Source organism: Columba livia, chromosome 1 (genome assembly GCF_036013475.1).
Source record: "Columba livia isolate bColLiv1 breed racing homer chromosome 1, bColLiv1.pat.W.v2, whole genome shotgun sequence".
Classification (NCBI taxonomy): domain Eukaryota; kingdom Metazoa; phylum Chordata; class Aves; order Columbiformes; family Columbidae; genus Columba; species Columba livia.
This window is the reverse complement of record NC_088602.1, coordinates 39,506,974-39,579,062: the sequence shown is the minus strand read 5'-3', so window position 1 is coordinate 39,579,062 and position 72,089 is coordinate 39,506,974. Positions and strand designations below refer to the sequence as shown.

Genomic DNA, 72,089 nt, shown 5'->3' with positions numbered 1-72,089 from the left:
TTACAGGTATAATACATTAATAATCCAGCTACTGAGAAATAGTGTTAGAAGTAGATATTTCTATATTACTTAAAATTTCAACCACATATTACAGAAAAAAAAAGTATTTCAGAAACATGAATACTTAAAATGAGAATCAATAATAATACCCTTCAAGAGTTTCACAACAGAAGCAAAAAAAAAAAAAAAAAACCAAAACCAAAACCAAAACCAACCAAAACAAAAACAAAAACAAAAACAAACAAAACAAAACAAAACAAAACAAAACAAAACAAAACAAAAACAAAAACAAAACCAAAAACAAAACACTACAAGGATGTATTATTTGAAAAAGCGTAGCTGAAGAAAGCTTATTTCTATTTATAATGGGAAAAAAAAGAATTTCCAACCTCCAGGGAGGCTGTGAAGCAGTACAGTTAGGTGAAAAAACACTGAATATTTCTAGGTGAAACTTCATGAAGTAATGAGAAAAATACATGTTGGAGGTGAAACTTTAAGTGTTATTCATGGATTCAGGCATTCAATAACCTCCCGGTGACCCTGGCTGAAGTTTCCAGGATGTAACCATGCCACTGAATTTTCTTACTGAAAGGCTATAAACATTTATATGTTTCCTGTGGTAGTTCACCACTCAGTAGATCCATTGTTTGGTGTGCCAAATTTCCTCTGCACACTGCATACTCCAGACACTTGTTAAAAAATTAGAATTCTGCTCTGGGACTGAAAACAAGACTAGATCTACAACACATTTCCTAACAATGAAACATCAATGTTATTTGTTGTATTAGCAAAGTCTAGAAGGCAACTCAAAAGACTTTGTGTGATTTCAGATTCTTTGGAGAAAGTTTAATGAAAGAATTAATTATATTAACACTGAAAACAAATCAATTGGTAGCATATTACTAGAAATTAACTAGCTGAAAGGATAAACAGAAATGGTTCTTGTTATTTCTAGTGTGAAAAATAAGTATGGAAGTTTCAACAGCTTTAAGCAAAACAAGCCAATGACAAGAAAAATATGCAACATGTTATTCAATTCTTAGACACAAATAACTTTCTTCCTAGTCCATTTCTATAATATTATTTTTTTTATTAGTTCCTAATATCCAAGAGTCCTTCATTTAGGTGAGTTAGCTTACCTTAAAACTACATTAATGAGAGTAAGGTCTTACAGAGACCTACAGTTTCAATAAAAGTTTGTAGGTTCAAAAGGAAATGGACAATTAAGAGAACTGATTAGATGACAAAGATATTTTGCATCATGGACCTTGAAGTAGATTTGAACTATTTCTTTGCTTTTAATATGTACAAGATGATAGTGCATTAGAATATACCTTAGCTCTCCCAAAACACAATGGTCCTGCCCAGTCCCTGAAAGTAACCGTGGAGATTCTTCATCTAGATCCAAGTATAACACAACAGAACAGGTCTTTTTGTGTGTGTGTGTTTTGTTGTTTTGGTTTATTTTGTTTTATTTTTAATATTGTTTAAGAATAAATAATGTATAACCAAAATAATTGTTCTTGATTGCGGTTTTGTAGTTTGGTGTCAAGGTTATACATTATAAACAGAACAAGCTATTGTGACAAGTATACAAGGTCACAAAGCCTGCTGGAATAGCGATGGAAAATTTGGACTGAGCAGAAGGAGTAAGACTTGCTGAGGTCAAATTTACAGGATGACACTGGACTGGGGGGAACCAGTTGATACAAACCAGGGGTGGCAACCAAAGCAGTGATAAATTCGTATTTCCTAACCCAAAGGTGTTCTTTGAGCACAGTGTGTCATGTATCATTCATCAGTTTTTTTAAGTGAACACAATAAGTGTTTTATTTGTTTTCTACAAGTTGGGGATTTTTTATATATATTTTTTTTTAGTGTAACATAAGAATTTATTAAAAAAAAAAAAAAAAGAAATTAAGCCCAAAACTTTTGTGATAAAAATAATAATAAAACCTTTTAGGGTTTTTTTGGCTAATTCCTTTGCCATTATTTGGTCCATCATGGTAGGCATCTAGGTTGTTTGTCTTTTCTTTAAAAAGAAAAAAAATCTATTCTTGTTCACTAGGGCAAAAACCACTGAAGTAAAAATAAAAGAGCTGTTGACATCCTTTGGAACTCATATTATTTTCTCTATCTCCAGTTTAGAAATCAGAAAATATCAGACCTTTCTAAAATACAGAATTTTAGAAAGACTGGAATCACAAATGATTGGGAAATACAAATGAAACTTTTTTTTCTTTATTCTTCACTCTTACACTTTGCTTTTCTTCATTATAATTGGGTAAAATAAAGGACTGAAAAAGCGAGATATATAAAGGTACAACTTTCTAATATTATGCTAATAGGCACACCCGATAGGTTTACTAATTACAAAATTTAATTATAGTATCCATCTTTCATTTTATTCCTTGAGGTTTAAGTGACGACATTACATGTGATCATCCATCATGTCATTCTGACTCCTTCTCCTTCCTGTTTTTTGTATATGAGATGAAATTCCGGTTAAAATAAATTAAAAACAAAATCTTTGACTAGATACATTTTATGCATGACTAGAAAAACTGTTAGAGAACTACCTGCTGAGCAAATTCCAGCTAGGACAGGAACAAATACCAGGGAAGAGTACAAGATAAATAAGAAAACTCTAATGATGCTCATTATTGATACTTACCAAGTGGTAACAATGACTGAAAACGTTTAAGTGTTTGTAGAATTTCCATAAAATACATTGATGACAGGAATTCTTAAATGTTAAGATAACATCACCTTATTTTTAAAGAACAACTAGAAATCTTCTGTTTTGATTTTTGTCCTGAAACATAAGATATAAGGTGTCAAAGTAATAGCTGAAGAACACACAGTAATTATTATATAGAAGTTAAAATTGAACAAGAGAATATTAGAAGATTTGATATAAAATCATCACTGTCTGAACTCTGAAACTTTTTCTCTACTTTGAATCATTCCCATGCCTGTAGACGCTTGCACTGATACTGGTGCAAGTAAATAGTTTGGACTATATCCTTCAATCTAGTGGGCTAGTGAAGACAGACAGATTGCAGAAAATTCATCCCTGGAAATATCATAAACAAGACCCCAAACATCTTGATCTAATCTTAAAACTGCTGCTGCTTTGAATGGACAGTTGGAACAGATGACTTCTTGAGGTCCCATCCAACATGGCTGATTATTTGAGTCTGTGATAACTGACACAATTTATATATATATATGTATCATTTAGAAACATGCAAAGAATATGTTTAAAAAATTAAGATTCTCCCCACATTTAAAATGCTGTCATACATATGCTCTCATTGTGCTCTAACTTATTTTATGATTCTATTCAAAATGTCATTTATGACAGTGGAGTTTCAGCATTTATTCACAGCTTTACATACAGGAATCTGTTTAGACTGCAGAGATAACACCAAGTAAGAGTTCAGTACTGCACAAAGCAGTGACACTAGCTCGGGTCCTAGAAGGTAGCTTATGATGTGCTCTTTTGAGAAAAATTGATCTGCACAGCTTTGATGTGTCTATTCTGTCTCTGGCTGTGGAGTTTGTTCAGGTCATAACTAGTTAGTGCCTGGCACTGTTTCACAAAACATAGACATAACCTTCCATAGGTTGTGTGTCTTGACATTTTTTTTTCCTCAGGAAACAAGAAAACCTTACCCAGCTTTGAATTCTTAATGAATAAAACAATATAGAAGACAGTATAATTGCTGTTATTGTTATAATAAAATTGATGATAAGAACATTCTCCATTGAGTTAACTAGAACTACACTTTAATGAGAAAAGAAATTAATAATGGAAAAGGGGGGACGTGAATGAGAAGGAAAATCTCTACAAAGAAGTCTCTAATTTTCTTTAAATTGTGTTTAAATTGTATTTTGTATTTAAATTAAACATGCTAAGAAAAAAAAAATCTTTTCTGAAAATTGATAATGATTACGAAACTTGTAATTCACTACCTGTTACACAAACCAAAATCAAATCCTTAAGCACCTCAGCAACACGACAGCATTTTTGAATGCTGTTTTGATACTTTCTAGGCAGTGTCAATTAAGAAATTTCATTATTTCCTTCTGTTTACTAGATTTTCCTCTTGGACTGTATGTGTAAAAATGCAGTATAATCAACAAAACAAACAAACAACAAAACCAAACAAATAACAAGACATAAGGTATGTATTATCCTCTTAACTTTTCCAAAGGTATTGAACAGGGATATAAAGCATCTTATAAAATTAAAATATATATCTCAGTAGGAATCCCCAGAAGCATTTCTGGTTTCAAATACTTAGCTTTAAATTAAAACTTTATTTATATAATTTGGAAGTGAATCTAAAAGTTTTTCATGAAAAAGGGTAAAAACATGGTGAGAGATATGACAAGCAGTTGAATTTTTTCACTGTGTTACCAGAAATCTCCCATTTCCATTTACCGTGAATGTTTTTTTCTGCTTGTCCCAAATGTGTGACCTTGCAGTCTTTAAAAATTAAGTTATAAACTTTAAAAAGAGGATAAAGGGTCTCAGTCTTTATATTGTTTATCCTAATTAATGTTTAATGTGATAGCATCTTGGAACATAGAAACATCTTTAAGTAAGAAAAAAAAAAAAAAAAAGAAAAAAAAAATACTCAAGATTTTTTTTTCCCTCCAGTTTGGTATTCCAAGCTAGTTGGAGTTTACCCTGTGACTTAAAAGCATAATATAATACAGTATATTTTCCTAAACCCTATAGTAGTAGTGTATTACCCTATACCCAGTAGTACATTCTTTCTAACTGTACTCTTCAGTATCTCTTTTCTGACAAGGAGGATGCAGAAATTATTTGTTTCACAAGTGCTAGACAATATGTATGCTTAAGGTTTATTACAATAGGAATGCTAGTTAATATGGTTCACTTAAATTCATGTCATGTTCATTGTAGAACCATATAAGATTTTATTATAAGATCTTTGTTTGAACATTGCTTTATCATGAGCAATTATCTTCCTGTTTGATTACCTAAGTCTTATGGTGACATTTAAAACAAAACTCAATACTTTGAAAGAAGACAATACCTTTAAAAAAACTCATAGTGCATTTCTTATGCTTCCCTCAACAGATGCACAATAGTTTTTCATTATACTAGGACTGCGTCTAAATTGTCACAACGTATAAATTTTGGCAAGCAACATAAGATAAAACTTAAACATTGGAAATCATAACACAAAAATTCAGCATAATCTACACTGTCGTGCAGAGACCTTTCCATAATACTTTCTACCAACCCAACACCCGAAAAAAGTTATCAAAAGATACCTTATCAATAAGGTTTATGTATAGGATAGATTATAGTAGGTGAGTCAAACCTATGTGTACACCTGCAACCTAATTTGTTTAATTTGTTTGGGTCTGCTCTCTCCCAATGTGTCAACAGGCTGGGAATAGCTTGTGTCCCTTCCATTTAATTGTTGGGGTTTTTTGTGTTTTGTTTTGTGGTGGTATTTTTGTTTGCTTGTTTTTGGTTTTGTTTTTCTCAGTGTAACTATACCAAGATTGTCAGCTGAGAGTGGCAGCTCCCAAGCTGTACCTGAACATTATTTGTTATAAATGCTCACTGGCATCAGCCAAAACCTTGCCAGCGGCAGTTCTAACAAACTTACATCTTAGGGAAATGTATTGTAGAAAACTCTCAGTGTCCCATTCTTGGGGGATCATGATGCAAGAGCAATTTATAAGCTCATCAAATCTCCCTTCTGACCCTCCAACACTGGCAAAACCAACCATTTGGGGTGAGGGGGGAGTAAGTATCTGAGAAATGTCATAACCTACTACAGAACTCAGATGACTCAGAAAAAGACGTTATTTGGTGCTCCCTTAAAATCAAATAAACAAATAAACAAAACCATACCTGTTATTCTACTATTGAAAAATCCCAAATATACCTGAAAAATACTAAATCTCTGAGGGACATCATTAGTTACTGAACTCTTATAGAAACTATGATTTTTTTTTTTTTTTTTACTGATACTTTGGTTAGCATTAAATAATAATTAACTCTTTCAGAATTTTATGAAACACCTGGTAGGGGTTCTGGTAACTAGTCAGAACACCAGTCTGTATACTTTTCAAAATGACTGGTAAGTGTATGGTGCCTGATAAGAATTAGAATAGCATGAACAAAAGATGATACTACAGACTTTTTTCAAAGTACAATGGAATCAATGGCAGGTATATATGCATTTGTAATTAATTATTTATTTCACTTATATAAACTATGGATCACCTTATGTTGTCTTGAATGTTTCTTCTGTTTGATTTAATGTTTGCATAATGCATTTCTGGTTTTGTCAAAATAGAAATAAAAAAATAACAACATAAGTAAACAATGACAAAAACCCCCACGTTCTTTATCAATCTACATTTGTTGAACAGAAGGGATTTCTGAGAATTCCATTTCCATTTGTCACATTTTTTATTAATTCATAAAACAATATCCTTTGGATTTGTTGCATGCTTTCAGAATTACAGTCTAACTTATTTAGTGCCATCTCTGGTTACGGTTGACTTACAGAACTGAGGGATAGGGAAAACAAAAAATATTAGTGCTGTCACGACAAAACACAAGAATAATGCAAAATATAAAGAAAATGTCATTTAAATGCAATGTTTTGGAAAGAAAAAAGATGATTGATGGTATTTCTAAACTCTACAAGGCAGGAAAACAGTTGGGATGTTAGCAGCAGTTCTGCAATTAATTAGCATATCAGTATTTCCCTGTGTGTAACATGTGGTATAGATTGATGCATTCATTTTACAAGTTACAAGAAATAACTCAAAGTTTTCTTTACACTTGGTCCTGGACTGTCTGTGCATTTAATGTAATGCAACTAATACACTAACTATAAATTTGTGAAATACAAATATTTCAACATGTATTTGATAAAGCTATTAGCCATATGACATTATTAATGTTTTCATTTTTTAGTTTTTAAAATGGAAGGAGGATGCTTAACTTAGTATTAATTGCCTGTCATTTCTGGGTTCCTGTGATGGTCCAGCCACAGCAGAAGTTCATGAATGCATCCATAGTTCTTAATTTCTTTTTCCCTCTTCTCTTGGGTCTTTTATTTCAATCCTTCCCTAGAATCTCATGTTTGTATGTTTTAGGTGTGGCAAGTCTTTTAATGGCATGTTGCAATTTCGTACATTCTTTATAATCTTCACCTGCATATGCATGGGTGTCACCCATTACATGCATTTCACCAATAATGAGGCAAAAGGTCATTCTTTGGTCATTGTACTAAGGGATATGCACAGAGCAAGGCCTCTCTGCCTCCACAGAGCTCCCCCCATCTGCTGCCACATCCTGCCCTAACAGGAAAATGGGGGTCATTCTGCCTTACCACTGTTTCAGACACACAGCCTCTTGCAAGAAGCCACCACATAACAAGTAACTATTTACAAGTCTCTCACAATCCCTTGGAAGTGTGTAAATATATTAATGAGGTTATCAGTTACCATCTATATATGTTAAAATTACTCAAAATTATAGATTATTTACAGAACATAAATGTTATTTTGAACAGCTTTCCTTCTGTGCAGCATTGCTGATTAATACTGGCATTTGCATCTAGATCTGAGCTCTCCATTATGACTTGTATTCTTGTTAAGAATCAGAGACTGCTTCTGGTTTTTGATTATGCCTTAGTGTTTTGTTTTCATTTTTAAAAAGAGTGATTATTTTTAAAAATAACACATCTGCAGTCTTAAGATAGCACTGCATGTTAATTTCTCATATTTAACAAAAGCATAATGTCTAGCTGCATGAGATAGAGGCCATTAGAATGTCCTTATATTGGGTCAGACCAAAGGTAGATCTTGTTCAGTAACTTTCAGCAAGGTTAGTTCTATACAAAGGTACAGAGAACAACAAGACAATAGTGATCGCGCAAGATACATCTCCTAATATCCTTTTAAATTCAGTTATTTTCAAAGACTTAGGAGACCTGAATGAAAGTGGTCTGCTAGTATTCAGGATATTCTTAAGCAAAGCTTTACTTTTGTGAACTACCACCTTCTTTTTTGGACCTGACTCCTACTAACATGATTTGATGCACTGGAAGACCAGGTGAATGGTCTGTCCCTGCCCATTTTCCCCAGGGAAACTAAAGGAAACTTTTTCCATGCTCACTCAATTCAACTTTCTTCTGGAATGAAGACCCATTGCTTATGTAGTCACTCCTTCAACAGAAACAATTCCACACAGTCTGGAGAAAGAAAGGTGATCCCTGACCACCACTGCCTCTTGATACCTAGGGGGGGTCTGCAATGGAGTCCTGGGCTATGTACAAGGTGGAGGGAACTCCAGGGGGGCAGTTAAAGACTGTAAAACCTGTGAACACCTCAAGGCCCTAACACATCTAAAAGGTTTATTGCGAAATGGCCTTAGTATGAGAAATCTTGACAAATATAAAACTTCCTTGGAATCCACGTGGAGAGAGGAGTCTGAAAGAGACAATGCCATGAAATACTGAACATATGACAGCCTGAATCCCGTGACTTAGGACCCTTCTCATATACTGAATTTCACTGAGGTGCTGGCTAGCAATTAGCCATGACTTCAAAGAGCACGGTCATCGAATATTTAATTTCTGACATCATATATTCAGGACTTTTTACTGCCATGCATTTTTAGAGTTCAACATAGATATTGTTTAATGATGAAAATTACAATGCCACTGACTGCAACGTAGCTGGCAGTTAAAATAAACAGTCTTTTGAGAGAGTTAAAAAGTGATTTTAATTAAATACTCCTACACTTTTCTCAGATCTACTGCAAATACCTTCTAGATTTGTTAGAAACAATGATAACTTGTTTTTCTTTCTATTTAACAAGCGTTCTTTTGTGCTATTCATCTTTCTCTAATGTGTTCAAGTTAAGGTCAACTGTGCTGACCTATGTATCATTTATCAGAGACTTTTCAAGAAGGATAAAAGAGTCATTTAATTTATAATATTCTATTTTATAGTATAAATCCTGTATTCTATTAAACAAGTATAACAAAACAAAACCTAGAGATAGGAGAGGGTTTTTTTTAATGCAGGGGTTTGGGGTGTTGGGCCCTTTTTCTGTTTTATTTGGGGGTTTTGTTTGTTTGTTTTTCTTTCCATCAATTATTAAACTGACTATATCTTGACTCACAAGGGGTTTTTTTTTTAATTTTGCTCTTGTGATTCTCTCCTGTCTCACTGGGTTGGAAGAATGACAGGCTGGTAGATGCTCAGTTGCCAGCTGGGATTAAATCACTAAACCTTAAAACTCCCAGTTTGAAAAGAAGACCTAGCACAGCCAAACCAGAAGAAAACAAATCTATGAAATTCTATTGAGATAAAAGAAATAAGGCTATAGGTAACATTAACCAGCTGTTGTGAAAGAAGTAACATTTTGTGCAGAAATGAAGGTGGAAGTCTACTAGGGGAAGGAGTTTTTACACTCTTTTCATATTAAAACCATAGGAATATAACTGGGATGTTGAGTTACAGGATATTTATTTTATTAAAGTATGCCTACCTAGTTTTGTGCCTGAAAAGACATGAATACAAAACTGATACTTATTTTGAACTGCAAGGCCTGGGTTTTGTTCATCTCTATTGTAAACTGCAAAAACCATTAGAAACTAATATGAAAGTGTGCTTATGACAAAGTTATTTAGGACTGAGAGAGGAGACCAGTATAGATCACACTGGATTCTCAATCCTGGGTCTGTAAAGGAGGAAAGCAAGCTAAGGGACTTTTTACCAAGAACTAGAATTGAGCAATCATTGCAATTCATATAGAAATAGGAGGTTTCAAACAAAGAAAATGGAATGTGCATATTTTCTAATGTAGAAAAGAAAAAGCAATTGGGATTCCGCGCCCCCCCCCCCCCCCCCCATTAAAATCCAGGTTCATAAATTTCAATTAATTAATATATTAATTTCTACTTATAATGCAGTGATTGTGCTTTGCCTCATTGTAAGAAATTATACTTATTGTTCTTGAAAATGGGAATAGACACCGTTATTCTTCACTACTGCAGACTTCCAGATAGATATTTTTTTCTCCCAGATCAACTATTATCAGGGTTACTTAGTCTGTTAGGACTCCACTTCTCTGCGGAGCAGACCATCACAAGGAGTTTTCTTGTAATGTGCTTAAAAACATAACTTGAGCTCTAAGAGGCTCAATTTCTATAGAAGTTGTTGTCAGAGTAGAAGAGAGATGGTAGATGAACTTTCACTGTTTTAGAATTTCTGTAAACACTAACCTCAGCATGATTTTCTAAACGTGAGTGATGACATTCAGTTTATTCTTACCACATCATCCTATCTGTAAGTGTTCAGCTTATTAGGAACGTAGACTTCAACACATTAAATTATGTGTCTAATTTTGAAAATGAATAGCAATGAGTTTTAGGCTAATGACATATGGTAATTCTAGGTTCATACAATTTAAGAAAGTTATTCCAAAATAATGTAATAAGTAATTAAGACAATTAGAATAACGGTGTGCATATTGTTCAGCAGTTCCTGGATTTGATTAGATTTCATCAAAAGAAATTTTAATATCAAAAATAAAGGATGAATAATGATACATATGTTTATTTAAAGTTTAAACAGCAGATGGTATTTTCAGACATATATTAAAAATGTAACTACCTGGTTTCTCACAGGATGTCATGGTTTGATCTGCAGGAGTCAAATGAAAACTCTCATTAAAGAGAGAGTTTAAAATGGAATTAGAGATAATATCAACTTTTGATTTTAGCATAAAGAAACAAAAAACTCTTTCAGAGTTTGTGTTTTTGTTTGGTTTTTTTTTGTTTGTTTGTTTGTTTTTTTCCTAGTGGCTATAAAAAAAACCCTTTATGTTGCCAAATGTTAAATATTATTTTGAAATAAACTTCTGTAGACATCTAGCATATTTTCTTTCCAGGAACACTTTATTTTGTTTGTTTATTTCTCTTAAAAAATTAATACTCCACAGAGTGAAAAAATGCAGTTGTTTTTTTTTTTCCAGTATGAAATTTGAGAATGACAAGTGCAAAGTCCTACAGCTGGGGCAAAATAAGCCAAATAAGCCAAAGAAACTAATACAGGCTAGATTCTGTGTGTTTGGGGAGAAGCTTTGCTGGAAGAAACCTGGAGGTCCTGGTGGTCAACAAAATAAATATAAGCTAACAGTCTGTCACTGCAGCAACAAAGATAAATTTAATCCAGAGCTGCATCTGCAGGGGAATTTCTACTAGAGACAGAGACATCATCATCCCTCTCTACCCAGTGCTTGTCAGGCCACACCTGGAGTAGTGTCCTGTTCTGGTCCACACAATTCAAGAATGATACAGACAAACTGGAGAGGGTCCAAAGGAGGGCCATGAAGGTGATTAAAGGGCTAGAGAACCTGCCCTGTGAGGAAAGACTGAAGGAGTTAGGTCTTGTCTCCCCAGAGAAGGTTCAGTGGAGATCTCATCACAGTATTCTAGTACGTAAATGGTGGCTATGAAGGGAACAGAGGCTCTCTTCACAAGGAGCCATATGGCTTAGTTGTTCGTTCTAGTGTATAGATGGTAGAACCTCATGTCCAAACTGATGTCTTACTCCACAGATTTATTTTTCTTTTTTATACATAGATACTTCAATTTAATAAAATTTCAGACATGCAATATCAGAGGTCATTTTTCTGTTCTTCCACTTCTCTTACAAAATTTCCCTTGTGCTTATCTGTGTTAATGGAATCTCATTTTAAATTCAGAATGATTTTTAATCTTTGCAACAAAACACACATGTTGGTAGGTTATATGTGGAGTGACCAAGTGTTGAACCTATATGACACTAAATAAGCTGGAAATCGATCTGCTGAAATAAAGTATTGATTTCTTAATGTTGTGTTTTGAACATAATTGTTTTCCATGTTTACTGTTTGTGAAATGTATGTCTTTTTTCTTAATTCACCTCTTCACAGATTTCGCAGTGTGATAAAAGTCCAGTGTCAGATGAGCTTCTAAAGAAGACTAAGTCTTAGTTAAACTAAGAATGATTAGAAGGTAATTTCTTGGGAAAATTAAGCAAATCCAAGCTAAGAATGACACTTCATAAATTCCTGTTTATGACTATTAATCATGATTTTTAACCTTTATAAGAAAATATTTTCCAGCATACTTACCTTCAACACTCTTATTACATTACTTTTGGTAGTTTCCCTTCACTCAAGAATGAATCTGTATTCATACTATTCATTTTGTTAAGCTTTTGTAAACCTCAACTTCATGCCCCCTGCTCCCTTTGACTCTATGGAAATGAATTACTTTCCTTCAGTATGCAGATCAGTCATCAACTGAAAGTCTGACATCATCTTTTTAATCTTTTGTTTCTGGACTTTATACTTCCTTTTCTGTCCTTCAAAAAAGTTGAAATATTCCTAATAAATTGCAGTTAGTATCTGTGATGAGGAATCAGACTATCAAGTGAAAACCGCATTCTGTTCTCAGTGGCAGCTGAATTCTACTCTGTTTTCTTTAGAAAATTATATACATAAATACATTAAAAATTGTTAAATATACATTTGTTAAGTTTCTGTTGGTTCATCGTAGCTGTTGCTTTTGACTATGAGTATTTCATATGACTTACCATAGGGAACAGTGCAAAAAATTGAGGCTATTTAAGCAACAGGTAGATGTCTTACATGTATACGGATAATGAAAGTAGATGGTTTTGTTCGTAAAAGCTATGTCTTTTTATTAATCCCTCTTTGTGAGATGTCATTGCTCATTGGTCCCAAGGGATCTCTGGAGATCATTTGGTCAAATCCTCCTGCTTAAACAGGGGCCTGTAGAACCAGTTGCCCAGGACTGTGTCCAGATAGTTTTTGACTGTTTCCAAGGATGGAGATCCACAAACTCCCTGGGCAACCTGTGCCAGTGCTTAGTTACCCTCACAGCAAAAAAGTGTTTCCTGATGTTCAGATGGAATCCCCTGTGTTTCAGTTTGTACTCATTGCCTCTTGCCACTGGATACCACTGAAAAGAGCCTGTGTCCATACTCTTTGTACTCTCATTTTCGAGTATTTACATAAATTAATAGGATCCACCTGAGTCTTTTCTTCGCAAGCATGAACAATCCCAGCTTTCTCAGCCTTTTCTTATAGGAGAGATACTCTTGACCCTTAATCATCTTTGCAGCCCATTGTTGAACTATCTGCAGTATGCAGATGTCCATGTCTCTTCTACTGAGGAGTCCAGAACTGGACACAGTACTCCAGGTGTGACCTCACCAGTGGTGAGTAGAGGGGAAGATACTATACTCAACATACATCAAAACTACTCTGCACTTAGAACATGGAACTGTTATTTCCAGGGCTTAGAATCATAGAATAATTTGTGTTGGAAGGGAACTTCAAAGGTCACCTAGTCCAACCTCCCTTGCAATTAGCAGGGGTATCTTCAACTAGATCAGGTTGCTCAGAGCCCTCATCAACCTGACCCTGAATGTTTCCAGGGATGTGACAACCACCACTTCCCTGGGCAAACTGTTAGAGTGTTTCACCACTCTCATTGTAAAAAATTTCTTCCTTATATCTAGTTTAAATATTTTTTTTTTAAATCTTTTTGTTTAAAACCATTACCCCTTTTCCTATTTCTACAAGTCCTACTAAAACATCTGTCCTCATCTTTCCTATAAGCCCCCTTTTAATAGTGGAAGACAGCGATAAGGTCATTCCAGGACCTTCTCTTCTCCAGGATAAACAAACCCAGCTCTCTCAGCCTTTCCTCAAAGGAGAGATGTTCCATCACTCTAATAATTTCTGTGGCCCTCCTCTAGACTTGGTTTAGTCCTCTTTGGCAGCATTTGACTTATGGAGCAGACACATTTCTGTTTGGGATCAGATGCATCTCAACTGCTAAAGCAAAGAAAATCTCCATTTATCTGTGGTGGATTGACCCCATACAGAAGGAAAGTTTCACGCAGTCACACACTCACTCTACCCCAGTAGGATACAAGAGAGACAATTCGAAGGGCAAAACCAAGAAAAACTCATAGATTAAGGATTTTAAATGTGAAGCAAAGCTGTGCACACAAGCAAATCAAGGAATTCTTTTACTATTTCCCATCAGCTAGCAAGTGTTCAGGTTTTTCGAGAAAAACAGGACCTCAATATGCATCACAGTTACCTGGGAAATCAAATGCCATAACTCAGCATGTCCCTCTTTCCTCCTCCTTTTCCCCAGCTGAGCACCCTTTGGTCAGTTCAGGTCAGCTGTCTAAGTTTTGTCCCTTCCCAACTCCTTGCTCATCCCCAACCTCCTCCCTGATGAGGCAGCATGAAAAACAGAGAAAACCTTGACACTGTGCAAACATTGTTCAGAAATGGCTAAAAAATCAGTGCGCTATCAATGCTGTTTTAGTCACAAATACAAAAGATAGCACCATAAGGGTTGCTATCAAGAAAGTGAAATCCATCCCATCCAAACTCAGTGCTTCAGGTTGGAACACCAAACGGCTAAAAGTAAATCTCTACTGAAGGGAAAATGTCACTTATTTTATTTTCTTGAAGTGAGGTAATGAAAGCTTTAAACTTTTCCAATCTCTAAACATATGCCTTTAGGGGATGTAATTACAGGGACTTGAACATTGTAAATACGTGGAGAGAAAACACACACTGCTAGATATGGCATAGTTTAAGTAAAAGGTTTGAATAGAAATCTATATTTCACTCACTTTTCAATGTAGGTTCTTTTCCCTAATCAGCCAGCTTCCAGCGACTTCTTGGTTGATAAATCCTTCCAAAGTCTCCCTGGATCCCTGGGGGACTTGGCTGTGAGCCTGTTGCAAGCTGGCCTTGTGTCCATTCATCTGCTACTCTCTGTTCCTGCTATAGGCGTCTCTTTTCTATGTCTCCAAGTGCTTCCTTACCCTGTCATTAAAAAGCTTCTTTAAGCATAGCAGTGAAGATGTAGTATTTTTTTTTTCCTCTTTAGAGGGATACTCCTGAACTGATGTGTATTACCTGCAACAAGGTGACCCCCTGCTGCCTACCTTCACTCTTGTTGGGGTAAACCCATTAGAAGAACTGGAATAAACAGGTTTAATAGCTTTACCATCCATCACACTGTGTATCAACTCTTGTTCTCAGAAGAGGTTATTAAACTACGCTGATCTGTGGTGCAATTATTTTCTGACGAAACAGCTAATTTGCTTTCCATTCTTGGAACAATTCATTTACAGCCAGTTCAGTCTGCAATGTAGACATGTGCAGGAACACAAACACTTCTGTGAATTCATGTTGGAAGCTTTATAGGATCCAAAATGATAGCTATCTGTCCTGCTTTTAAATTCAATCTCCACAGAATAATAAAGAATGAAAATAAAAATGTTTTAGCAAAATTTCACTGTGAACAGAGATCTTGCTTTAAAGAGGATAGAGCTTTTACCACCCTCCCCCCAGTACACAATGCACATCTTAAGGTTTATTCAGTGGCCTTGTGGTACCAGAGTACTAACAATCTCTGTTTTCTTCATGTGTTTTGTCTGGTATTCTAAGAAAATGAGACTTAAACTATAATTGTAAGTTTCTGTCTCTGCTAATAATCTCTGAATTTATTTTCCAGCTGAAAGCCTTATTTCACACATCTTAAACATATAGTACATTTTCTACAGTATTACTGAATATTTTCTTCCAGATAGGAGTGTAAGAGAGAGTGCCCTGTCTGCCTTTTCGTAAGGGAAGGTTGTACAGTGGAACTCTTTAAACATCAGAAAATCTAAGCATAGAATGCAACTGTATTAAATTATTGAGAAACATTATTCATGCATCACTATTTTAGTCTGTCACAGAACTACTAACAATTTGTAGAATTAAAAGAAGTCTGAATTGACACATTATGCATAATTTTCATCTGTGATCTACTGGTTCATATTTTCCTACATCACAGTAACACTACAATTATTTTGTAAGAGGCTCAACTTCGTACTAATGGGGTTGCATCAAATTTGTACCACCTTGCAGGGACAGATTTAAATAGAACAGTTTATTAATACATTAAGGTGGTCTTTCTAAGTTATCATATTAGGTGAATGTCCCATTTAAGATATAAAAACACCTTACAGAGGAAAAAGCAATATGACAAAATGAAATACAGCTTTAAGTAAAACAAGGATTTTCTTTAAGGATTTTCTTTCCAAAATTCTTCATCTTTGTGGTTTTTAGCACTATATTGTTGTTGTTGTTTGTTTTTTGTTTTGTTTTGTTTTGTTTTGTTTTGTTTTGTTTTGTTTTTTTTCAAAACATGTTTTCATATAACCCTCTGTTAAACTTACAGATATAGTTGTGGTGAGCAGACATTTGAGAGAAACTAAGTATTCATTAACTTTAGTAAGGTATTCTTCAGCTAGCTGCTTATGTTTCTCTGTTATTTCTGTATATAATTTAAGTAAACATTGATTAAAGATTTTCAAGAAAATGCCTGCCAAGCAATAACACAAGTATTTGATCTGTATGCATGCCTACTAGAAAAAATGCACTCAGCTTACTAGGTGGATATCCATAGTCTTGGAAACATATGCATATATGATGTTAAAAACCACTGAGCTAAAGAAAATACTTATCGTGACTATATCATAATTAGCTCTTTCTCTTACGAAAGTCAATAACAAAAAGTTTCCAACTTTATTGAACAAATGGAAGATTCACATAGATCCTAAATGTTGTTAATATCTTACTAAGAAGACTGTCAACATTTTTAATAAATTGAGATGACACTCATTAAGAAATGTCATTGTCTAAATTTCACATTTATGAAGGTGTCTTTTCTAGTGGGAATATTGTTACAGAGTTCACTACAGATATTCCCTAATCATGGAGACAACTCAGACAGATTCACAGACATGCAGTAAGCTTACGGTCTCAGGCCACACTGTAGTGGTAGAAAACTAGGTTGAAGACAGATACTCTTGTATTGTCGCACTTGTACTTTCTGTTTGACATTTTGCAGTATTTTAAACCAATTTTTAATGAAAAATCTGAGATATAAGGAACTTCTGAATATTATTAGGATACTCTTAAATTAGCATGATCCTTCTGTTTGCAGTCTAAGTCCAGACAAAAAAAAAAAAAAAAAAAAACAAAACCTAAAAACCAAAACAAAATAAAAACAAACAAACAAAAACACACAAAAAAACCCAAACCAACCAAGCAAGCAACCAACCAACAACAACAACAACAAATCAAACCCTAGAGATAAGTTTTTAGAAACCTAGGGAAAAAAAATCAAAACATTACCCATTAGAAACTGCTACTTCTGATCAAGTATAAAATTCTGGCTCTCTTCTCTCATTCTATAGTTTCATCAAATGTACTTATTTCTTCTTATATACCATGAATCATTAAAAACTTATAGCTGTCATTATCTACAAGTTCTTTTTTTTTTCAAAATATTTATCAAAAATGTGTCAAGGTTATGTAAGCCAGCATATTCATTTAAAAGTAATAAGCAGCTGAAGAACTATTGGAAATGTTTTTTTTTCTGTCTCTGACTTCATGCCAAAATTATGCATCACCAGCTGCAGGTTTTTTTGGCTCAGAACACTCAGAACATCAAAATTCCTTCAGTTAAAACAAAATGAAAAAAAACTTAAGCTCACATTATAATAAAATTAGGGAAAATGGGAGGCTTAGCCTGGCATGGTGTTTATGGTCAAAATCTACCTCAAAATCTCCAAGCCAATTCCATATCTAAGCATGAAACCTTGTACATTGCACCCTATCTGACTGCAGCAAACTATCAGTCAGCAATTCACCTGATTAAATTCACAAAACAGTGCTGAAATATGTATGTTTTATTTCTAGTTTGCATGAGGATGTTTATCTCAAACCTTTGGATTTTCAGATCTGGCTGAGTGCTTGCCGAGCATACGTCAACTCTAATACTTTACAGATACTGTGGATGTCGTTATTGCCATGTTATTGCTTAGTCTAGATCACCTTTTGGTATCACCTCTTTTTAAATGCGTCTTTAACTTGACAAAGACCTTGCACATGAATATCTACCTTATGAACTTTTATTGTAAAGGTTAATTAACCACATATTTTTTATTACTTATGTAATATCACAGTCTCCTTGATAAGATGGAGGGATACCAACTTACACTACACATCTAGAAAGATGTCTTGTTGACAAGTTAACAAGTTGACAAGTAACCTCACTGTATGGTTTGTATACTAAAGCTGCAAATGCAGTATTTTTGGTTTTGTTTTTGTTTTGCTTTTGGTTTTGGTTTTTGCCTGTTTTTGGTTTTGCTTTTGGTTTTGCTTTTGGTTTTGGTTTTGGTTTTGGTTTTGTTTTAATTAATTCTTATTTGGTTCTTTGTAATGTTCCAAAACATAGTCCAGCAAATTATCAGCTTAGTAGCAATGGCATGTCTTCAGCTGATTTACAGCCACGGAGGGGAATCTCCACAGAAAACATGAATAGGGATGATTTAATGAGTCAGTTTTATATAGAATACCTTTACTGTCTCCTTCCTTTAAAAACAAAGAGCTGGAGCATGGGAACACTGGAATAGAGTGAAACACAGTCTGTTTTGCTCCTTCATTCATTTTCCTCCACAATTTACAACCTAATTCAGCCAGCCAGTTAACAGTTTAGGTTTCTGCTCTGGATAAGCATATGTTAGGCAAAGACTTCTGAAGCTTCTGGATTGGCCTGCATGACCTCCAGAATTCCCTTCCAACCTCAGTTATTCTGTGATTGTGTGCAGCATTATTAGTTTGTGTATTAAAATGTTGATAGATTTTGTCATACTGGCAAGGAGCATATTTTTCTGTTTATATCTGATGGAAAAACTGTATTTCTTTAGAGAACAACTACAAAGCCATAAGTTCAGAGATATTACTTGCAGCCTAGAGGTCATAGAAAGAATATGTCATATCTGATTGTCAGCTAATGGAGTCTGTTTCTGTGATGCTTATCTGATACCAAACATAACAGAACCAGGATACTAGAACAACTGGGCCATTTCTGTCATCCAGTCTAGCAGTTGCTACACTAACAAGAGAAACATTTACTGCAATTTTTGCTCAGGTTTAGTATAAAGTTTCTATTCTATACAGAACTTCTAATTTGATATGTTAATCATATTTCTGTTTTTCTTTTCTTAAAACCATACCTGCATTTTGAAATTTCTGTTTCTTTTTTGTTCTTTTTTTTTAATACAATTTTTATGTCATCTTTCAGTTACTGAGGTTTTTGTCTGTAAATTCAGCCTATGCTCTGTAAAGTAGAAACTTATCACTAGTAAAACTTACACAGCCTCAAGTGTAACTCTTAGGGAATCTGCAGGATTTTCCCATGAAAGAGCCCTACTGAAGGAGTTAAAGTACTGATTTCCTCTATTCTTCTGTTAAAAGTAAATTCTTTTGTTGAAAGGATTGAGTAACTGATGCCAACTGGGTTATTGTATCAACCAAATAAAGACAGTAAGCTCTTATTTAATCTTAAGGTCCTTCAAGGAAACCAATACGTTTTAAGAAAAAATGCTGGAAACATGAAAAGCCTTAACAAACTAGGTACAATTAGGCTCAAATATCAGTAATACTAAAACTTTGAAATAAGAAATAAGAGTGGGTGATATTTACAAGGATGGGTGCCACAAGGTAGAACTGTGAAATTAGTTAATGTTATATTTAGTAAATATATTTAATGAACTTAGTAAATATATATTTGGTAAATGTTATTGGCAGTTATATCCTGCTTCCCTTAAGTAGTTCTGTCAAGTGGTTATAAAGTTGTAGTTGTGGATCTGTAGAACAATCTTACAATAGCAACCATGGACAATTTATTAGAAACTTACACATCTTGTAAATCCTTCTTTGCATACTGCAGAGCTCAATTAAAAAGAGATTATAAGCAGAAAGAATTATTCTGTGGAACCTATTAAATGAAGATATCTATATGGACAAAAAAAAAACTTTTCAAGAACCACTGCTGTGGAAGAACCACCTTGCTCCAGAAGAATAAAGATTAGCTAAAGATCTAGTGCAAGGTACTGGGATAAATAACATGGCTAATGACACTGACAGTTACAAATGGCTGACAGTTTTCATTACAGTGTTATTTCCAGCAGTTTTTGGGGTTTTTTCTTTTTTTCTTTGGGTCTGCAAATATTCTACTCTAGATATTGCACATGTCTGAGTTTTCTTGGAGACTTCAATATGAAAGCATTCATTTGTTTCCCCAGTGGCACTGAGGGAACACTTATTATTCTTCCTTTTTTTAAAAAATAGCTTTATTATATATTTTTAAAGAGCTTCTCTGCTGCAAAAGCATACAAATGACATTTTACTGATGCTTTGCCAATATATCAAGAAAAAACACTTGGTATTTAATTTTTTTAAAAACTAAAGTCATCTATTCAGGTAAGCTTCAGCTTCTAATTAGGAGCTGATCACTTGAGATTAATTACAGTTTGGCATCACACTATCTGAAAATTTATTCTTCACTGTTCATATTCAGCCAAGGCCTTATGGGCTGAATAATATTTTTTTCCTGTAGTTTTTACTCCACGAGGAGGATGTACATGATTTCCAGAACAGCTAAGCAACTGGGTATTTCTTAATTCTTGTATTCTTGCTTTGCAGAGCAAATTCTCTTAACGTAGCATGGCTGCATATTTTGTTTTTCTGTGACATTCTTCAGTTTGTTTTTCTTAATGATAGTTGTCTAAAGGAGTCATTGGGAATACTGGGAACTGAACTGAAAGTGCAGCTACTTTGTATTAGACTGTTGTGAAATGCATCTGTACCATGTAGATGACTAGGAAAGAACATCTAAAGTAAAGAGATGAGATGATGTACAGTCAGGTTCTGTGAGTGGAGTACCATTTACACTGTTTCACACAGAGCTCGCTGAGGCTATGTTTCTTACTGCCATGACTGTTTTCTAGTTTGGTGATTGTTGAGATAAACAGATATCTACGCTGCTGTAGTATTAAATCACTTTTATAATTGGCCCCTCGCATGTAATCAGTGTATCTTATTCAGGCCTGATAAACTGTGATTCATGTGAAGTTTTCTTTACAGAAAAAAAGGGAATGAAATGGAAAACACTGGCAAATGGTAATACTGCTACTGATGTGACACTGCTACAATATGATAGTCCAGCTGTTCATTACCCTCCAAAGCTAAAAATAACCTGCTTATTAATGTGTCATTGCTCCTTGTTTCACACAACACTATTTTTCCTTGTAATAAATTGATCTTAAAAAATTTGTAATTATACTGCACAAAAAAAAAAAAATTACTTGCAAACCTCATACATAAGTTGTCAGTTTGGAGTGTTAGAATAGTTAGATGTAATAATTAATAATGTAATTTTAATATTAAGAGTCTATTTGCAGTAAGTATACCATTATTACTTCACAATCTTAAAATGTATTTTATGTTATCTTTTACTAATTTGCATTTAAAATTAAATAACATGCTATGCATAGTTAATATAGAGGAAAATAATTAACCTCTATATGTCCCATGTCTTCTTCAACATTCTAATCTAAACACATTCAGGATATATAATTACATGCAATTATAAAATAATTAAATAGGGTTTTTTATTATATACTGGTTACAACAGAAGCCTATATGGTTTGTCAAAAAACTATAGAATGTATCTACTCCTAAGTGACAGTTCTCATACTTACTACTCTTTGAAATAACAGTTATTAAAAGAGATTAACTTAATATCAAAACACCTGTTCGGTCTATTCACAAAAATAAATAATCTAGAAAGAGGGGGAAAGATTATTGGGGATTCTAAACTTAAATGAGCTTTTAAAAATTTGCTATTTTAAACAATAGAAAGATAACTAGAGTAAGTATATATAATATTACAATTTCAGAATGTTGTAAAGAATAAAATAAGAGTATGTAGGTATCCCATTAAATAAATGTTTTTATTTTAAAAACCCAAGCGAACAAATATTTCACAGCTGTACTATACTTTGATGTAGTAGAAAATCATGGGTTTTCTGAGGGGTCTTTAGAATATTGATATAATTTACACCAATGTAGCACATTCTAAGGATTAAATTCTCATTTAGTCTTACTGAAATCAATGGGATTTCATTGAAAATTACTCTGACCATCCAGAATGTACAGATTTTTTAAAAAAAAAAATTTGGTTATTTCCTTTCATCAAGCTTTAAACAAAACAGCTAGCAATGCTTACAGGGTAAAGAGGATAGATTTAATTGGGTTTTACTATTTGAAGTAGACAGTGCTATAATCTCTGTGTATTTCTAAACCTCAAATTCTGGTTATTACAATGTCCTCCTTCTTAGGGGTCTGAGCCCTTCCTGATGGTCGCTGCTGGTGGAATCTGCTCTTCAAAAGAACCCATTTAGCTTCACACTCATTTCAGACCATGCTGAAATCCAGTCGTTTCTCTTCTCATCTTTGGATCTCTTATAGGAATAGGCCAGAGATTGCACAGGTTGCAAGAAAGAGCATTTTGTTCTGACATAGGCACTAAAGATTGCTCATATCTAAGCTATACATATTTATAAAGGGGAATCTCCATTCCAGTTTTCAGTGTAAAAACTGTAACAGCAACATCCCTTTTTTATCTTTTTTTTTTCTTTTTCTTTTTCTTTTTCTTTTTCTTTTTCTTTTTCTTTTTCTTTTTCTTTTTCTTTTTCTTTTTCTTTTTCTTTTTCTTTTTCTTTTTCTTTTTCTTTTTCTTTTTTTTTTTTTTTTTTTTTTTTCCTGCAGTAAAGGTAGAATAATTGGCTGAATGAAGGATCTGTACGAGCTGGAGAAGGAGGTCTGAAGAAGAATCAAGCTTCAAGCTGAATAGGACACTGCTGTCAATGAGAGAGGACCCTACCTTCCACTCCAAAGCCAGATGTTTTATTACACATTTTCACCTCTTGCTTGGTGGTAGCAGCAATAGCAGTGAGAGAAGGAGCAAACCTAATATATAAGTTTTGTCTATTACATACAGACTGACTTAAAGACCTTGGTAGGAGAAAATGTCATTCCAGTTGCGTAATTTGGTTTTCTTATGAAACAAAAAGATGTTACAGAGAGACTTCTGTAAAGACAACTAAAAAGAGAGTGACATTTTCTATGTGGTTTGGTTTTGTTTGTTTACTTGTTGTTGTTTTGTGGTTTTTGTTTTTTGTTGTTGTTGTTTGTTTGTTTGTTTGTTTTAATCCCAGCAACTTCAGAAAATATTATACAAAGGATGAACAAAGAAATTTTTATTTTCCTCAAGATTGGAAAAAGTTACTTTTAAATCCAGTGGCTTGTTGAAGTCACTATCTTTCATCGGTCAAAATCCAATCAAGAACAATCAATCCTTTCAATTGTGTGATAAAGTCTTGAGAAGATGAAGCTTTGCCACTGAAATGTGACATTGTTTTCCATTAAATAAGGCGGCAGTTATTGTCACAGTAAACCAATGTCAAACAGCAGTGAGTAAGGACAATCCTTCATCTATCATTATCTAATATTAGTTCGTTTTACTAAAGTACTTGAAGCACTGGACAACAGTATATATAAACTATAAAAACTGGAATATTACAATGGATTTACTTTGGCAATGAAAAAATTATTTACTTGGCTTATGTACTTGTTTGCATTTTATTATTTTGTGAATAATGAAATAGTTACCAAAATACCTGCCTTTTATTGTTTTAAAGTCTGCTCTGAAAAAGAGGTTGAAATTGTGTATTGTATATATGTCCTGGTTTTGTTAAAAACAGGTTTCTCTTTTAGTGAATTTGCCTGTCAGCTAAAGCCTTCATATTAGCTGCATTTTCCTAGAGAACTAGACACATGTTTCGGTAAACCTAGCAATGGAATGCAAACTTATTGATAAGCATGGATGGACATCTCATGAGAGGGGCAACGAGAAACAAGTGACCAAGAAACTGACCAACTGTGTATAACATTCCATTCACGTGAATACTTCATATAAAAGTGGGAGATCATGAGGATCTCGTCCCTTTGCTTTTCCCTTTTCCTCATGGCTGATATTAGGAGAGGACCTTGCTAGTTGTCCCTGCGAACTGAGACAGACTGAATCCAACTTCGGTTGGCTGCAGAGTCTAATCCAGGACTTTGGTTGCCAGGTCTGCAGTTGCTGAGACTTTCAAGATTGGTTTTGTATATTTTATATAATTTTCTCTATTCTTATTAGTAAAACATCTTCAATTTTCCCAACTCTCTTCTCTCTGTCCTTCTTTCCCTCCCAATCGCCTGTCCTTAGTGGGAAAGGGAGAGAGGGAGGGGCAAAAGGGGGAAGTGGCGGGGAGAGGAGGTTAACAATACATCTGCCAGGGTTTTATTGTCACCCCGCAATCTAAACCCTTGACAATATACTGCTCTCCACACTGGAGTACGTGAAGGAATTATAAAAAAATAAAAATAACCGTACCTGAAAAACTCCGAAAAAAAGAGTAGAAATAAGAGAACAGAATTTCAGTGAGGTCCTTGAAATTCTGTAACTATAGATACAATTTACTGTCATAGGCCTTTATTTTTCCATCTTCCCCTTTTAATCCCTATCGCCCCACAGCTCTAAATGAAATCACAATACTCAGTATTCATCGTAATTGTCTCCATTTGCATGCTTTTTTTATTTCTTTATATAGTGGCTTTGAAACTTGAATAAAAGGCATTAGTTTACTTACCTCTCTTACTCTCTCGTGAGCTTCTTCCTCTAAAGCATGTCTATTGATGTCTGAAATATTCACCACAGTTATGGGACTTGAAGCCAAAGTTTGCTTAGTCACCAAGTACAAATACAACAATGGAAACCTGAGGCAGAGACTAAAACCTGAATAAAAAAAGTAATTTTCTTCTCTTATGGTGACTTTTGATCAGAAATCAAATTTGAGAGATTTCATATAAAAGGTTTTAGAAAATTATTATTTTAAAATACAAATCCAGAGCATAAAAATACCTTAGGTAACGTAATAAACTCATTGTAGGGAGAAAGACTGCTATGTAGCATTTGTGATGTTTGTTATAGTGGAGAAAATTAACAACCTTACAATTTCTGAAAAGTTAATGCTTCTATCTGTTACTAACATATTTTGTAGTGTCTGGGACAACGCTGACTGAAAATGGACCTACTACTTTGTAATGACAGTTGTTAACAACACTACGAAATCTGACAGAAAACCTTCTAGCAACTAAAAATTTGATACAAGTGAAGTTTATTATTAAGAATTTGCATGAGGGATTTTTGACATTTTCTTAGTGAATGTGAAACACCTAATAAGAAGAAAATGAAGAAAATAAAATATATACCTGTCTTCTAGTGACAGAAATCAGAGAGAAACTTTAAGAAAGATAATAATCAGTTAAGAAGGAAATTAAATGTACAATGCTAACTACTTATTTATTTTTCTTGCTACATCTATCTTTTAGTTATCATTTTATGACCATACCAAATGACATTTTGAGTACATACCTCTGATATGATTCTGTGTGATAAATGACTAAAAGTGACAAAGATTTATGAATTACCCCACTTGTTTTCTACTACATGGCAGGGGATGAAAATACATAATGACTGTGATTGAATGGAAATTTAAGCCTCTTAAGAAAGCAGGAAGATTTAAGTTAGATTTTATTTTCATATTTATTTGGTAAATAATTATTGGTAGCCTACTAAAATAAATTAATACAATACAATACAATACAATACAATACAATACAATACAACACAACACAACACAACACAACACAACACCATAACATAACATAACATAACATAACATAACATAACATAACATAACATAACATAACATAAAATGGAAAAAGTAAACTGGACGTCTATGTGTTACTGAGAGGCTCTAGTTAATCCATTGCCACCAAAGCAGATAATTAAAGGATTTTAGATGTGTTGCTGGTGAATTCAATTTGACACATTAGAGTTTATAATCCCTGTGACCTCAATTATTGAGTATGAATGATGGCAAACACTACTAATCCAAATGCCTTGTGTCTTAATTTATTTTTAAAATCCAATACTTAGTTAACAGTGAATGAAGGTTATCTGAATCATGAAACACCTCAACCTTCATCTTTCAAAAAGGAAAATACAACCCTAATTGTCCTGTCTGTGAAGGTCACTCCTTTAACAATGTGCATGGCCTACACTCTGAAATATACAGAAAAGAAGGTGCAAAAGGTTTTGTCCTTAATATTTATGTAAAAAAGGGAAAATTTATTAATATTTTCATTTTAGAGAGATAATTATTCCTTCTATTTTGGAATCTTCAGTAAGCCTATGTTAAATGTTTCTGTGTTACAGTAAAAGAATCTTTGGTGACTTTGAAGAAATATATAATGAAGCAGGAGTTGCTGATCAAAAATGAGAACCACACTCTGAAGTAGTAAAATATCTATATTGCAGATAAAATACATTTCCAATATATTTCAAGTTACTTTCTTGAACTCAGTATTTTCAGACTTGAGTGTTATTGAATATATGGGAAAAGTCCAGATTGGATGAATGCTTGAATTAATTTATGCTTTCAGTGAGAAGAATTAATTTTGCTAGGAAATTTTCTTTTCTTCCAAGCCGTTAAGAGAAACATACTGCACTGACTTCACTAAATACCATACAGTATATGGCATATAATACATGAATTACTAATTGCATTATCCCTTCTAGAAAATGATTTGTTATAACTAGTGATGCTAAAGGCAGGGAGGGAATGTGCTACAGCACTGTTTGTGACATTGTGTATTCCCTGCTATTTGTTTTGCTAAGAGGTGCTGCTGAACCGCTCTTCACTTTGCTGTCATTTGCCACTTCATTACTGAGATTCAGGCCCTTGTGAGCATGTTTTCATCTCTTTTCATACTGCATTGCAATAGCTGTCCTATAACTCTGTCTTTTATGCAGGTCTTCTTTCACACGCCATTCTCGCAGCTTGCTTGCCTCACCCCACAATTATGTCAGTACATCCTTAGAAAAGGCAATTCATCATGTGAATCCTTAGCTATTGTTTGCCATTCTGACATCAAACTGTTAACACTGTGAGTGAAGAAATCTGTCTCCTCCTGCTATGGCTCATGGGACCCTTCCCAGTAATGAAGACAGAAAGAGATTTACATTAGGCTATGGCCTACAAGGATTACTATTCTACATCAATCACCTGCAAAACAGATCTTAAAGGAAAGGGTGGATGTCATAATTCCTGCTTTGGGGGCAGTAAGGTCACCAAGCCCCATGTGAGACTTTGCTTGGAAATGGATTGTCCACATGTTAAAATAACATATCTCAAAGGCAAGTAGAGATTTTATGGGTTTGAATAGGTGTGGAAGGGAGCTCTTTTGTCTTCTTGAATCCACAACAGAAAGCCCTAGAACAAAGAAGATAAATAATGTAGACTGTGATAAAAACACCTCTTATACTTTTTGGCTGTCTCTGCCTTTGGGACAGAGGCCTGGATGTCTTAATAGACTGACTGTACAGCCTCTATCCCAAATATAACACTGCAGCAGGCTAAAAGCTCTGTTGTTGTCTTGTGCAAAGATCAACAAGACATTTGCCCTAAAAATAAAAGATTAGCATAGAATGCACGTATATATGGCATTACATCAATAGGACAACACATTATCACTGATCCTTTGTGCAGATGTCTGTGATTTTTTTTATTTTACATGGTGTTGCTTGGCTCTTTCCCAAAATCAACTTTGTCAGTTCATCAATCTTGTTATACAGGCAAAAAACTCGAGGACATGTCATGACAAACAAAGGCCTGGTCTCCTTAAGATTTCATGTCACTTTCCCGTCTCTAAGCAACTGCCTGTTAACAACCATTCATAACAAGATGCTGTCGTTTCTCATGTGACATAAGATTATAATATGTATAATCCAGTGAAAAGTTGTGCCTCTAAAACAAGGGCTTAACACAATATATGAGGGCAATTCTTTATGCATTGTAGGTTATCTTTAAGTATTGCAATTGAAGAAAGTAGTGTCTTTTGCATCTGATAGGCATCCACATTTCTGCTTTCATATATGGTTCTATTGATGCTGAAGATTGCACTGGCACACAGAGACAGAATCCATCTTCTAACAATTTCAGTGAAGACACCTGTTTTCTTGACTTTTTTTATTATCCTTCATCTACTTCAGTCAACACAGGTAGACAATTATATACAACATGGTAGTAATTAATATTCACACAATTATAATTGTCAGTAGAAGTCCATCTTTGCCACACTGCTTGGGTACTGCTATGCAGCACTAGAAAGTAGGGTTGTCTATTGCACTGAGCTACAAAATCGCCAGTAAGGACAAAGAAAGAACAGCTGAAATAGAATGCTAATTAATTAAAAAACCCTTTAAATCAATGAGGAATTTTTGAAGTGATTTCAGTGGTACCTGAATGAGGCCTAAATGCCATGTTGGCTTCAATTTAATAAACATATAATATTAATAACTTTAATATCATCACTTCAACAAAATATGTCTGGTGCATTGTGATTATTTTCTCCATTAAGTCAACTTCTAAGCTGAATTATGACTTCCATGCTATTAGAAACATATTGAAAAATTAAGAATTTTTGGCTAGATATTATTAGTCCTTGTGAAAGAAACATCAACATTGTTGTTGTTATTATAATTATCCTTCCATTAATTCATTATGTGTGCCATTTTCACTTCATAGTTTGTATATCCCACTTTTTGAACACTTCTGTAATCAGATTCCTTAGGCAGCCAAAAATTATCTTTTCATATCTCTGCCAAGACTATAGCAGAGTATTAATCAAATGACAGAAAGAATCAACACCACAAGCACTTTGGACTGCAATGAGTATGTAAGAAAAAGATGATACTAAATCTTTTATGTGGGTAAGGTTTTTCTTAACAGGGTTGCAGAGTTGATTCTCAGGTGATATAGATCATGCCTAGAGCATAATGTTACCCATTGACCTTGACTGTCTACTGAAGATGTTACTGAGCTGTAGGTTTACACTCTTTATAGTTATTATGTGATGTGTAAATAATGTGTGTGTGCAAGACAAATTTCAATATTTATATTTGATAATATTTTTACAATATTTGTATAGAGTTTTATACATGTTCTTAGGTGACATAAATCTGAACACTTCACAAAAAATAACATCAAATGTGATATTGTCATTTACATCCTTTCATTAGCATATATATGATTACATAAAATGAAAATCAGAACAGAATTTGACTACAAAATTTGTATATGACACTAAAGCATCTTCTAAATAGAAGTATTGCATCTTTGTATAAAGGCATACCACAGAAAGAAATAGGTCTTATAAAGTGTTAGGAGAAAAGTGTTGAAATCATCTGGAAATAATGCTTAAAGATAATTTTCAGCTATAAATGAAAAAACTGTTTGTAAGAAGTAAATGATGCTTCTGGACATTTATTTTGTTTTGTTTGAGCACCTGCACACTGCAAATAAGAAAGGTATATGTATTTTTTTTAATATAACTTTGGTTTTGAAAACAATATTGAAGTTTGTAAATATACATGGTTTATAAATATTTGCATTTTATAATTGCTTCTACAAAGTACTGGAAAGGTTGAAATATACTAATTCATTTCTCCTGCAAAGGGTACCAGAATTTTAACTAGTTTATTTTCTTACTCTTCAGCATCTGATATGTGACCTTTGATCACACTTCCAATCCCCCCTCAAATAAGCTCACATGTGAAATTATGAAAAATTAATAACAACTATATTCAGATAAGAGGAATTTCTGAAAGTACTATGTCCAGTGCAAAGTTCTGCATGTATGCCATGATTAATTCTTTACCAGGTGTATGAGAATATAGTGGAAGATTTGGTGAGGAGGTTAGTTAAATGTAAATAGGCTCAAGTGACTTGCAGCTGTCTATAGAAAAAGCACATACATCACACTAATTGTTTTACTGACCTTGTGTGCTTGATGAGTAGAACCTCTGTGTTAGATAACATAGGCCAGTGAGAAACTCTAGTCACCTTATCACTATGTCTGAGATTCCTGCTTTGTTGTGAGAAAGAGTGGGAGGCTACGCCTGCCTGAAGCCTTGAAATGCAGGCAAGCTCGGCAGGCCCAGTGATCTTCAGGCAGGGTTGAACTTACCAGCGCCTGTGTCCCCGCTGGTGTCACCTCTGCCTGGGAGCTTTGGTACTACTTCAGAGATCCCCCAGTAGAGAGGTAACTAAAATAAAACTTGCTCTTTGCAATGCATTCATGGCCTCTGGCTCTTCTTGCAATGTGCCTGCATATGTATACACAGCAGGGTTTGATTTCATCATATGTCAATGTTGGCTTTAGAAGAGCAGTTGTGAAGCTATTTTGGTGCTATTCAGCACAAACTGCATTAATACTGGAAAACCTAATTTAGGTCTTTTGTTTGGTACTGCACATGATCTGCTTGTGTGCAAAAGGTGCATATTTACATTTTTAAATGGATGTATAGCAAATGACTAAAAAATGATTCCATTATACACGAAGTTGTGTGATTCATTTGCCATGAACATCTCTCAAAATCACCATAAGCTCAAAATAGATTGCCTAAAGTTGAGTAAGAATAATTTGTGCAAAATTGGGTTTACAGCAGATTCTATATTGATTTATGAAGGCATTAATTTGCCATTTAGTTCTTAAATTTGACTATTAATAATTCTTGACGTTCAAAGATGTATTTCTTTTGCTATTAAAACAAGTCTTCCGACTTTCTTACAAGTATTTCTTTGTACACGTGTGCATTTCTTTGGAGGACAATGTATTTTTAACAGTTTTTAAACAAAAATTACTTGAAATTAGTTTAGAAAAGAGGTTATTTCACTTTTTTTTTTTTAATTTCAAATAACTTCCTTGTGTCAGTCATCAGTCCACTGACACATTCCATGGGTAAAGTTCATTAAGTCATCAAGTTATTATTAAAATACCCATTTACAAAGTCATTAAAACAGTGTTTCCATATATTTTGGTTACCATATAACTGAGGAAATTATTTGAGTAAGAATGAAAATGTAATAATCTCCATAAAGATGTTACATTGGTTTTCATCTTTTAGTTCATGTCATATGCAAAATCACATATTTTCTTGGAAATAGCTTTTAAAGAGTTTTTTCATTTACAGGGTACTTAGTTAAGGGCAAAGTAAATTTCATTTCATTTTTGAACTTGATCACATAAAATAAGCAGAAGTCATCACTTAATTGAGCAATACAGTGATAAAGATAACTGTGTAAATGAAATGCTTTGGGCTATTATTGGCAGCCAAAGAACAAATAGAATCACAGTAGTTTAACAGCAGATATATTGTCTACAGATGTCTTTGGGAATAGAAACATTACATCCTCTTTAATACTTCTATATAGCATGATTTTCAAAGAGCCCTAAAGCTGTTTCATTCTATCCAAATGTATTTCATAATATTCTACTGAGACAGGGAAAGAGGGAGCAGATTCTATGTATATGCTACAGACTAAGATAAGATGAAAAAAGACTGAAAATAACAATATCAACAACAAAAACAACAAATAAATATCACACAGGAGAATGAACTGCTCTAACTTTGAAAAAGGAGTAAGAACACTACAGTAAGCAATGCTGCTTGACACCAGAGGCCCAAAATAACTTTCAGAGCACCCATCAGAAAGAAGACTGGAAAAGTGACTGACAAGGTAGTTGAGAGTTAAATGAAAGAAAAAAAGGACAAAAACATGTGAATATATACAAGAATACCAGTGTACAATGGTGGTGACAAAAAGCATATTAAATCTGAAGAGGGTTTCTTTTCTACTTTGCAGATTAAACATCTACATTGGGATCTCAGTATTATCTCATTATGTACTATGTATAAAATAAATTTTCAAAATATAGGGTTTAAATATTTTATTTATTGGAGGTTGTGCTTGAGAACAATCTCAGAGACAAAATAGGAAGACTTATTTTAGAAATGCTTTACATGCACATACACAGAGTGTAGGAGCTCACAAATCCAATGCCAGAAAATTGGCAAAAGAACAGAGAAATATACTGCTTAATGGTAAAGTAACTGGTGAAAATGAAACCATATTTCTAATTGGGAAAGCTGTGAAGCCTCCAGCATTCTGTAACATTTAAGTTCCAGATTTGTAAGTTACAGAAGGGTTGGATGACATCTGTCACAAAAGCTGAATTTCTGATTTAGTTTAATAGAAAAATAAGTTGCAAGAGTATCATCTCCTGCTCTTTAAGTATTATGTCATGAGTAGCGTTGACATGAGTCTTTTTCAATATAGGACTAACCAGGCTTCTTGTGAGCACCTCTTCTGAGCAGCTGTAAAAGACATGATTATGAAAATACTTTAAATCATAAGCAAAAAGCTTTTAATGATAACTGATAACTTAAATAGCAACAGTGATTTTGGGGAGAAACAACACAAGTTGTTTCTTACATTTTATCAGTTAGAGGAAAGCGTGTAGCCAGAAATAGACCCATACTACAAATAACTTCTGGATTAGTGGTTGGTGTTGTCATGAAGATTCTGCCTTTTATGACAATAGGACATTCTTTGATGACTATAGCCTGCTAGGGAGGGATGGGATCCATCTGTCTACACGAGGCAATGGAATCTTTGGCAACAGGTTGTCCAGCTTGGTGAGGCAGACTTTAAACTGAAGGAGTGAGGAGGTGGTGTCCAAAGTGGCAATACTCATGCCATTTCATCAAACTGGAGAACAGGCCAGGCCAGCCAGAGCAGTGACACATGTTCCTTAACTATCTCACTGCCTTGGCTTCAGTGATCACAGTATTGTGCAGTTTGGAATCCTGCTGAACACACTGAAGGTTAGCATAAGAGAAAACTTCAGCTCACTCAGAGTTCAGCTGGGAGGGATTCTCTGGGAAGCTTCCATGGAGGATAAAGAAGCTAGTGAGTGCTGGGAGATTTTAAATAATGTTCTTCTGGAAGCATAAAAACAATTCATCCCCTTTTCTGGTTTTCATTTCTTGTAATTTAGGAATGTAAATATGATTTCTACTTAATAAATAACATGAAGTATTCTGGGGAAAAATAGATTGTAGCAAATGTTAATCTGTTAATGTTAGCATATATATTTATGCGTTAGCAATTAATGTAGTACTCTATGAGAAGTAATTAAGTGCTTTATGAAAATATATGACAATATGTTATAATTTATAATTAGAATAATTTTCATTTTAATATGAATCATAAAAAGATATTCCTATAAAATTGCAAACTCCAGTAGTACTAAGAAATAAGTGTGCATACACAACTAGAATTTGTGATTTTATAAAGTATGTTTTTTCTTACTCATCATAATAACCTTGTGGGGAAAAAAATTCATAAACAACTTCAAAAAAACCAGCTCCAACAGCTTTCATATACTTGAACTTACGATAATTTTACTGAGTGCAGTAATTAGCCAAACACAATACAGCAACAGGATAACAAAAGACAATATGGTGGTATTCAAGTGCAAGGAAAGAGAGTAATCACATCAATGTAATTGTGCAATTGCATATTATTGGGACATAGAACTAGAAATTCACATATTGGAATTTGTAAGAAAACTCAGCAGAAACATCATACTGAATTAGGATCCTTTAAAGTTATTAACAGTCACAGAAAAGCTACAGCCTCTTAAAAAGAAGTTAAGAAGTCTGCCTTGCCCAACAATGAACCACTTTTTCTCAGTTGCAATCTCTCAAATGTGACAGTGGCTTTAGGACTCATTTCACTTTAAGTGTTCTTAGAATAAGTATTGAAATTTGATTTGTCTAGTTTTTCATTATAATCAACAAGTACACAGGTCTTGATTCAGTAAGCTATACATAGACTTCAATTGCCATTTTTGTTACTTATTTAATTCCTCTTTGATTCCAGCTGCTGATCCAGTGGGATCTCCTATAAATCCTGTCACAAACCCATACTGATCTATCAAATGGCACATGTTACTCTGATCTACTCTAAGCATTTTGTCTAGCCTCTCAAGTACAGAAAAAAGCACATAGATATTCTGTAGATTATACTTGTCATCCTGTGGCATATTTGCAAAACTTGTGTGCACAGACGTGTCACTTGCAGATAACAACATATGGGCATCTGAAACCAAATCTAGTCAGTGCAGTAAATAGAGACCAAAGAATTATTAATCTCTTTCTGAAGGGGACACTTACATTAGTTAAATGAATCCTAAAACAAGCGTTACTGACTATATTTGCAATTCAATTTTGTTGTTCAATTCAGTTATCCACACAAGTGTCATTTGACATGTCTTATACCAAAGTGGCACAAAGAGGGTGGATGGATAAAACACTGGACCTGTGAAGAATGTCTGTCTGCTGTAACTCAAGCAGGAGACACCAGGACATCTAAAATATCACTAGACAAATTAATCTACATTGAGAAACTGAATTGTCTTACATATTCATTAACTGTTACATGTTCATTAACCCCGTAATTCAGAGAGAAGAACCTACACTTTAGATGTCTGAATTTAGGTAAGATGAATCTTTTGCATAATGTTCAGGAACCTTCTCAAAAGACACATGGCTGTGAACATCAATTGGATTTTTATTTGCAAATATATATGCTGCTACATAAAATAATGAAACAAATGCATGCAGTACACAGGTACTTTAATTCTGCATGGGGACCAAAAATGAGACAAATCTTTACTCCCTTTTTATATAGTATTTACTCCTACTTTCCAAAAAGTCTTAACATAATCTGAAATAATCTCAACTAGAAACCTGATGATGTAAAACCAACCAAAAAAAGAGAAATCTGAACTTGGCAAATGAGGGTAAGTGTATTTCAAGAACTGTTAAATGAAGCTCTGGAACATAGTTTTTTCTTGGATTGACTCAATTTGTCTACTGAATAGTGAGACAGACCAGATCCACTTGTATGTGAGAACTGAAGAAACGAGAGATGCTCAAATCTTTTATTGTTTTTCCCCCAGAAGTAAGAAGGTGTTAGAGGGACAAGGTATGAATGTGCAATTAACTTCCCTCTCTCTATGTCCTTTATGTCCTAAAAATTCAGTTAGACTTGTGATGTTAATATGGTTTTCTGAGAGGAATATAAAAATAAATAATGATGTATGTTTAGTTATATTACACTTTGCAAATAGGAATCATCATATATGTTGGTGAAAATAAAACAAAATAAGGTAAAGCAAAACAATTTGTTTTTCATTGGTTGAACAATGAATCATTATTTTTTTAATAAAAAATATGACATTTTTATTATGCTTTGCAATCTCCTGGGGTGAACTACACTAACCATAGTTACAACAGCCAGGATACAACTTTCAGAGAATAGTAGATCTCAATACACATGTAATTTGCTTCGAGGATTTTGTTTCAAAGCTGTCTTACAATACTGTTGTTCTCTTTCATTAATATGATGTTTGGAATTGAAATAGATGATAAAATGTCCTTCTCAGGAGAACATGAAGAATGAAGAGCATTTGATCAATGAGCTACCTTTAAGCTTAAATAGTTGTACATTTCTTCACATCTGATTAAGTTTTCTGGAAATCTCAGTATGGTTCTTCAGAAAAAAATTTATAAATCCATAGAGAAAACTCATAAGCTTGCATTTCTATAAAACATTTTTCTTTAGAAAATATCAGTGTTTGCTTAACTTCTCCAAGCATAGAGATGTAAACTCTCATATCTTTGGGCTAAGGTACAGATCATCTGATCTAATTGAGCTAATGGTCTGTTTCAAATATCACATTTTTATATTTTGATTTACTTTAGTTCTCTAAAGTAATGGTTGATAATGATATGTGTGAATTATGTCATTTTTTTCTGACAGTAATGTTGAGTCTGACAGGGATAAAAGGATCTGCAAGCTACAGAAGATTTACATCTTTCTTCTAACTTAAAGGGTACAAAATTTTAAAATTCTGAGTGATATCTTCTCTCCATAGGCATTTGTGGGAGCTTTGTGGTAATTTCAAAGGACTCAGATTTTCACCCTAAATCTATACACAAAGACACATCAGTGGTTTACTGTTGAGTAAGACAGACAAGTTTACTATCAAGCAAGTCTGTGATTCAGATCTTTACCTTTTCTTAAACTGATGCAAAACTATGCTGATAAAAAATGATAACTTGATGCAAAACTATGACAATATAAACTGTAGAGGATCTGGACTGTTATTTGTACAAAAGTAACCAGGAATCATCTTATATTTATCACTCTTATAAAAATACAGTATATTATTATGGACATTTTAGTTATTTGCCATAATATTTGTTAAAACTTAATTGGAAAGATTGCAGTCCATGCCAGAAGTTACAAAAAGTTTTGATGGTCACAAAGTAATCTACTACATATATTACCTATTTTTTTTATTCTCATTGTGTTATTATAACAATACAACAGTAATAGTGAACTTTTGTAAACAGTGTTTTTAAGTTTTCATGTTCCCTGTCACCATCATGTGAACTTCAAAAGGTATGTACACATTTTTTATTTGTTTTCTTTCCTTCCTTCAGGTGTTTTGGAAGAGGTACAGACTAATGAAATATTATTCAAACAGCACTGCAGAGACCACAAAGATTGATCATTCTGTATCTTCCTCCCAGATTATTGGGATAATTCATGAAACAGGACAGCTGTAATGCATACTGAAGACACTCCGCTCTGTTTTCTTCTCAAGAGATACGTACAGTACTTCTACTTAGATGCCATTTTGCACAAGAGTAATAAGCATATAGACGAAATGCAGTTGGCTCAAATTTAACAGAGATACAAATGAAATGGCACTGACAGGATTTGAAAAATACACTGAAGACGTGGTAGAAGTACTAAATTATTCTGTTGACAGCATGTATCTTAAAATCCTCAACACAATGTCTGTTAGAGTCATTGCTGCTCTTGGACTGTGTTTTCTAACAGACAAAAGAAATTTGGCCTTTCTTTTCTATCCCAACACAAAGCTTGACAGTTCCAAACAGACAACAACATAATCACTGAGGTCTCATCACCTTTAAGCTTGAACCTCCACCAAGGGATGAAGATAAAATCAAATCTAAAAATATATAGTTTCTATAACAGAATAAACTGACAAAGGAAGGACACTACAACAATCTTTCTACAGTTTGCTATTCAACGTCTTACAACTGACCCATGACAGCCTGCGGACTAGGACCTTATTGACGTACTTGTTTCTCCCTTTCTAACCCATAGAGGAAAATTAATCAAGACCAGAGGAAGACGTTTATGAAGCCTAACCAGTAGAGCCAAGCGATCCATATAACTGTTTATATGGATTTGCATTCTTTATAGTTACATAGAGAAAATAAATACTGGTACTGTTTGAATAAATTTAGAATTATCTATATCACTGACACATTTCCCCTACCATGAAATTTTATGATATAAAAAAAGGTAAAACATAAATACTGCATGAAAAAGAGTTTATAATGGATTTTCATGAAAGTTAAAATATTTTCTTCCACCTGCAGAATCATAAGTAACTGACGTTTTACTGTCTCTAAGTATGTAGATGTCAAAGATTTTAACTGATTCAACCAGAAAATAAGATTAAAGAAATTCATAAATTATTACAGTGGGGTTCTCTGTTTATGAGACATCGGAATCTCAAGCTTTTGCACTGTTATGAAGATTTTGAACAGAACGCTGTAAAAGACATAATCACAGAATCATGTAGATTGGAATAGACCTTGGGACATCCTTTTGTTCATCTTCCTTCTTGTGGTTGGAGAGTTAGATCAAATTACTTAGGACTTTCTCTGCTCAAGATTTGGATATTTTCTAGGATGGAAATTCCATAACCTTCCTGGAAAAGCTGTTTCAGTGTTTGATCATCTCTTGATGATTTTTTCTTTCTTTTTTTTTTTTTTTTTAATATATATATGGTAGGAATTTCCAGTGTTCTCACTTTTGTCAATTGCTTCTGGTCCTTCAAATGTGAATAATCTGGCTTCATCTTCTCTACAACCTCCCAATGGTGTTTGAAGAAAGCAATAAGATCTTCTCCCAAGCCTTTTCCTCTTAAGGATACTCTCAGCCTCTCTTCTCCAGTCCCTTAGTCATCTTGGTCAAACTCAGTGCAACTAGTTGAGTTTATCAAAATATTCAAAACCCGCCTGGACACGTTCCTGTGTAACCTGATGTAGGTGTTCCTGCTCTGGCAGCTGCATTGGACTAGATGATCTTTCGAGGTCCCTTCCAACCCCTAACATTCTGTGATTCTGTGATATTTCTTATACTGAGAATCTCTACGCTATACCGTAGATACTATACCATAGATCTAGTCTTACAAGTCCCAAATAGAAAGGAAGAATTTTTTTCTTTTACCTGCTGGCTATACTCTCACTGATACAGTCTAATAGGCAGTTGGCCTTTCTTTGCTGCAGGATCATCCTGATGACTCAAGTTCAACATCTTGTCTATCAAGGCCCCAGATCTTTTTCTTGGAAAGCTGCTTCCTATTTAGTTGTTCTCCAGCTTATAGTGTTGCATGGGGTTATTTCTTTCCCAGGTGTAGAATGTTGTATTTTCCTTTATTGAACTTCTTGAAATCCCTGTTCGCTCGTTCCTTCAGTATGTAGATGTTCTTCTGAATAGTAGACCTATCTTTGAGTGTATCTATGTTTCCTGTGTTGTCATCTGCAGACACGTTGAAAATGTACTCTATCCCCACTAACAGGTTATTATTAAAGACATAAAACAGTCTTAGTATTGATCTCTAGGGGATGCGACCAGTAATGGGCTGACAGTTGGACTTTTTAACCACTGATCACTTCAAATTGAGCTCAACAGCCCAGCCAATTTTTCATCCTGCTGGGGGTGGGGAGAGAGAGACCTTAGGTAACATAAACTGTAAAGCTTAGAAAACAGTCTTGCAGCTGATGTCATTAATACATAGATAGATGAGAAGGCAGTTCTCAACTACTTAAATATCAGAAAGTTTAATGAATTTATTCAAAAAACATGACACACTAGTCCAAGATTGTTTTCTGTAAAAGCAGGTTCAAATCCATTCCTGTTATTTCAAAGAAACTTCTACTGTTTATCACCTCCTTTAGTAATAGTTATCTCAGTTATCTAACTTTTCACAGGCCGTTAGTTTTCAGATGTCTAACTATATCCTAATGCATTTTTATCTCTGTTCTGGGAGCTAAGCTTCTAGAGATCAAACCTGATTCACAAATTCCTGTCTTTTAGGACATGTAACCCGAAGTCAGCATCCATATTACAGTTAGAGCATAGGTTCAAGCTGGTCATCCAGTATAAACTTGATTTGTATCCATTTGATGAGGAAGACCTCTTGTTGCTCAGTGCCTAACAACCATTAGCTTTTCTTTTAGAAAAGGCCTTCCATTTCTAGTTTTATAAGAACAAAAATTTCTGTATGTTTAAGCCTCTCAGTATTCTCAGGGCAATAGGTTGCCTTTGGAATTGCTAATGAATAAACTGATGGAGTGTGTAACCTATTGGTGTGGACCCTGATTTATGCTTTGTACTGATAGTCCAAATTATATCTACTCATTAGGTAATATGAGTATGTGGGCCATGGGATTTTACCTTGGGGGGACCCAGTATTGCTTAGCTCAAAAATGAGATATGTAGGTAAACAGGATCTCCATGCTCTATAAACCTGCTGCAGGAGACAAAACAGATTCATAGAGTAATGTAAATTATATCTTAACTAATGCACTAAATTATTTAATTACTTAGTTATTTTTAATCTTTCCATTAAAGACAAAAAGTTAGGAAACCTACTTAATTTAATCTCCTTTCCTTGGCAGATCCTCTGTGCTGTATAGATTATGGGAACAACTTGGTCATTGGCCATATAAAAAAGAGGAAAAAGCTTGTGAGAGTAGACATGACATTGGAGACAAACAGAGGTCTGTTATCTCCTAAAAATTGAAGAACTCTAGAGCAGGATTTAATTAATATTAGTTCTTTTTAATCTGAAATAGTAACACACTGATGAAAATAGCTGGAAAACAATACATTTCTGCACCTAGTAACCCAAAAATAACATTACCATCACAGGGAACAAGATTTAAGTCCTTATGGTAAAAGTGCTATAGCCCTTCCTGACTTCTTAAGGCTTGTTATCAGTTGTTATGAAATTTGCTGTGTGAAGCACAACTTAGGGGAGTGTACAGAAGCCCAAACATTTTACAAAAGGAGATCTTGAATTGGGAGTGGAAGGATGATGGGAAAAAGGCACCCATTTTATTTCTGGCATTCCTTCTTGAAGAGTTCTTGGGTGCAATTACCTAATTTTCATACCTAAGATGATTAAGGACAATAACCACCTGTGTTAATGCACAACATCAGTCATACTCATATGTGACTGCTTATATAGGTACGTATGAATGTTACTTTCAACTGATTTGGAATATGACTGTTAAAGACTACTTTCTATACGTAGTGATAATGATCAATATCTTTAAAAACTATTCATTAGCAAAGTATATTGTTGTTGAATGTCCCTGCTGTAAAATTCAGTTTTAAGTTTAACTGGTCTGATTTATGAGTCTCCTAAACAATCCCATTGAAACAATTTCTGATACACACACGTGTACCCAACAGGATTATCTTCTTCAGCAGTTTTTCTTCTTTTTTTCCGTACTGTGTCATGTTTATCAGGAAAACCCTGGTAGTCCAAAGTTAAATTTCTTTGCAACATAATTTTGAGCCTTATATTTTAACAAAATAATTTAATATAAAAAATTTAATTTCAATTGCTTTCAGTTTAAGTGAATATTTTCCTTGGCCTATTTATTATTGTCTATATTGGTGATGAATGTAATCCAGATAAAAATAATAAAAGAGTATCTCTTTGTTGCAGAATCTGCAAAACCTAATAGAATTGCTTGCATTTTTTTTTCCCCAGATAAAGATAATAAACTACTACTTTGATAAAGAAAAAACTGTGGCCAGCAGAATTCCTCTTTGGGATTATCATGTGTAAACCAGATAAACAGTTGGAAATATTCCCTATTCGCTACAATACTTTTATATGTCAACTGTATTAGCCAAGGCAACTTGGAAAGCAAGAAAATCACCATAGCTGGAGATTCCTACATTAGTCCCAAACTATTCAACATATCTCTGTTTACCCCTCCTAGTCAGACTGTTTCTTCAACATGCAAGTTTGGTGGCTTTGCATAAAATGTTGAAATAAATTTCAGGTCTATTTTTTTTCTTTCTGCTTGTTGGTACACTTACAAATTAGACAAATTAGCTTGTAATGCTATTTATCACTTTGGCACATACTTTTAACAATATCTGTAATGATCTCTAGGAGATATATATTTATTTACCTTGAAATATAGTTTTCATCAGAAGTATATTTACTGTGCACAAACAAAATCATGTGTTCCCCAATGCAATGAGTACCATCAAACTTCATATGAATCAAAACAGTTCAGAAGTAAGATAACTGAAACCCAACATGCAGAGTTGACCCTCATCATAGGGAAGTTTGTAGCTTACCCAGGGCCCGGATCAGGGATATCACCAGGGCACTCCCTGTCTTGGTGCACCTGACAGACTACTACCCACTGCCGATCTTCCAGACAGGTGGGGAGGAGGCTGCATCTTGCAGTATGAGGGGAATAAAGAAAGATTCCAAGGCTCTGGGATGGATGGTGAAAGAGTCTGGAGCTCAAGTGATTTTCTCGTCACTCCTTCCATTTTTGGGTGACAACGTGGGATGGAACAGAAGAATTCAATCTGTGAACAATTGGCTTTGAGACTGGTGCTACAGGCAGGGCTTCGGATTCTTTGATAACGACTAGAGTTATAGGACACCAGTCCACACAATGATGTGTGGGAATGGTTTATCCTGCAGGGGCAAAACGATGCTGGGTCAGGAATTAGCAGGGCTCATTTGGAGAGCTTTAAACTAGACTTGAAGGGGGATGGGGTTCTAGGTGGGCTTGCATCAGTGGGGCAGCATTCTAGAATTGATGGGGACTGGGAGGTCTCCCATCCCCCTAGGGTGGAATTAGGATGCTCAGCTCACTCCCTGAAATGCCTGTACACCAATGCACGCAGCATGGGGAACAAGCAGGAGGAGCTAGAAATCTGTGTTCGGGCAGGAGATTATGATCTGGTGGCAATTACAGAGACATGGTGGGACAACTCATATGACTGGAACATGGTCATGGATGGCTATGTCCTCTTCAGGAAAGACAGGACAGCCAGGCGAGGTGGTGGAGCTGCTCTTTACATGAAAGAGCAACTACAATGTATTGAGTATTGTCCGGGCACAGATGAGGAGCAAGTTGAGAGTGTATGGGTGAGAATTAAGGGGCAGGCTGGCAGGGGAGACACTGTTGTGGGTGTCTATTACAGATGACCAGATCAAGGTCAGGAAGCTGATGAGGCCTTCTACAGGCAGCTGAGAGCAGCCTCACAATCACAGGCCCTGGTTGTCATGGGGGATTTTAACTTCCCTAATGTCTGCTGGAAGGACTGCTCAGCCAGCCAGCCACAGTCCAGGAAGTTCCTCCAGTGCACTGAAGATAACTTTCTTCTGCAAATGGTGGAGGAGCCAACCAGGAGGGGTGCACTGCTGGACCTCATCCTCACTAACAAGGAGGGTCTGGTTGAAGCAATAAAGGCTGAGGGCTGCCTGGGTTGCAGCGACCATGAAATGGTGGAGTTCAGGATCTTGTGCGGCAGGAACAGAGTAGCAAGCAGAATTGCAACCCTGGACTTCAGCAGCGTAAACTTTGGCCTTTTCAAGCAATTGCTAGAGAAAATCCCATAGGCAAGGCTGCTTGAAGGTAAAGGGGCCCAAGAGAGTTGGTTAATATTCAGGGATTTCTTCTACCAAGCTCAAGATCAGAGCATCCCCACATGTAGGAAGTCAAGGAAGGGAGCCAGGAGACCTGCGTGGCTAAACAGGGAACTGTGCAAGAATTTGCCTTGGTTGATGAGAACTGGGTTAAGGAAAAATTAGGCAATCTGGACATCCACAAATCCATGGGCCCAGATGGGATGCACCCATGGCTGCTGAGGGAGCTGGCTGACGTCATTGCTGAACCACTCTCCACCATCTTTGCCAAGTCTTGGGAGATGGGAGAAGTGCCTGAGGACGGGAGGAAAGCTAACATCACCCCAGTCTTCAAAAAGGTCAAGAAGGAAGACCTGGGTAATTATAGACCAGTCAGCCTCACCTCCATCCCTGGGAAAGTAATAGAACGACTTATCCTTGGTGCCATCTCAAGGCATATCAAGGATAAGAGGGTTACTAGGGGCAGTCAACATGGCTTCACCAAGGAGAAGTTGTGCTTGACCAACCTCATAGCTTTTTATGAAGATAAAACGAGGTGGATAGATGATGGCAGTGCGGTGGATGTGGTCTACTGTGACTTCAGTAAAGCATTTGACACAGCATTCTCATAGCTAAACAGGGGAAGTGTGGTCTGGACGATCAGGTAGAGGTGGACTGCGAACTGGCTGAAGGAAAGAAGCTGGAGAGTCGTGGTCAATGGGGCAGAGTCCGGTTAGAGGTCTGTATCTAGTGGAGTGCCTCAAGGGTCAGTGCTGGGGCCAGTACTGTTCAATATATTCATCAATGACTTGGATGAGGGACTAGAGTGTACTATCAGCAAGTTTGCTAATGACACCAAGCTGGGAGGAGTGGCTGACACGCCAGAAGTCTGTGCTGCCATCCAGCGTGACCTGGACAGGCTAGAGAGCAGGGCAGGGAAAAATTTAATGAAATATAACAAGGGCAAATGTAGGATATTGCTTCTGGGTAGGAACAACCCCAGATTCCAGTATAAGTTGGGGAATGATCCTTTAGAGAGCAGTGTAGGGGAGAGGGACCTGAGGATCTTGGTGGACAGCAGGATGACCATGAGCCAGCACTGTGCCCTTGTGGCCAAGAGGGCCAATGGCATCCTGGAGTGTATTAGAGGGGGGGCGGTTAGTAGGTCAAGAGAGGTTCTCCTTCCTCTCTACTCTGCCCTGGTGAGACCACATCTGGAATATTGTGTCCAGTTCTGGGCTCCTCAGTTCAAGAAGGACAGGGAACTGCTGGAGAGAGTCCAGCATAGGACAGCCAAGATGATTAAGGGAGTGGAGCATCTCCCTTATGAGGAAAGGCTGAGGGAGCTGGGTCTCTTTAGCTTGGAGAAGAGGAGATTGAGGGGTGACTTTATTAATGTTTATAAATATATAAAGGGTGAGTGTCATGAGGATGGAGCCAGGCTCTTCTCGGTGGCAAACAATGGTAGGACAAGGGGTAACGGGTTTAAGCTGAAACATAAAAGGTTCCACTTAAACTTGAGAAGAAACTTCTTCTCAGTGAGGGTGACAGAGCACTGCAACAGGCTGCCCAGGGAGGTTGTGGAGTCTCCTACTCTGGAGACATTCAAAACCCGCCTGGACACATTCCTGTGTAGCCTCATCTAGGTGTTCCTGTTCCAGCAGGGGGATTGGACTAGACGATCTTTTGAGGTCCCTTCCACTTCCTAGCATTCTATGCTTCTATGGTTCTATGAAATGTAAGATTAAAAATCACAACCAATGAAAAACAAAGAACAAAACCAAACAAACAACAGGAAGACAACTTAGAGTCTGGAAATAATATATTTTTCATAAGAGTTTATGAAACTTTAAAATGTCTTGTAAAAATTAGGGTTAAATAATACCTTCCTAGATGAACTAAATTAGTGTCTTTCTCTTATTGATTTTGGAGCTAACTTAATGAGATTCTTATGATCCTGAAGAAATGCAGAGTTCACATCCGGACAGGAAAGGGTTTAAAATTAAAAGTTATGTAATTTTTAAAGTTAATTGTTTGTACATTTAATGGTGTTGTTGTTTGAATGGAAACAGATTTATTTGGGTAACAGTAATGATTAGGATTCCACAACAGTGCGCAAGGAATTACTGTCATCTCTGCTTATTTTGATCAGAATTTCACAGACATTATGAATATAACTCTTGGTTGATAGTCTATACAATCCTTTTTTAAGTGTTCTCTAAAATTTAAATCATCTGATCTTTATTGTTTGTGGTTTTTTTTTTGTTTTGTTTTGTTTTGTTTTGTTTTGTTTCTCATCTGAAAGTGAATGACTGCCACCGACACTAAGATGAGTTAAGCATAAATGCTGAAAATATTTCTTAGGATTTTAGGATTTTGAAGATATACATTCCTGCTTCCAAATCTTCTTTTCTTTTATGTTTCTTTGATAACTTACTACCAATTGTACTCAAAAACGAAGTCAAATCTTTACAGACCTTGTACTTTCAGTAGATATTCCTCACAACGTATGAGGCCTTGGTGTATAATAATCTGGAGATGATCTCATTTTCTTTTTTTTTTTTTAAAGGTTTGTGTTGTTTGGGTTGGTTTGTTTGTTTTTTTTTTGTTTTGTTTTGTTTGTGTGTGTGTGAGTGTAGTTTTTGCTTGGTTGGTTTTGATTTTTGTTGTTGTTTGTTTTTTTCAACAGAATGCACACCATTTTTATTTGATATAATACAGTATATTGTCCCTACAACTTTTTATATACTTTGTGGAAGTTTGACAGGACATTTCTATTCTTAACAGTTTGCACATTTTATTTTCTCAGCAAACCTTTTTATTAGTTGTAATTACCCTGAATGGTTGTACATAGCGTTTGCTGTTCTTTATTTATATTGCAGTACCCAAAAGAAAGCTCATGATAAGCTAATTAAGACACATTCTCAAAGTATAAATCTGACCCTCAGTCTGCTCTTTCATGGAAGACAGATTTCATTGATCATGTTGTAAAATTAATGTGTCGGCCATTTGATGGAGGGACAATGAAATAACTAACTTACGCTTTTTCTATGGATAAATAACATTTAATCCAATTTCTTGTATTCCTTAAACATGTGTTCATTAGAGCATAAGCAAAACAGCGCTGGGTGCGCGGGGGATTCACTCCGCCCAACACGCACACTTTTAACAATAAGAAGTGTGCTTAAATACAGTATGGTATTACATATTCATAATGACCCAGGAACGCCTATACATATTCATGACCTTTCCCGCTTTTTATTAAAATGAGTCTCAGATAACTATTTACATATTCCCCTCCTTGACCCTCCCCTGCGCAATGTCACTTGGTGAATTTGAGGAAGGGTCTTTAGGGGTCTTTGGATGAAGGCTCCTTCAGCTTTGTCACAGTGGACTTTTTACCTTTGGCTCATTAGGAGGAACTGGCTGGAATCCAAGCTACCAAACCGACATGAACCAGACTGGTGCCTCCTTCTTACTGTAAATCTTGGCTATCTTGTCTCCTCAAGGTTGCACAGCTGGTTCTGTAAAACTTCTTATCTCGGCATTTAATGAAGTCCTACTTTTTTTAGCACAAGTAGTTACATACAGCTCTAAACTAGATATTAATAATGTGGTTTAAAATGTTAGCTTGTTAGTAGGCCCTTATTACACAGTTGCTTAACCCTTAAAATGTTAGTTCCCAATATCAATATAACTTCCTAAACAAGCTTCATAACTTTTTACATAGAACTTAACCACCTTTCCCTTTTCCAAGTTCAGAGTCCGTGCCTCATTTGGTTATACCTGTAAACATTAAACATCTTAGCACGAATCACAACTGCATTTTTCACAGACAATAAGGTAAAAATTCTTGTATTAGTCTCACCACTCTTTTTAATGCCAAGAGAAGTTGATATGTCTTCTCTATACTGTTGAGCATTGATAAGGATCATGGCTGAAAACATTGTGACTAGTTCAGCCAGAAGAAAACACATTCAGAGCAGGGAGCACTGCGATCTGCACATCAATGACGAGCTAACGAGCCACAGATCAGGCTGGCTGACCGACAGGAGATGGAGGATGTGCTGGAGTGCACATAGCCCCATCTCCTGATATGCCCAGCTTGGCAAACAAAGGGGAAAAGTTGAGACCCTTTTATCATGGCCCAGGGCTTGTCGAAACTTGCTGATCTTTTGCAATCACCATTTCCCCCTGGATTTCTGCACAACACAAAGGGAGACCCTCAACGTGGCCCAGGACTTGTCCGGACTTGTCCCTCTTTCGCAATCACCACTTCCGCCCCCACCCCCCTCCCCAGACTTTCCTCTGGGAGCTATAAAAGCCCACCAAAACCAGCATGGTTAGGGAGGGAATACGTCTCATCGAGGGAACACCAGTCTCACCAGGGCCTACCAGTCTCACCGAAGGGAACACCAGCTCGGCCTCACCAAGAGAATACCAGCACCCTGAAGACCCTCACTCTGAACGGAGGACACTGCACTCCTGACCCCAGCATCCTCGCCGTGGAACACCGAGGCTACACATCATCGTACAAGTCCTGTCGTCCACACTGTGGGGCCGTAAGAGACTGGATCCCTCACTCTTTTCTTTCTTCCTTTCTCTCTGCTCTTTCCTTCTCTTCTTTTTCTTATACACCCATTTCTTTTGTCTCTCCTCCTGTATATATATTACTCTCTTTCTCTCTTTCCTGTTGAACCTATAAGGATAACACCATCTTTAAGCTCTGCTGTTTATTTCTGGTTAAATTTCATATTATAGCTACTGATGATTGCCAATACACCGCTCGTAATAGGACTTTCACTGTTAATGTGTTGATAAGTTCTGTTATACTTTTGCCAAGTCGCCATTCGCTGTAACCAATATTCCAAGAAGTACTTTTAGTAAAACTCACAATTGAATTGGACCCCAGGAGTGATTGTCTGTCATTCACTTCACGTAACTGTGCAGAATTACCCCAGAGCTAACTCGCACCTCGTCTCATCTGTTGAGTCAGGGCGCGTGTCACGTCTAGAGTTAACTCATCCCTCATCCCATCTGTTGGGACGGGACATATGCTATCCTCCCTATATTATCCATACATGTGAGAAAATTCAAGGTGAATCTGCTTTTTGAAGCCGGCTTGTAAGAAGACATCTTTTCCAGAAAAGCGCACAATCAATAAAAGCAAGGAAAAAGCTTCAGAATAGAAAGAGTTACAGCATCCAGAAATATCACTTGCTAATGAGTTTGTGTATGTGCTCATATAGAAACCAAACACTTTTGTTTCTGTCATGTGAACTGTTTCCCTCTGTGAGTAAAGAGCTGCTGCTGCTGGTCTGCTGGTCCACTGCATATGCAGATAAACAAAACAGCAGGCAGAAGAAGAGACGTCGGGTTTTTATGTTGTGTTTTTGTTGTTGTTGTTGTTTTTGTTGTTGCTAGTTTTTTGTTTGTTTGTTTGTTTGTTTGTTTTTAGTTTTCCCAATGAACTAGAATGAATTTATGCAGAATTCACTGTGAATGGTGTTAAGTGGAAATGAACATAATTTCTTTCCTAGGCTGAAAAGGAACTGAGTATGGAATTCCACTGTAAGTAACATGCTGCCTCAAAGATCCATTTCATTTTTGTTCCCAGAATAATCCAGTCCGTGTAATTTAAACCTTTGACTTTTTTTGTTGTTTATATGAAAATGACTGAGGGTGAAATGTGGCAATTTTTCAGGAGGCTGAGTAAGGCATTCCATTTCTGTTTCCTTTCATCTGCATGAGAAATCGTTGAGACACAAGTGTCTGATGTTTTCTTCTTGCTTCATTTTCGTATAGTTCTAAAACCATACACAGATTCATGAATTTGTTGAAAAGTGAACTCTTTCTCTCTGAAGCCAAGTAGTTTTTACAGCATACAGTTAGACTCTTAGAAAAAGTTTATCACTTCCATGGTATTCTGGTCATTTTCATGCACACAACACACTTATTGAGCTTCCTTAGATGACTTAAATGGAGTTCGAATGTCTATCTATCTACCCATTCCATGTTTATAGACTACTTGGTAGGAAAGTGACACTCTTTCCTTTGAGCACATTTGTTTGAGAATACAAAAAAAAGTTAAAGTTAAGAGCCAGGAAACTTTTAGAATAAACAAGACCCTAAATGAGTTTAAACACTTCTGGAGAGAGAAGTTGGATCTGTTACCTCACAGCAGACAGAGAGAAAAGTGGTGGTTTATGTGCCTGGAAATGTTGAGAGAGATGAAGACCATCTAGTCAAAGAACAGGTGATATCCACTACCTACTTGAAGAATTTCCTTTTCGTTTCTATATTTGGATACTAATAAGAATTACAAATATCTCAGCCATGTGAAGCTGCAGACTGTTGTATATGAGTATCTGGAAAAAGGTGAAACAAAGTCAGCAAATGTTTGAAATAAAATAGATGTTTTCTTTCTTTGTCTATTTATGGACAGTTTAGTTTAGTGATGGTAGATCCTGTACGATTCAGCAGTAAATACAGATGAAGTTTTCTGCTTTCAGTTTTTCCTAAAATAGGGTGAAAGGCAAGGTCAGAAAAATAGACAATATTTTTACATTTGTTAGATGTTTAGAAAATTACCTTCCCACTAGTTACTAGTTATGGTTGGACTCAATGATCTTAAGGGTCGCTTCCAACCAAAAAGATTCTATGATTCTATTTCATATTAACATAGAAGAAGTGTTTTCATTATAGTTCTGGTGTTTTAGATGGCTAAAGGGGTGATGCAGGCCACTATGCTGGCTGCCATGAGTTTATCTCTGTCGTTGAATATAGCTTCAAAATACAAACAGGAAGTTCTGAAATGTATACAGAAATTGTAGCACACCAGTTTATCCTGAATTTCTTCCAGTGTGACAAATAAACCAATATGATGGAAGGTATTACTGATTTACTTTTCTTTCATATATCCATATATTCATATATATAAGAAGCAAAACCAGGAAAATAAGGAAAAAAAAAAAAAACAACATACCAACAACTTTCAACTATTCTCTTTCATCATCTCACTAAGTACAAGGTTGTTATCATTCATTTCTGTGTTTAATGAAGTAAGCAGCAAATTCTGTTAATGAGAACGTATGATAATAAAGTGTAATCCCAGTGTATACATAATATATGCTACAGCTCTCACAAAACAAATTGCAGAGTGTAGGCAGTTCATGATAGAATTAAATGCTTTCTAGAAATAGTGTAGGCTACATTTTTTCTACAATTACAATCACAATTGTCTTCTTTTGTCTAATTTGTCTTCTTTGTTGATGGTAGTACATCATGAAAAATTCAGCTAGAAAACAAAATAGGAAATAAAATTAACTAAAAAGCCCGAATTACTTCAGTAAGAAATTAGAATTTCACTATTATAATTATATAGAGAAATGACTCACATAGCTTTGCATGTCGTGAGGAATCAAGGCTATTTATTTATGTTGTGATACAGCAGAGGAGATACTAATCCTGTTTTGGAGTGGGAGTTTACTTATTATTTTAAATACATTTATTATTCATATTGTTATATCACAACTTTTTTTTTAAATAATGGATAGTTATAAATTTATCACCTACTATACACTTTCTCAAAGATTGCTTCAGAGATTAACAGGCAAACATCTCACCTAAGAACAACCTAGGACACTCTGAAAGAATCACTTTACAGTGGATTTGTGTAATTAATTTTTAACTAAATTTAAAGTTCTAGATGATGCTGTGTGTCAGTGACTTCATCCTTCAGTTATGGAGACTTGAGTTCCCGCTAGATATAAGTAACTGTAAGTACAATAAATGTATTTATCTATGACTATATTAACCTGCCTGCCATTCTGTCTTCAGTCCCTTATTAAGGTTTGTGTCCTATTTCTGTCCAGGTGCTGATTTTGATGGAATACCCTTTTTATCAACAGAGATTAAAAAATAATAATTAAAAACAAACAAACAAACAAACAAACCCCCCACATTTGTTGGCCTCAATTCTTATGTTAATTTCCACTCAATGTCACAGTGTCAGGGAAATACAGGTAATTCTCCAAAGCCCAGTGCTTATTAGCACTATTGTTCCTGATCTTGTCAAGGGGAAATATTATCTCAAAAGCGTAGAGTAGACACCTGTGCGAACTATTTAGTAAAAAAGCCAGGCTCTGCATCCTTCCCAATATCTCTGTTTAGGACCTGGAGTAGCAATTTAGGCTTCTAACAACAAAGAAAATGGGGTGTGGCAATGCCCAGATGCCCAGTTCTGCTTTCAGAATTACAGTTGCATTCTTCCTTAGTGTGACTGATAAAATAAACACATTGCCTCCAGAGTGGTTCCCCAAACCATGTTGTATCTTTTTCTCAGGAGATATGTAATGTCATGATTAGAAACATTGTTTTTCTGGATGATTTCCTTTTCCACGAGGAAGCTCTCATGCTTTTTGGCACATAACCTGAAGCAGAAACTGAAACATTAAACATTACTCCAAGTACTGAGTCTTCTTTTCTTTTCTTTTCTTTTCTTTTCTTTTCTTTTCTTTTCTTTTCTTTTCTTTTCTTTTCTTTTCTTTTCTTTTCTTTTCTTTTCTTTTCTTTTCTTTTCTTTTCTTTTCTTTTCTTTTCTTTTCTTTTCTTTTCTTTTCTTTTCTTTTCTTTTCTTTTCTTTTCTTTTTTTTCTTTTCTTTTCTTTTCTTTTCTTTTCTTTTCTTTTCTTTTCTTTTCTTTTCTTTTCTTTTCTTTTCTTTTCTTTTCTTTTCTTTTCTTTTCTTTTCTTTTCTTTTCTTTTCTTTTCTTTTCTTTTCTTTTCTTTTCTTTTCTTTTCTTTTTTTCTTTTCTTCCCTTTCCCTTTCCCTTTCCCTTTCCCTTTCCCTTTCCCTTTCCCTTTCCCTTTCCCTTTCCCTTTCCCTTTCCCTTTCCCTTTCCCTTTCCCTTTCCCTTTCCCTTTCCTTTCCTTCTTTTTTTTTTGTCCCTGAAAAATGTATGAGTCATTTTAAGCTCTGCAAGGAGGAAGAAGCTTCAGAAAATGGAAGGTAAATTCATCTCACCAAACTTTAGACATCTGCAACACAGACCTCTACATTTGAGCTAAACACGTTCCTCTTATAATTGATGTAGTTTTACACATGTGATTAAAAGAGTCCTATTTCAGATAACACACTTCTAATTGTATTTCAATGTAAAATTTTGTTTTAACAACTAAAAAAGCATCTGATTACACACCAGTTTACTGAAAGTTTGACTCGAAATAGCAAAATGTCATGTGAGACTATTTATTTCAATATATTGTTTCTCACTAATTTAAGCAGAGGTGAAAAAAGCTGTTGTTTAGATCTTACGCTCCAGCATGCACACAACATGCAATAACCTCATAAATGCTTTAAGCAGCTGTACATGGAAAATATATCAGCATGAAACTTCTTAGGCATTGCACTACTATACATATCTACATGCTGAGCCACAATCTTTCTTGCTGAAATTTTCCTTTGCTGTATCTCACCAACATATGTTTATCTATTTAGGTTGTTTTCAAGCAAGTGGAAGGTGCAAAACATTCAAAGGATTCAAAATATTAGTAAGGTAGGGAATTTTATTTAAGTCTTTCTCTGGGTGAAAAAAGTAGAAAATAAAACAGACTTATTCTCTGTTACACAGGGAATATGATCACAATTCTTCCCACTGCTAGGAAAGTATTAGCATTTCTGGATTAAAGAGATATGCCTCTTACTCACTGACTGATTTCATAAATCTAAATACTATTTCTTTGCAGTAGCCTAGATTTCTCAGAAAGGTTGGAAAAGAACTTCATTTAAGATTAATTTAAAAGGTGTGGGTTAAAGAATTCTACTCACAAGTAGAATTTGTAATTTGTCAAACTGAATAATTGTTTATATGAATGCATTTCCTTTCTTAAGGAAGTGTTCCATCTGCTAAAACATTATGTAAAATCAAGAATAATTTTCTACTCCATTGGTATGACCTGAGTAGATCTAACATGTAAATTTTTTCAAAGAAGATCTTATTGTGATAATAATAAAATCTTGAGAATCAAAAGACAACTGTCCCTGAATGTCTGCAGAAAAACGGAACAAGACATAACCCAAAATGTTTTCTCATGAAAGGTGAAATACCTGTGTTGACTGTGATAACTAAGGAGATTCCTATGTGAACAGCTTTTATACAGTTAAGCACCAAGGAACTTAGACAACCTTTTGATATTTTGTGAATGAGTTAAGTGATGTTAGGACTTTTCTTTACCTCCTCCAGCCTTCCTGACACAGGACCCTCCTGTCCAGCCACTGGAACCCCTCTCTGCCTATGATCCTGGGGTCTCTGCCCAGGTTGAGGGATGCAGCTTCCTGTTCACAGGTTCAACCAGTAGTGAAGCTGAGCATGTATACCAGAGACACACAGACACCCTCAGAGGATACTGACACAGACACAGCTATGGCTACACACAGAGCCATGGACAAGGTGCTGCTTTCTACAGCACCCACATAGAGGACTCAGATTTGATGAGATTTCACAAGAATATCTAAGAAGATAGGACTGACTGCAATGAAAAAGCATGTCAGCTGGACAACTGTACTGATCAACCCTGTTTTACACACAAGCATCCCCTTTTATAACACTCTTGGTCTACCCCCACCCTTTGTTCTTGTCTTTTCCACTTTCTCCTAATCATCCCCCTATGGGTCTGTACAGCTGTATCAATTCCTGCACCCCTCCTTGTCTGGGATCCGCCTGGTTTGCAGTCTTATCAATCACAAAGTCCAGGTTGATCTTCCTGGAAGTGTGCTTGTAGTTTCTGGATAGCCCATTAATGAGTGTGACTTGCATGGTTTGTGTCTTGACATTGTCTCCATGAATGTTTTGTCAGGTTTATGTTTTTGTATATTTTGTTTCTGTTTCCTCCTTTTCCCTTATTTTCCTAATTGACAAGATCTCTTATCATAAAACATTGCTGGAATAAACAGTCTCACACTCACAGTATCACAGTATCACAGTATGTTTGGGATTGAAAGGGACCTCGAAAGATCATCTAGTCCAATCCACCTGCTGGAGCAGGAAGACCTAGATGAGGCTACACAGGAACATGTCCAGGTGGGTCTTGAATGTCTCCAGTGAAGGAGACTCCACAACCCCCGCGGGCAGCCTGTTCCAGTGCTCTGTCACCCTTACTGAGAATAAGTTTTTTCTCAAATTTAAGTGGAATCTCTTGTGTCCTAGCTTGATCCCTTTACCGCTTGTCCTATCATTGTTTGCCACCGAGAAGAGCCTGGCTCCATCCTCGTGGCACTCACCCTTTGTATATCTGTAAACATTAATAAGATCACCCCTCAGTCTCCTCTTCTCCAAGCTAAAGAGACCCAGCTCCCTCAGCCTTTCTTCATAAGGGAGGTGCTCCACTCCCTTAGTCATCTTGGTTGCCCTACGCTGGACCCTCTCCAGCAGTTCCCTGTCCTTGAACTGAGGGGCCCAGAAATGAACACAATATTCTAGATGGGGTCTCACCAGGGCAGAGTAGAGGGGAAGGAGGACCTCTCTCGATCTACTAACCACCCCCCTTCTAATACACCCAAAGATGCCATGGGCCTTCTTGGCTATAAGGGCACAGTGCTGGCTCATGGTCATCCTGTTGTCCACCAGGACCCCCAGGTCCCTTTCCCCTACACTGCTCTCTAATATGTAATTTCCCAACCTATACTGGAACCTGGGGTTGTTCCTGCCCAGATGCAGGACTTTACACTTTCCCTTGTTAAATTTCATTAGGTTATTCCCCGCCCAACTCTCCAGCCTGTCCAGGTCATGCTGGATGGCAGCACAGCCTTCTGGCGTGTCAGCCACTCCTCCCAGCTTAGTGTCATCAGCAAACTTGCTGATAGTACACTCAATTCCCTTGTCCAAATCGTTAATAAATATATTGAATAATATTGGCCCCAATACTGACCCCTGAGGCACTCCACTAGATACAGGCCTGCAAGTAGACTCCGCACCATTGACTACCACTCTCTGGCTTCTTTCCTTAAGCCAGTTTGCAACCCACCTCACTACTCTGTTGTCTAGACCACACCTCCTCAACTTAGCTGTGAGGATGCTGTGGGAGACTGTCAGCGGCTTTACTGAAGTCAAGGTAGACCACTCCTCCATGTCCTCATCAATTACTGTAGCTGACCAGATTTGGTTCTCATCTCTACCTCCCCTAGCAATTGTCGGTCAGGTTTATGTCCCTGTATGTTCTTGTTTATGGCTTCCTTATTTTCTTATTATCCTTTAATGCAGTGAAAAAGGCCCTTGACCGGATACCCTTAAAGGAACAGGCACTCTCTTTCACTATACCATTATAAGTTCCATGAAATATGAAAAGCTAGGACCCAACTTGGGTTTGGGAATTTTGCTAGGTAATTTAAAGTTAGATACAAAGCACTCAGCCAGATCCTACTCTGTGGTTATAACTTGAATCCAATTGTATGTCAGTGGTTTAGAGCTGGCATATAGCTTTGTTCCTCTGAGACAATAATACTTTGCATTTATAGAATGCTTTTCATCCAAAGATCTCAAAGGACGTTACTAGCATCAATAAAGCTTGAACTATTCAGTAACATTCTCTTTTCATTTTGTATATTGCTTTCCCAGTCTTCTGTCTCACTCAGGCTATTAAATTTTATTTTCCTTTACAAGCTGCATGGACCTTGTCTACCTGACTTAGAGTTTATTTCTCTTTCCAGGATCAACTTTTCGATATTAACTTTAACTACTTGCACACAAATGCACACATACAATCTAAAATACTATCTCACTTTATTGTACTCTTTGCATCTTAAATAAATAATCTTAACTGAATAATAATAATAAAGAAATACAAACCCAAATAAATATTTAAGTAAATATAAAAAGAGTAAAAAGAGTGCCAGTATGCTCATTCTGCTAAGACCAAGGAAAGGCAAAGGTAATCAGACTGCTGACTACAGTCTAGCCAGGGGTAATAACCCCTGTTTCCTTAGGTACATTTAAAAAGCTGTGTTTCACATTCCTCTAAAGCAGCTTTGCACATGTCACAGCACAAATTAGTGAAGTCTAAATTTCAGCTCGAGGCTCCATGTGTCATTTAATAGCATACACTTGCTAACTGTAGCCAAAAAACAGACTTCCATCAGGGACCCTGAATCTCTTCATTTACATAAGAATGGGAAGTTAATTGTGCTACAGATATTCTGGCTTCCCCAAGGAATTCATTAAGCATGCTTAACTTGCTGAGAATATAACTTAACTGTCATTTCTAGGAAATCAGGCAAATTCAACTCCAGAAACACCACCAAAGGAGGTAAAAGAAGTTGTTTAATATTAATTTGATTCAAACCATTCTGGACTATGTCTGGAATATCTACTACACTCACATTTCTGGAGTTATTTTCTAAATAAAAGTAATTATGCTCCTGAGGGACTTAAAACAAAGAAAAGCAGGATGACATTTTGCTGTCATATACACATCATTGTGAGCAAGTAAGTACTCAGAGTATTTATTAAAAAAGTGTAAAAAATTTATTCAAGACATTTGTTTTAGTCTTAAATAACTATATGTGTTAGTACCTGTGCCAGTTGCACACTCCCCCCTCTCCCCGCCACCGCCCTCCTTCGATATGGAAAGTGCAGGCACATCCCCCTCTTCCTCAATGCATCCCTCCCCACTCTCCTGCAATGGGGTTAACAGCTGCTTTTGTATGACCCCAGAGCCTGTTGGCCAAGGTCATTAAGAGAAAGGAGGAGGAGGCCCAGAGGTGCAAAGGAGCCGAGAAGTTTCTGGGCACCCATAGTCAGCGTTGGGGGTGTGGGTGCTGAGAAGTTTTGGGGCACCCCACAGCTAGAGTGGAGGTGCAGAGAGGCTTCTGGAATGCCCGCAGTCAGATCTGACTCAGCTATATAAATGGAACCCCGCCAAGGCAGGGGCTTGGCGTGTCTTCTCGGACCGCAGGTCAAATGCTGCTGCAGAGAGCCCTCCTGGGACTGGGACACTGTCTAAGGTAACCTCCTGAAAAAAAGTTGGGACTGCTCATCTCTACATGTGGGTGAGTGTTTCCATGCTTAAATATAAGCATGTGTATTTTCTTTAATAATTCTTTGCCAGATTCAGGCAAGCATGTATTTTTCCCAGAGTCAGGGACAGCTCTGGCATTGCTTTGGTGAACCACGTGCATGCACACTGTAGATCTCCATTGTTATTTGCTGTACCCCAATAATGTCCTCAAATGTTACTCGAACCTATATTTATGTTACTGAAGTGCTAAAACCCCATTCTTTACTGGTTAATCTGCTGCACCTTTTTGACCAGAATAAAAGTGTGTTTTGGACACTGTTGTCCACCTAAAACTAACTTTGGGGTGCCTCCGTGACGAAAACTAACACAAACATAAAATTAGTATTAGAAGAACAACGTTTCAAAATGATCATCCTTTCCAGGCTGTACTCTAGATTTTGAATACATAAATACAATTTTTTTAGGACAATGTGTTTACGTATGTCATCCTTCAACATAGATGATATTTAAATTTTAAATGCAAATGTTGACTAAATGTCAGTAGTATTTTTGGAAGATTGTTTCATGTTCCTTTGTAGAAACAGTGAAGGTTTCTAACCTCAGATACTTACGTAATAGACTGAAGTACTTCCTATGCTTGTTTAGTCTGGAATGGGTTTGGCAGTACAAGTCATACTCCAGTGGATCTGTGTTAGCAGCATGTGTCCAGTCAAGTACAATTCAATGCAAGTCCTGTCTTTCCCCGGAAAAATCCATATCTTTCTAGCAAATAAATTCCAGGATGACATACCATGAATACATTGTGCATAATTTCCTAGTTAAATTCAAAGTAAAATTACACAGAAACACAGAATGTTAGGGACTGGAAGGGACCTCAAAAGATCATCTAGTCCAATCCCACTGCCGGAGCAGAAACACCTAGATGAGGCTACACAGGAGTGTGTCCTCCAGAGTAGGAGACTCCACAACCCCCGTGGGCAGCCTGTTCCAGTGTTCTGATACCCTTACGGAGAAGAAGTTTCTTCTCAAATTTAAGTGGAACCTCTTGTGTTCCAGTTTGAACCCATTACCCCTTGTCCTACCACTGGCTGTCACTGAGAAGAGCCTGGCACCATTCTCGTGACACTCACCCTATATATATTTGTAAACATTAATAAGGTCACCCCTCAGTCTCCTCCAAGCTAAAGAGACCCAGCTCCCTCAGCCTTTCCTCATAAGGGAGATGCTCCATTCCCTTAATCATCTTGGTTGCCTTGCGCTGGACCCTCTCCAGCAGTACCCTGTCCTTCTTGAACTGAGGAGCCCAGAACTGGACACAATATTCTAGATGTGGTCTCACCAGGGCAGACTAGAGGGGAAGGAGCACCTCTCTCAACCTTACTAACGACCCTTCTTCTAATACACCACAGGATGCCATGGGCCTTCTTGGCCACAAGGGCACAGTGCTGGCTCATGGTCATCCTCTGTGCACCAGGACCCCCTGGTCCCTTTCCCCTACACCGCTCTCTAATAGATTGTTCCCCAACTTATACTTGAACCTGGGGTTGCTTCTGCCCAGATGCAATACTCTACATTTGCCTTTGTTAGATTTCATTAAATTTTTCCCCGCCCAACTCTCCAGCCTGTCCAGGTCTCGCTGGATGGCCGCACAGCCTTCTGGTGTGTCAGCTACTCCTCCCAGCTTGGTGTCATCAGCAAACTTGCTGATAGTACTCTAGTCCCTCATCCCAGTCATTGATTAATATATTGAATAATACTGGCCCCAGTACTGACCCTTGAGGCACTCCACTAGATACAGGCCTCCAACTAGGCTCTGCCCCATTGACCACGACTTTGCAACGTAACATTTATCACATCTTAGTCAGTCATTTACAGTTAATTCTTTTTTTTTTTTTTTTTTGTCATTGTGGTTATTTACATGTACACTATATCAAAAACATTTATACTTACATACATTAGACTATTTACCTATCATCATTTAACTTTATTTTATGTACACTCATTTACTGATGGAAATTTATAATCATCTAAAGAGTATTTCCTACATAATATTATGAAGACAATAGTAGCAATTTGTTACTCTTATTCCAAGCACGTTTTACAACAGATGAGACATCAGCTTAAAACTCTGTACTTCTGCTTTTTTTTTTTTTGCAGAGTCTTTAACTCTTAATTTAATTTTTCAGCAGACTTAGTGTTATAACTGGCATTATAACGGAGGTTTAGGCAGTCATGATGTTAAATTGACTGAATGTTAATAACTACAATTTTGCACCAAAAAAATGAAGAATTTTTTGTTACAACTAAATGGTTTCATTTCCATTTTAACTGTGGGAATGTATGCACAAAGGTGTGTATGTGTACATAGTGAATGAAGAGGCAAATAATATATTCATTTGTTTATCGCCTAGAGTTTACAACTGTGTTGTGAATAGATGTCTTATAATCCGCTGCAGTTTCATACCAGAGTATGCAAACAAATACAATAGTTCAATATAACAATAATATTTATTGTAATATTGCGTCTGTGAACCAGAGCTTTTTGTGAAAAATCCTATGATAGTTATAAATCAAGTGTACCACATACATTTCAGTATTTCAAATACATTCACAGCTTATATCTATGAACCTAAACAGTGGCATCTGCAATAGAAAAGTACTAGTATCTTTAATTTAGGAAGCAAGGGATATGGACTGAAGGATAGAAAAAGGACAATATTCTTTTCAATTCTGAAAAGGTAAGGAGGGAAATAACCAGCAAAACAGAAATAAATAACACAGGCAAAATTAGACCGCTTGTGGTGCCAGTTGACTAGTATGAACAGTATTAAGAGACAGAAGAGAGAAAAGCCTCATGAGTTCTTTTCAACTGAAGTTAAAAGCCTAAAAATTTAAATGGATAACCACAGTGTCTGGCATCAGTAAATGACTCTGAGAAAACAGCATTATAGGAGTGATACATAGGGGTTACAGGTTGGAAATTGGCAGTATACGTGAAGGATCATATAAAGTGGAACACAACAAAAATATTACAGGAAATTAGAAGCTCTTCAGCATCTTTGTGAGTGGCATTCGTAAATAATGTAGAGTGTTAGGACTGGGTTATCAATACCCTAAGCAGGGTGATAATTATGCTCAAGAAATGTCAAGTATGATCCAAGAAGCTGCAAAATCAGGATGGGTAGAAAGGAGTTCTAGCCAGCCACATGTGGGCTGGATTAATGCCTTACCAGCGTGAGACACAGAGATGAAATTTTTGGAGGAAACAAATGGCTGCTTTCTGGAACTAGTCTTAGAACCCACAAGGAAGGATGCCATTCTGATCTGGTCTTGTGTTATAGCATCCAGGATTCAGTCCAAAAGAGACCTTTTAGGCTAGTGAAATACTAACATAACAGCAAACACAACAAAACTATCCTCAAAACTATAACAGCAGAAAGCAGACAAAACAAACTGAGAAATGTTGTATTTAATTTCAAGAAAGGGAATGACGTGAAAATTAGGAAGAAAAAAAGTCACAAAGAACTCAAAAGACAAGTCTAAATAGCACCTGATCTTCAGGGAGTCAGCAAGCTGTTTTTATAGAACCAGGTAAAAATATGTACCACAACTCAAAAAGAAAGTGGAATGTCCTATTATCCTCCGTCTCTCCCAAAGAAACAACCTATCACCCACACTAAAGCTCTCATGGTGGTAGAAGAAGGTATGGCCCAGCACATTCTTACACAGTACATGTCCTGGCACTGTAGACAAGAATCTGTGGTGAAATGTGGATGGATACAAAAGGTGTGCAACTGGTGGTAAATGAGTTTTATCCCCCTTCCACTTGCTGGTATCTCAAGAATCATGTAGATATCCAGTGTAGCTGCAAACAGAAAAAGTCCAGGATTCTCTTCTGTAGGTAACAAGGCCATTCAGGTGTCCAAAGGCTGTCAGAAGTTTTGAGGAGTGGGCAAAGGATGTTGAACTAACATCAACAAATAGACAAGTCCAGTAGGTGGGTAAGGATGTGCAGAGTACCATTATCAGTTGGGAGTTGGACATAAATCCCTCAGTCCAAAACCATGAGTGTATCAAGGAGGCATCGTTAGTTATTAATTTCCAGTTTTACCATGTATACCCTGTTTTCCTTTGTATCCTGGGGCTGCCACCACAACCGTTCCTCCACTCTTCCCAATGCTTATACAAAACTCTTGGAAAGGTGAGGTGGCAAACAGATGGCAAACAGATGGCAAGAGATGCCACAACACCTGCATTGAAGGAAAAAAAAAAAAAAAAAAACAGGACTGCAGAGGTAGGGGGCAACACTGGGATGGCCTTGCTAGTTGAGGCTGCAATTGTCTGGGTGCACATGCTAAAGACTGTGCTCTTAGAACAAAAAAGAAGAAAAGTTGTTGTCTGGGTCCTGGGCTGATGGCCAAGGCTTTGGTGTATTTTCTCAGGATGCCTTATTTTCTCAACCTTTCTGCAAGGTGAAGAAATGATGAGTCACCAGGTCACGGCAGTGGGGTCTTCTCTTGTGCTGCTTGCAATGGAAGAGAGACTAGGATAAGCACAAGAGTCAAATACACTGTCCCCTGAGATTCTTTCTCAGTTCCACATGCATAAGACTGTAGTAGTAGATTTCTAAAAGCAGAGGGATTTTTTTCTCTCTTTTTCTTTATTTCTTGTTTGTCCCTTCTTGTTTATTTGTTTGTTTGTTTGCTTGTTTGTTTTTGTTTGATTTGGTTTTATGTTTCCATCACAATGCTGCAGATTCTGGGAATGGAGCAATTCCTGGAGGGAGAATCTGGTTAGGAACAAAATGGGAGGGAGAGCATTCCTGTGGTCTGACCCAGTAAAATATCTCTTGCATTCTTAGGTGATACTTGAGGGGACAGATAGATATCAAAAGCTGGCACTGAAATAACAAAGAGAAGGACTTTGGGTGCTAGTTGAGAATGAAGTTATTAAAACCAAAACCAAACAGAAAATACTTGTGAGATATATTTTTAAAACACAAAACTATGAGCCTCAGTTAAAATGAGGCTATATATAGTGTAAGATACTGTTAGTATTGATCCATATAGAGGAAGGAACTACTGGAAAAGTCTTGATATTAAAAAAAAAGGAAAAAATTGGGCTGAATTAAGGTAGAAAATGCAGTATGAGAGCAAAGTGATCTCAAAATAAATGACAGAGCATCTACTCCTTGAAGCAGGTGTGGAAGCTATTGAAAATGTCCTCAACTTCTGTTTAAGAAGGTGTGGAGACCCACAACACTGCTTATTCTGTTATTCTTTCTACTTAAGTTTAATATATCTATATTTAGGTATAGACATAGTCAATCCTTCCTTAGGTAGAACTGAGTCATTTTGCTGTCTTCCATCATCTTCAGTTATACAGCAAAATGTAAGCTCTGGACACTAATTCAGATACTTTAAAATATAAACTATACAATTTTGAAGTGTTTTTCCGTGTCACAACAGGTTTAATTAATGTTTTATGTACTTTTTAAAGAAAAATATTAATTAAGGAGTGATCAACATTTTTTACAAATTAAGCAAGAAACCACTTTTAATTTCATATTAAAGTGTTTTAAAACTATTTTATTTTTTTAAAATAACCTCTAGCTTGATGTCTTAAGAAAGAGCTCTTTTTTTTTTTTTTCAGTTATATTCCTCGTATGTTTCTAATGTCAAAACCATTTGACCTCTATATCAGTACCTTGAAGGACTGATAACATTCCTGCAAACCCTCCTCATTTATATCAGTCAGAATAAGTACGTTCTGACAAGTAGTACTTGTATTAAGCACTAAAATCTGAAATAAAATACACTCCTTATTTTGTATTTGTACATTTTGGCCAGTAAAGTTCCCAATATTTATTAAAAACACTTCAGGCAGGTACCCGGGAGTCCTGGGTGGGACTTCGCAGTAAACAGGAACTGGATTCAGGTATACAGGGTCTGGAACCAGGTCTCAGATCACAGGCATGACAGGCAGGGTCCTCTTCAGATGCCGCCCATGCTCGAAGAGAGCGAGACCCTTGTGATCTCCTTCTTTTATAGGGTGTATGATGTGGATGGGATGGAATACTCAGTCAGTTTTAGTCACCTGTTCTGTCCACCCCTCCTTTCAAATCCACTCCCTCTCACTTATGGGATATTATCAGAACTCTTAGTTGCTATAGCAATAAATCTAAACATGGGCTTCTTCTGCATTCCATTGGTTGCACTTGCAGTTACTTAGAAGAACGTAGCTGAAAGGAAAATTCACTAAAAGAAAACTGGTCTTGTTTATAAAAAAAACAGGACATTGATGAAGAGTAGAAAGGAATTTTTTTTTTCTAGTTTTTTGCCCTATATTCTAAACTTATGTACTGCAATCAGGATGCTTGATACAGTGACATATTTTTCAGTGTTGCTTTTTAAAGTGGTGGTAATACAGATTCAGATCTCAAAAATGATCTGATATTAATCAATATTGATATTATTATGTTTAGCTTTTAGATTTCCAGCTCTGGGAAGGAAATTCATAAGCCTGAGACAGAATGGTGAAAAAATCTGAATATTAGGTTAAGCAGCTGATACTAGAATAGGCAAAATTGAGAAATTTTTGGAAACTAAATTACAAAAAAAATCTGGAGTGAAGAAAAAAATTTAAAATCTGTTTTTTTGGAGTTTTTTTGTTGTTTTTTTTTTTTAATTTATATAGCTACTCGCAATTCTGAGTTTCTGTGAAGCTGAAGTTCACAGCACAAAACCTTTTCTTACATGTAGAAGCTTACATCACCTCTCTGGAAATTATTTAATTTCTGGTTGATGTTTTATCTAAAAACATAGCTGATGGGAGAGGTACTCATAGACATAGCCTTTCTCATCATGGCATAAACAAAAAATATCTCTGCAGATATCTAAATCATGTCAAAGGGGTCAGGATTAGCAGGCACGCCAGCATGGGTTGTGTCACAACTTTATGTCACTGACCACCTCATCAGGAAGGAGTAGTAGATGAGGCTTCCTTCAGACAACTGAAAGAAGCCTCATATTTGCATGATCTGGTTCTCACGGAATCCTTTAACTACCCCAGTATCTGCTGTAGGGATAACACAACAGGCCACAAGCAATACAGGAAGTTTCTGCAGAGCAGAATTGATGACAACTTCGTGACACAAGCGATCGAGAAGCTGTTGAAGGGAAAGGCTGTGGTGGGCCTGATACTTAAAAACAAGAATGAACTGTTTGGATATGTGAAATCTGGGCATAGCCTTAGTTGCAGTGACCATGAGATGAAGGAGCTGAGGGTCCTGAAAGGACAGATCAGGGAAAAGAACAGAATCACAGACATGGATCCTGGAGAGAAAAAGGACCCAAAAGACATGGTTGGCATTTAAAGACCATCTACTCTATGCACAGAAATAGTCTATCCGAACAAGAAGTGAAATTAAGCAAATATGGCAGGAGGTCTGCACAGATAAAAAGAAATTTCCTAAAAAAATTCAAATGCCAAAATGCAGCATGAAGGAGATGGAAGCAGGGATAATTACCCGAGAAGGAATACAGACATTCTGTTTCACCCTATCTGGGCTAGGAAAGCTGTACCTCATCTAGAGCTGAATCTGGCAGTGGGCATGAAGGGCCTCTACAGATACACCAGCAAAAGGAAGACTGAGGAGTATGTGGGCCAGTGGAACAATGAGGCAGGAAACCTACTGACAAAGGGCATGGAAGACCAAGGCACTCTGTGCTTTTTTCATCTAAGTCTTTAGTGAAAAAAAAACAGCCTTCAGGAATTCCAGGCCTCTATAATTGCTGAGAAACACCTTGGTGGAAGAGGATGAGCTTAGTGAACTTTTAAAATCTGGACATAAACAGGACCATGACAAATAACAGGATGCTCAAGTGTTGAGGGAGCTGGCCAATATCATTGCAAGTACATTCTCTGTCCTTGGAAATGTCATGGTAATTCAGGGAAGCTTCTGAAGACTGGAAAAAATGCATATGTCCCTCCTGCTTTCAAGAATGGTTAAGAAAGATACAGAGAACTAACAGGCTGGTCAACCTCACTTCAGTTCCCAGGACAATAATGGAGCAAATAATCTTGGAAACTATTTCCAAACATATAAAGGACAGGAAGCTGGTTGGGAGTAATCAGTGTGGATTTATGAAGCATAAACAGAGCTTAACCAAGCCTTCTGTCACAAGGTGACTTGCTTCCTGATAAGGGTACAACAGTGGATGTTGTTTATCTTGACTTTAGCAAGGTTTTTGACACTGTCTCCCATAGCATCTCATGGAAAAAAACATGAACTAGATAAATGGACAGTGAGGTAGACTGAAACCTCATTGAGCTGACATGCTCTTTTGACAGGCAGGCCAAAATCCAGTTGGAATCCAGTCACTATTGGTGCACCTAGGAATCAGCATTGGGAGCAATACTGTTTAATGGCTGCATTAACAATCTGGATGATGGGACCAAGTACCCTCTCAGAAAATCTGGAGATACAAAAGTGGGAAGCATGGCTGTCATACTGAGAGAACTGGAAACTTCTCAGTCCAGAGAAAAGAAGACTCAGGAGGCATCTTCTCAGTGTTTATAAAAATCAAATGTGAAGGTGTGAGGAAGAGGGAACCAGGCTCTAGTCAGTGGTGCTGTGACAGGACAAGAGACAATGAGCACAAACTGAAATATCGGTAGTTCTGAATGAACTTGAGAAAACACTTTTTCACTGTGAGAATGGTTGGATGCTGGAACAAGATGCCCAAAGAGTTTGTGTAGTCTCCATCTCATGAGAAACTGAAGACCTCACTGGACGTGGGCTGGGTAATGTGCTCTAGATGACCTTTCTCGAGCAGAGTCATTGGACTAGTTGATCTCCTGAGATCCCTTCCAACCTCCACTATCCTGTGATTCTGTCTACAACTTCCAAAAAACTGTGAATCACTTATCTAGAGATGAGGTTATCTAAGGGAAGACTCCTCTGCCCCTCCTTATGTTCTTCTTGTCTTTCAGCTGCTATGATGAAAAACATGTAAGAATGAATTTCTTTAGAAGGAGTATATACAGGGTCCAATTCACAGCACAGCTTGTGCATCCTATTCAATTATTATAAACAGTAACCAGAACTTGGCACTCTCTCATTCCTTGGCTGCACAGTATTATTTCTTTTGACGTTCTGCTCTCCTATCTCAGGGACTCTTGTATTACTTTCTGTGCAATGACACATTTCCAACAGTATGCGTCTCATGCATCATCTCTCTATGATGCTCATATACATGTATACAAAACTTGCACTGACACTTCCTTCTCAAGAGATGGTATAACCTTGGTCTTTAGCCTGGAACTGTGGACTTGAAGCCCTAGCATCCTATTTTCCTAACAGCTATTTTAGTCATAATATAGTAAGTGAAATGGAACCAGACATCCATATCCCAGGTGTAGTTATGAAATAAATTAACTATTATTTCTTTTATAAGTAATAAAATCAATATTGTTAGCTTTTGTCAGGAGTGCTCTGAAAGATTTGACTTTAATATATGAACATTTAGCTTATAAAATTTATGTGATCTTATATATGACTAGAGACACTATTGTTCAGGAGATATATTCAATAAAATATGCTTACTTTTTATTATTTTTTATTTTTTTTTACTCTTCTATAAAACAAGCTTTTAGGTAGGTAATGGAATTTCTGATGTCTTAATGATTAGTGAAGAATTTTATGAGTCAACATGGCAGATTACGTGTACAAATCCTCTTTAAGACATATTGATGAAAACATGCACTTTAAGAAAAGTGTGATTTCTCTCTTTTAATTTATGTTTATTTTCTTGGACATGGGACTATGAATTATATTACTGTAATCTGCATTTTTCAAGAATTTATACAAACCCTATGGAAGAGTTTGATCATTAAATATTCCATAAAAGGAAAGAAATAATGACAAAAATTAAGAAGACAGCAACTATATTACTAATTTATGCCTTTAATGTTTAAATTTTATTATTTTGAGATATAGAGAAATTCCCATAGAAATATAGAAAGAAATAGATCTAAAACAGGAAAAAAAAACATGGAGGACAGCTCGCTAACAAAATAACATAAATTGTTTGGGTGAAAAGACACTTTAATATGAAAATAAACTTAGGATAATTCTCTTACTGCACTGGTTGATGGATTATAAGAATACCTAGAACCTACATGGGGAGTAAGATTCGTGCTGTGCCACTCCATACAAAATTAATATCATTTTTGTATTACTATGCCACTTACATTTTTCAAATACCTCCTGGGAGTTAGAAAGGATAAGCATATCATCAATAAGAATGTTTTCATATGAGGTAACACTTGCTTTGGTCAAACATTTATTTCAATAACTGTATTTCTTTAGTTTTTTACAGTCAGTGCATTCAGAAACAACAAAACCAAGGTTTTTGTTTTTCTGATCAGGCTAATAAGATAAATCATTCTGAATTCTTGTATTTCAGTAACTTAAAACTATCACAAGTATCAAATGCAGCTGAGTATGAGGTGGGATAACCTCAAAATAAGCTTTTGTATTTATATGTATATATTTATTTGGTAAATAATTCAGAGGTCTTATATCCTGGGTATTTTCTCAGGAAACAGGTTTAATTGCGGTTAGACAAATGATGGGGATTCAAACTGATAAAGAAAAAGAGAAGAAAAAACTGACAGTTAACTAAGCTACAGCATCTGCCCAGTTGCATATTTGTGATTTCCTGAAATCCTGGGTTTCAAACAGATTTTGTCAAGAACCCCTAAATAATGTAGAATACTGAGAAGATAGAGCTCCACCCTTGTCTTCACATAATTTATTCTTTCCACCATGATTTGAGCCTTTTCAGGGCATCCATGTTTTCCATCTGCATTAAACCATCTTACAGGCTTCACAGAAGAGTCTGGGAATTTAAACAAAGCAGCACTGAATCAAATGATACTGTTTTCATCATTGCTTCCTCCCTTGGATTTTGATTGCGAGAGTCTCACCAGAAGACGTAGGGCTCTGTTTCTAGATGATTATTTCAGCCTAAATACATTGCATATTTAATGTATTTGAGACTGTTAATAAAAAAAAAAAAAAAAAAAAGCGCTAAAGTACTTTCTCAACCAGCTAATTTCACTTAGGTTACTACATTCTCTTGAATGAGACACACAGACCCTCCCCCACACACATACATACACAAACAGAGAAAAAAATCATTCTGAAATACTACCTTAAAATCAAGTTCTACTTCTTTCCCAACTTGTTATGTTCAAAATTTTGTTATGGGAAGAAAGAAAACACAAGAATCCAATAATTTATTACTAATCCAATTAAAGCAAAAACTACTGCTAATTCAGTTTAAATGAAACTTATACACCAGAAATCCCTAATCCTCTATTAAAATAAGTGAATAAAAAATAAAAGATAATTAATAATGCAATTAAAATTGTAGTATACAGGCTGCGCTATCGTAACGTTGCTCTATTTTTCTGACTTTTGTTTTAGTCCTTCCTATTGTTGAAGGATCCCTGAGTAGTCTTTCTTAAACAAAGGGGAGGAGAGATGCCTTCACGGCTGTATGTTAACTTCCTACGTTCTTGGCAAGACAACGTCAATGCTTTTCTCTTTTGGTTTTATTTGGTTTTGAGTTCATACAGAGTTCATACAGACATATTTGAGTTCATGTCAGAGTTCATACAGACATATCATGACTTGTCAGTTTTTGTTTCTCTCTCATTCCTCAGCAGTTCTATATTATGTTACAGGTTTTTTTGCTTACTCATGGTTGTTTTCTGGACTTAATAAGTCTAGGATTTACTGCCTGTGGTATGGATAAGCATTAGATCACACATTTAAGACAATAAATTCTCAGTATGTTTGAATAAAAAGTTCCATTAAATTCCAGACTTAGCAATAAAAAGCAAGGCCTTTAGTTAAGCTATAAACCCACAAAAATTTGATTTTATTGTTAAAATTTTTACAACAAACTGCAAGTAAAACCATATTTATTGTACTACAAGACTACACTACGTTCTTCTTATATTAAATTGGCAAATAAAGAAGCACAGGTGAAAAATATCTTCATTCAATAATGATTTGGCTCAAAATGTGAGACAGATTTTTATCTTTCAAACTGAAAAATTTGACAAAATTTAATACAGCTTATATTCCCTAGTTTTGTTTTCATTTGTTTTTGGTGAATGTTGGATCAATATATTGCTAGCAAATAAATATACATTGAATTGGGCCTTACAATCTCTGAACACACTGTAAGTAATCAACTACTTACTGTCATACCATACTATTCCTTAGTGTTTATGATTCGCATCAAAGAAATGGATAATGATGATCTACTTTATTAGTGCTCCAGTCCTTGAAAAATGACCTTACTCACTTTTAAGAGCATATTAGATAATGCTTTCTGTCATACCACCACTCTGAGGAGTTTAAAAATGTCTTAAGGAATGTGGAGGAACACAAATATGACTGTAGCTTTGTCTTTAAATAGAAACAATTTTCACTGCTGTTCAGTGCCTGACTTCAAGGAGGATTTTCCTGTTGCAGACAAAGTTTATGCACAAATTATATACTTTTGGTATAACATTGATTTCATATCATACATCTCTTCTGTGACTTAACTGAAGTTGAGTATGTAAAGCCACTTTGTTCTCTGAGTCTTAGAAAGGCCAGATCATCACAGGCTGTGAAAATTAAACCTAGCAATATTTACAGTAATCAGATCATGAACTAAAAAAAATATGATATCTGCAATAAACTTTTTTTGCATTTTTTTATTTGTTGTTTAGGTTGGAATTCTAGCAAACACTTTTTCATTTGTCCAATTTATTCCATTGTTTCTTATACCACATCATGTTAGCAGACACAGTCATAAATAGTTCATCATTAGTCTCAATAATCTTTATTTGAATATTTATTTTTTTAGTTTTTACTTTTGAGCCCCCCCGCCCCCAGGATCAGAACCTTTGCATGTGCATATAGACTTTTCACGTGGCCTGTTGAGTTAGATTATCAGTTTCTAGAGTAATCTAACATGTAGAACTGTTCACATTTATGAGCCATCACAGGAAAAAGACTCTGGAATAGTGGAGAATAAACCTCAAAATTTAATACAGACTTGGATACCTCTATGGGAGGGAACACTTGAAGTTGTTAATTAGGTGGCGTGCAATGGGTGTGCCCCCCCCCCAAATGTGGATAAACTTATTCTCCTTTGGAGGGCAGGATTTGAGTGTACTGTTTTGTATCGATATATTCATTTTGCGTAAATAGGTATTTCAGTCAGTGACTTAGCTCTGGACTCATAATTGAATTTTATTATATCTAAAAAGACAGTCTGAGAATTATATCATTTATTTAAAACAATCTTTAGGGAAAATATAGCTATATTTATCTTAACCAGATGAAAAAAAAAAAAGCAGTAGTAAATCACACAGGACTTTATAATTGGTTTGACTGAAACATTACATAACATGTAATCTTTGTATATGGTTTTAATGATACTAGCTTTTATATTTATCAAAAGGTTTTGATGCCATCATCTATTAAGAATTCATGAATAATTAATTTTTCTAAAAAAGTCGGTACATTCCCTAAGTGCTTCACAAATATGAACATAAAAGCACTTTAAATAACACCTTTATCTCTGTATCCTGCAAATGAATGGCACTAGTTGAAACTGTCATGTCACAAGTTGGTTTTACCATTTTGCCTGTAATTCTAAGAACAATTTGTGAACGAGCCAGTGCCAAAGGAGTGTGATTTCCATTCTTTGGATCAAGTTATAATATGTCATCAACACCTTCCTCTCTCAGCTCCACATATGCTGAGACAAGAAATTATGGGAATTATGTGAACTATATCTACATATGGTTTTCAACACCTGCTTCTTGTGAAGGGTGACTATGCTTACATGTGAACACTTCAAATTCTTCAGTGCTGGAAACACCATTACTTATTATCATTCCTTTGCATTTAGGGTTAATTCAAGCCTGAAGGAGAAGGAGAAAAAGAGTGGAACTCAGTTTCTGTTGGTCACTAAGCTCTGGGGTAATTTCTAAGGACTGTGAACTACCAAGGAATTCTCCACTTCAAGTAAACATCTATAATATCTCCTACAGTCTTGACCATGGATACTCCTATTTATTTCCAACTGGAAATAGAAAGATATGTATAGATGCATACACATCCGAACACACAGACAAAAACATATCCCTGATTTCCTGCTGGAGATAGCACTGCATCGAGTTGAAAGAGGACTGACTGAGAATTTGATAGGTTAAAATTCTTAGGTCAGACTGTAGTATCTGCAGTTTCCTCTATCATTACAGATGAAGGTGTCATCAAAAAAAAAAAAAAAAAAGGAAAGAACCAGTGGTCTGAAATTATAGAAGAGTGATGTTCAGTATAGGACAAGTTTAAAAAAAAAAAAAAGAAAAAAGAAAAAGAAAAAAATCTGGCCTTATGTTCTTTTCAGAGACAATGAAAAGAAGTATTTTTCATACAAATATCCAGATTTGTTTATGTTTTTCCTAATCAAATTGCTTTTAATATCCTCTCATGATAAATTTGTACATCTAGAAAGACTTCATAAACCTCAGAAGTGCTTCATTTATGTATACATAATGGAATCTTGGCTTTGGGAATTGTTGATAACTTTATGTTAATTTGCAATATGTTCCTCAATTTTTTTTCAATGCTAGTGACTGTTAAAATGAAAATTAACATATAATATTGGAAGTCAAGTATAAAATTAGCTATGTGTTTCTTAATAGTTTATATTAGTTATTTTTTTAATGTGTCTACTAAACTTATTTTTTGTGTATTATTTTTTCTGTATATTAACTGTGTATTAACTTTCATTTTTTATTGGATAGGTTTAATTTTAAGCACACAGTTCTTTTTGACCTTGAACCTCAAACCTTTAAGTCTTTCCTAGACATCTATGTCCCTTGCTCAGTTTAACCAGTCTTAGGTCTACTATTTATTATGACAGAATTTTCTCAATTTCCTTTTTATTTTCAATGGCTACAAGGGACCACAGAAACTAATATACTGTGTAATCATAGATAACTATGTAACAAATACTACTTTCCAGTCTACAAGAATGGTCATAATTGTCTCTTTGTTTCCCTTTTCTCTAGCAGAAGACAAGCAATTAAAAACAATGACATGAGACTAAAAATATTTTAAACCCCCCTATAAAACTATGATGTGCTATTGGAATACTGCAAAAAACATAA

The 72,089-nt window shown here is 35.8% G+C and overlaps 1 long non-coding RNA gene across 1 annotated transcript; it reads left to right on the top strand.

The window, feature by feature from the left end:
- The first annotated feature begins 47,174 nt into the window (after positions 1-47,174).
- Positions 47,175-55,701, top strand: LOC110358428 (uncharacterized). The gene is made up of 5 exons (XR_010469843.1): positions 47,175-47,391; positions 48,288-48,400; positions 50,532-50,607; positions 52,327-52,384; positions 53,072-55,701. It is a non-coding gene; the product is annotated as an uncharacterized LOC110358428 (long non-coding RNA).
- The last annotated feature ends 16,388 nt before the right edge of the window (positions 55,702-72,089 follow it).